This window comes from Leopardus geoffroyi, chromosome B4 (genome assembly GCF_018350155.1).
Source record: "Leopardus geoffroyi isolate Oge1 chromosome B4, O.geoffroyi_Oge1_pat1.0, whole genome shotgun sequence".
NCBI classification, from domain to species: domain Eukaryota; kingdom Metazoa; phylum Chordata; class Mammalia; order Carnivora; family Felidae; genus Leopardus; species Leopardus geoffroyi.
The window spans coordinates 19,485,618-19,557,706 of NC_059341.1; the positions used below are offsets into that span (position 1 = coordinate 19,485,618).

The window sequence follows — 72,089 nt, forward strand, 5'->3', positions numbered from 1 at the left end:
TATGTATATATATATATATATACACATATATATATGTGTGTGTATATATATATATATATATATATATATATATATATATATACCACATCTTCTTTATCCATTCATCCATCGATGGACATTTGGGTTCTTTCCATACTTTGGCTATTGTTGATAGTGCTGCTATAAACATGGGGGTGCATGCGTCCCTTTGAAACAGCACACCTGTATCCCGTGGATAAATGCCTAGTAGTGCAATTGCTGGGTCGTAAGGTAGTTCTATTTCTAGTTTTTTGAGGAACCACCATACTGTTTTCCAGAGCGGCTGCACCAGTTTGCATTCCCACCAGCAGGACAAAAGAGATCCTCTTTCTCCGCATCCTCACCAAATCTGTTGTTGCCTGAGTTGTTCATGTTAGCCATTCTGACAGGTGTCAGGTGGTATCTCATTGTGGTTTCGATTTGTATTTCCCTGATGATGAGTGATGTGGAGCATTTTTTCATGTGTCGGTTGGCCATCTGGATGTCTTCTTTGGAGAAGTGTCTATTCATGTCTTTTGCCCATTTCTTCACTGGGTTACTTGTTTTTGGGGTGTTGAGTTTGATAAGTTCTTTATATATTTTGGATACTAACCCTTTACCTGATATGTCGTTTGCAAATATCTTCTCCCATTCCGTTGGTTGCCTTTTAGTTTTGCTGATTGTTTCCTTTGCTGTGCAGAAGCTTTTTATTTTGATAGTTCATTTTGCTTTTGTTTCTCTTGCCTCTGGAGATGTGTTGAGTAAGAAGTTGCTGCGGCCAAGATCAAAGAGGTTTTTGCCTGCTTTCTCCTCGAGGATTTTGATGGCTTCCTGTCTTACATTGAGGTCTTTCATCCATTTTGAGTTTATTTTTGTGTATGGTGTAAGAAAGAGGTCCAGGTTCATTCTTCTGCATGTCGCTGTCTAGTTTTCTCAGCATCACTTGCTGAAGAGACCATTCTTATTCCATTGGATATTCTTTCTTGCTTTGTCAAAGATTAGTTGGCCATACAAGAAATAAAATATTTCTGACCAAAATTATTTCCTTACTAACCACACGTTCTTTGTGTTGGCAATGTGTTAGAATAAATGCTCTTTGTGACAACTGCCATATATTCTAAAATACTATTTTCTAAAAATTGCATTGCTGATTAAAGACACTTCAACAGTTGTCACTTACATCTATTAAATACACTTAAATAAAACAATTCTATTTGTCAATATTAGTGCCTGTGCTATTTCTCTGCATGCTTTTTCTAGTCAAAGAAATTCTGTCAAAAGGACAAAAGTTGAAAACTGTAACCTCAGCAATCACTAACTTTGGGGACTTATCCCCTGGTACAAATGTTCATGCATATGCATATTTTTATCACACACTCAGACAGATGCCCTTGCATTGATTTGAATACTTGCATAAATATTAATGTGTACAAATGCTTGCATGCAGAAAGCCCACTTATGAAATATCCAATTGCATAAATTAGGAACATTAGATACTAACTGCATTAACACTTCATAAAATACATGCACAAGTTTGCATGACAAAAAAAAAAAAAAAGGCACAATCCTTCGGAAGAGGCTAGATTCCCTCAGTTGTGTTTGCCATTCCATAGCCACAAACTGGGAATTTCCACAAACTATTTGAAGCCTTTAGATTATTCATAATTTTTATTTACATTTAGATGCATCTCTCCTGGGCCGAAATGAATGAAGTTCTCTTCTAGAGTAAATTTATGAATTGTTACATGTGACCCCAAAAGGAAATGTCAGTTTTTTTAAGTCACTCAATGGCCTCAGAAACTAGCTTGTTCACAAAGACTATGACTCAAAAACATTTTTCACAATATAACATCCTCTAAACTTAGCTGTATACCATTGTATTATGTCTGATTCTTTTGCAGTCACAGCAGATAAATGCAAACTCTTGGGGTTTTTTAAATTTTTTTAATGTTTATTTATTTTTTGAGAGAGAAATACAGAGTGTGAGTGGGGGACGGGCAGAGAGAAAGGGAGACACAGGATCTGAAGCAGGCTCCAGGCTCTGAGCTGTCAGCACAGAGCCCAATGGGCACTCAAACCCATGAACTGTGAGATCATGACCCAGCCAAAGTCAGATGTTTAACTGACTGAGCCACCCAGGTGCCCCACTTTTGGGTTTTTTTTTTTAAGTTTATTTATTTTGAGCGAAAGGGAGAGAGAGAGAGAGAGAGAGAGAGAGAGAGAATCCCAAGCAGGCTCTGTGCTATTAATGCAGAGCCCAACTCGGGGCTCAATCTCACAACTGTGAGATCATGTCCATGAGATCATGACCTGAGCCAAAACCAAGAGCTGAACACTTAACTGGCTGAGCCACCCAGGCACCCCAGCAAACTTTTCAAAAATTATAAATGAAAATACACAGAGGGCAGACTGATGGTTACTAGAGGCAGCCTAGAGGATAAGCAAAATGGGTGAAGGAGGCCAAAAGGTACAGACTTCCAGTCCTAAAATAAATAAGTCCCGGGTAGGTAATGTACGGCATAATATCTACAGTTAACAATACCAATCTGTATATTTCAAAGTTGCTAAGAGAGTGGATCTTAGGAGTTCTTATTACAAGAAAAAGAAATTGTAACTATGTGCAGTGATGGATGGTAAATAGATCTACTATGTCATAATGTACACAAATAGCAAATCATTATGCTGCACACCTAAAACTAGTATGTTATGTATCAGTTATATCTCCGTTAAAAAAAAAGGGGGGGGGGGGAAGAAAATACAATAAAGCTCCATGGTTTAGTAAAGTTGGACACAATACCATTGTCAGTTGGCAGGTGGCTCCTGTCCTCCACCCAGCTCCCACTTCCAAATGGGGACAGGCTAAGGTTCTTCTCCGGGGGAGACATGTATCAAGGAGATGATTTTCTTGTGACCATCTGCGTCTTCGCAGCTCAGTCTATGGCCAGCTGATGAGTTTCCATTTTTTTTTACTTTTGTACTTTCTGTGACAGTATAAATTCACTTAAAAAATATTTTTTCATTAACTTTGAAAACAAAAGAAATCAAGTCTGCATTTCACACTTGAACTTTTGCCACCCTTTCATCACATTATTACATGGTCTCACTGCCCACTTTATTGTTTTTATTTGACTAATGTTTACTTATTTTTGAGTCGGGGCGGGGGGGGGGGCGCAAAGAAAGAGGGAGACACAGAATCCGAAGCAGGCTCCAGGCTCTGAGCTGTCAGCACAGAGCCCGACGCGGGGCTCGAACCCACAAACCGCGAGATCATGACCTAGCTGAAGTTGGACGCCCAATTGACTGGGCCACCCAGGCGTCCCTCACCACTCATTTTCGATCGGACGTCAGTCTCCTCTCTAGCTAAGGCAGACTTGACAGGTCTACGGTCACGACAAAGAAGACAGAGAAAGGGTTTTCAGCCCAAAGTATCACTTCTACTACACAGAGGGCCTCCTTCTCCCCGAAACTCAAATTCTGCTCATCTGAGAACACACAAGCAATTTAAAGGCTGACCGGACACACAAAGCATGGCACTGCAGTAGCCTCCCCCACTTACCCACAGTTTTCCTTTCAGCAGTTCAGTTACTCGCGGTCACCGATGGTCTGGGAGCAGATGGTCCCTCCTCCTGACTTGTCATCAGAAGGTCAGTGGCTGCCTAACATTGTGTCGTGGTGTCTACATCATTCACCTCACTTTACCCTCTCGCACCGTCACTCTGTCATCTTCACGCCATCCCGGGAAGGCGGGGGAGTACAGTACAATAAGGGATTTTGAGAGAAGGAGAGGAAGACCACACTCCCATGACTTGTCTCGCCGTCCATTATTATCGCGGTTCTCTTTTGTTATTATTTGCTGTCGTCCACCTCTTACTGTGCCTAATTTATGCATTAAACTTTATCACGGGTGCATCTGCATGGGAGAAAACATAGTATGTGTAGGGTTCGGTGTTGTCTGGGGGTTCAGGCATCTACTGGGGGTCTTGAAATACATCCCCCACAGATAAGGAGGCACTACTGTATTTCTGCCTAGTCTAGGAGGACCGACTACTCATAAAATGTACACGACGGGGACTGACTGTGGCCACCAATACCCACTTTTTGTCTTCCTTCTTGGTCCCCTGAAGTCAGGCAAGCCGCAGGACTGAATTCCGGCCTGGGCAATACGGATGTTTGTGCTGTACACAATTTCCAGATGCAGCCCCTGTGATCTCCCAATTAATCTATTGCTGAAGTCAGACCACACAACCTACCGGATATTCTCTTAACAGACAGATCTTTGAGACATCGCAACGCATCTCTGCCAGGGGGCAAAGAGAGCTGAGAGGGTGGCAAAATAGGGCGGGGCCTCATGAAGAGTTTTGAGGGGAAGTGAACCTGGGAACAAACTTCCAGTCTGTGCAACGGTGAGGCAAAATGCCACACAATTCTATTTATTCACGAAAACGTTTATTGGATGCTAATACACGCCAGGCACTACGTCTGGTGCTGAGGTTAAAAATATTACTGGCCACATTCCCTGAGCTCAAGGAACCACAGTCTACCTGGCTGGGGAGAAAGGAAATTAAATCAGTCCTTTGGCACAGTGTGGTAAGTGCCATAAAAGTCGCCCTGAGGAAGCATCTATAATCCTCTCTCAGATGTGGATTATGTGTAACACACAAATTGGTTATCCGTAACAAAGGTTGCAAAATAAATTCACTTCTGGATGAAAAACAACAGAAATTCTGGATCTTCCAAGAGGGGGCGAAACATGACGGATGGCAACTGCGAGCGTACAAGTAATACTGATATTAACTAACGCTGTAGATGATTATCGGCTTCTCTTTTATCAAAGTCAGTAAGCCCTGCACGGAAGGACGCAGATAACAGAACTGGGGAACCCCCAGCGAGCAAACCCACCCCAGTGATGTGCCTTAAAATATCTATATCGCCTGGAAATTGCCACGGACACTGACAGATCTCCTCCCTCAGATCAAAAACTGAATCTGGAATCTGTGCCCTTTAATGAAGCAGCAACAGAATTTAAATGTTAGTTTCTACCCTTTTAAGTGAAAACACAGAATTCCAGCAGACATATAGGCTTCCCCCATCATCCATCCATCTCCCACATCCTATTTAAAAGCTGACATTTCAGTAACCTTGATGTCTATCATAATGTTTGTGAGGAAGCAAAACATCATTAAGGATGTGTCTGAAGATCACAGGGTCCCGCGCCTAAGTTGGGGAACAATTCATTTGCAAACTTATAATAATATGTGTTGTGCCAAGTTGCATTAACGAGAATTTTTTTTTCATCTTGAATACATGAGAATCACTAAGTGAGTATGCTTATTCTCATTAAAAGGATCAACTTCTGTGCTCATCAGTGAAAATTCTATAATGGACATCAGCTCCCAGGAAAACTTTGCAACCTCTTTAATGATGATTTTTTTTTTCATTTTTTTAAGTTTATTTATTTATTTCGAGAGAGAGAGAGGCAGAGAGAGCGGGAGAGACAGAATCCCAACCAGGCTCTGCTCTGTCAGCACAGAGCCCGACACAGGGCTGGAACTCACGAACCGTGAGATCACGACCTGAGCCGAAATCAAGAGTCGGACACTTAACCAATGGAGCCACCCAGGCACGCCCCAATGATGATGTTTTCTGCGAAACTGTGACTGATAGTGATCAAAATAATGTTACTATGGGAGAGTCTAAATAAAATAAAATAGATTGTTAGAAATGGCCGTCAGTTTGAAGACTGGAAATCCTCTTCCTATTTCTACAGACACTAAACCATGTGACTCTTCAAACATTTTCGCGCCACGACCTCATTTCCATTTCCAATCTATTTCACGACAATAACAAAACTATCACTTATTGAGCACTAAGTCAAGTGTTTGAACTACAAATAAAAGCTAATGTTCAATTCCTATAATAATCCTACGAGTTGTGGATTTTTTTTATTTCCATTTTACAGATGTGGAAATTTAGATGTAGGGAAATGGATGAGGCAGAAACCCCTTAGTATTCTGTTTCCTAGAGCAACAGTGGTAACAAAAGGAGGTGCTGTCCTTCGAACCCAGGCCTTGTCTGCCTCTAAAATCAGCATCTAGGACCCACAGGTCTGCTGAGGACAGAGCCTAGGAAATGGCAGGTAGTGATAATGAAACTGTGCAGAGTCCCAGCTCAGATCTACTTGTCACGATGGTTCACGTCTTTTCTGTCCTGAGTCACGGAGTTAACCGCGTCTCTTCCCTACTTCACTGTACAGTTAGATCTGGCCTAAGAGCAAGAATTAAGTGAGGGCTTAAATCTGATTGACAGCTTCTCCTCCAGTCTACAAACATTTCAAAGAGCAGAAAGCCAGCTGCCTCTCCCTTGGCAAGTTCCCACTGAATCCAAATAAATAATGCAGTGTTTTCTGTGTTTTAATTTTCTTCAGGATTACTGTTCATTGTGGTTTAATTTCTGCCTGTTCTAATTATTGCACATGCTGTCCTTCAAAATGACCTTGTAATCCTGTGTGTTCAGACTTCAACATTCTCCCACCTTATGAATGAGGTTAGTTTGACTCTTTTTCGGGGCCACAAATATCAGTTCATCTCAAATAATTCTTTTTAAAAGAACAACACCTTAAGGTAGAAGGAAACTGGACCTTCCATAAAACATGGCACTTTTTGCCTGGTATTAATCTCTATTTCAAAATACAACATTTTGGGAGCCTCACTTGGCTTTCGCTGTGTGGTCTGGAGGGATTGAAGAGGACCTGCCCAGTGCAGAGCAGCCCGTGATGGCTCCCGCTCTCCCCTCCCCTGCATCAGGGCACACACGATTCCCAGAGTCTACAAAGCGAGACGACACTGCTTTCCCCATGTGTCTCAATCACATTCTCCTAAAATTATAAGAGGCCAAAAAGGGACGCCAATCACCCCTCCGTGTACTTATATCCATAGACAGAGCTTGACTTCATATTTTTACTTAACGGTGGCTTTTTACTGCGTCACACAAAGGGCTTTTCCATCAGGCTGTCCTTGATCCTCTCAATTTAAAATAAGCATCAAATATTATCATTCCCATTGGAGACATAGGCGAAAAGGGGCATAACGATTGAGATATAATGCTCTGCTAAAATAGATCATTTTAGGGGCGCCTGGGTGGCTCAGGCAGTTGAGCGCTCGACTTCGGCTCATGTCACGATCTCACGGTTCATGGGTACGAGCCCCACATCAGTCTCTGTGCTGACAGCTCAGAGCCTGGAGCCTGTTTCGGATTCTGTATCTCTCTCTCTCTCTGCCCCTCCCCTGCTCCAACTCTGTCTCTCTCTGTCTCTCAAAAATGAATACACATTTAAAAAAATTTTAAGTAGGTCATTTTAAAAGTTGAAAGAGCCTTAAGGCTTTATCCTGTAATCCACATATCGTAGGAAGCTATTTCTTGTTTCTTACTCGTGTGTCTTGTTACAACCCAAAACTAATTTCCTTTGCTTGTAACTAGGATCCAGTCCTCAACTCCTTGTAAACAAAAAACTAAGTCATTTAAAACCATTCAACTACCAGGATTTTGTTCCTGTGCACCATGACTTTAGGACTCAAAGGTAGTCAAAGGTGAACGGTCTCAAACAGGCATCCTCATGGACTTCCGAAAATATTGCTTCCAGACAGCGTCCTGAGGATAAAACGGACTCTGGAGGTCACCTCCGCGACCCTCTGTGCCCTATATAATGACCTATGCGGATCAGGGTCTGTCATCTCTGGCCTGTTCAATGAGCAAGACTCAGTTCCATTAGCTACAGTCCGGTTTGTCATCTGACTTTTGGAGACACCATCATAAAGCAACAAAGGTTTAGGCTTAACCTTTATTGAAACACAATAAGAAGTTGACCAGAACACCCCCCACTGCCCCCGCTGCAGACAGTTCAGTTAACTGGGATATTTCTCTCCATATTTGTACGGAACTAATGTAGCATTTGCACGCGATGCTGAAGGCATACATATTTATACGGCTTTGCACTTTCAAACCTGCCAACCTGACATTGTGTCTGAGACTAGCCATCCCAGGCTTGTGTCACAGTTGGGGCGTGAACGCACAACTGCCCTATTTACATACCATACAGACACTTGTGCTCAGCATTCGTCATTCGGTTCTAAATCCACGTGGTAAAACTGCTTACATTCTTGTTTTTATTGGCATAGCTTAAAAATAGAGATACCGGAATGCATTATTTTCTTCTTCTTCTGTTCTCCAAGAGCCGACCCCTACAAGTACTGGTATCATAATCATCCCAAGGCCCAACAGCCAGACATAAGGGGCTCCAAGATCCCATGGAGACAATCACAATGAAATCCCACCCAGAGAAGGGCCAGGCTGACAACAAGCCTACGTCAGCCACTCCCAACATTCACACAGTGACCCAAAAATCCGGTGTCATTCCCTTACTTACAAAATCTTTTTGGGGTGCCTGGGTGGCTCAGTCAGTTGAACATCCAACTCAATTTTGGCTCAGGTCAGAATCCAATATTTCAATGGGAGGCTGTACTCATGGGTGATAAAGCTCTGTTCCCAGGGTTAAAAAATCTGAAACTTCTAAATTTGGTCCTAATAGCAGGATGCGATCTCCAAAGTGCCTTTTAAGGATAAATCAACTTCTGCATTAACAGTAACAAAGAAATTCCTATCTTGACATTTACTCTACAGCACAAGGGCTCCAGATATCGCATAGAAGGGATGATCCCAAAATTCTGATGTAAAGGGAGAATCCTGTATTTGAGAGTCAGAAAAAAATCTACACTCAAATCCTGGCTCTTTCTTTTATCTTTCTTTTAAATGTTTATTTTTGAGAGAGAGAGAGACAGAGCACGAGCACGGGAGGGGCAGAGAGAGAGGGAGACACAGAATCCAAAGCAGGCTCCGTGTCAGCCAGAACCCGACTCGGGACTCGAACCCACAAACCATGAGATCATGACCTGAGCTGAAGTCAGATGCTTAACCAGCTGAGCCACCCAGGCACCCCACTGACTGTGTGTGCTTTTAGTGGTACAAGAAGCCGATCAGATTTTCTTCAAAATCCGTACGTTGTTTCCATACATGGGAACTGGGTTTTCATATCATCTTTCCATCATTTCACAATGAAAATCTGTGTTTCAAAATGCTGTAGCCCTTTTGTTGGTAGCTACTCAGGGGGATGAGGTATAAACCCAAGGAAACACAGGGACCTTCAAAATTTTCTAAAGTTTTCTATTTCTTTTTTTTTTTTTAATGTTTTTATTTATTTTTGAGACAGAGAGAGACAGAGCATGAGCAGGGGAGGGGCCGAGAGAGGGGGAGACACAGAATGTGAAGCAGGCTCCAGGCTCCGAGCTGTCAGCACAGAGCCTGACGCAGGGCTCAAACTCATGGACCGCGAGATCATGACCTGAGCTGAAGTCGGATGCTTAACCGACTGAGCCACCCAGGCGCCCCGAAAGTTTTCTATTTCTTAAGCTGGGTGGTGGGTACACGGGTGCCTGCTTTATTACTATCCTTTACACTCTACGTAAGTTTCTGTGGACTGTTTTGTATGTGTGACACATTTCACAATTTAAAAGAGTCTTAATACTGAAAAATCCCAGGCATGGAAATCCCATTGGCATTTACTAAGGATAATACATCACTATTTTGTCCACTTGAACGGATGAATTTTTTTAAGCCACTGATAATATTTACAGTTTAATACCTAAAAGTTACTTTTTATTTTATTTTATTTTAATTTTTTTTTCAATGTTTATTTATTTTTGGGACAGAGAGACAGAGCATGAACGGGGGAGGGGCAGAGAGAGAGGGAGACACAGAATCAGAAACAGGCTCCAGGCTCTGAGCCATCAGGCCAGAGACTGACGCGGGGCTCAAACTCACGGACCGCGAGATCGTGACCTGGCTGAAGTCGGACGCTTAACCGACTGCGCCACCCAGGCGCCCCTAAAAGTTACTTTTTAAAATGTACCTTGAAAGTCTAATTCTGAAAGACTGCAAATTTCAATAACGCCACCAACGTGACTCAAAGAGTCAAGCGTCCAAAAAAGAAAGGCAAACCAGATTAACGGATGGAAGACCTCAGTTCTGGCTGACCCCAGTTTTTTACAAGCTAACTTCCAAAGTATTCAGAAATTAAGGTCAGGTAGTACTTAGCCTAACACCCTCATATGGGATAAGTACAAAACAGTGGCTGTTTTATGAAGGCACACTAAAAGCTGCCAACCGGACACAGCTCCCTTCTTGTCCTGTCCTCCCTCAGGACATTTTCTATGCCCAGCGTTTGGTGCATTTATGCCCACCAAAAAACAATTTAACTGGGGCGCCTGGGTGGCTCAGTCAGGTAAGCATCCGACTCTTGATTTCGTCTCAGGTCACGATCTCAGGGTTCGCAAGTTCAAGCCCCGCATCGGGGTCCGTGCTGACAGCGTGGAGCCTTCTTGGGGTTCTCTGTCTCCCTCTCTCTCCGCCCCTCCCCCACCCATGCGTGGGCGTGCGCTCGCGCGCGCACGCTCTCTCTCTCTCTCTCAAAAGTAAATAAACATTTTAAAAAATCATGATTTAACTAATCATTTCACATTTAGAATACTGATAGTGATAATCACAGTAATAACCTACGGAGCGATCTGCAAAGGTCAGTACAGTGCCGATAAGGTGAACAATATTACAACTGTGTCATGCTCTGCCCTCAACAAATCAGTCACAGGCGTCGGTACTGGGAAATCACACGCGCGTGCACACGAGGTGCCAGGAGACAAATGGGCGATACTGGAGGCAGCAGATGGTGTACTGAGTACTTGAGTACTGAACTGCCTCATAGGCAGTTGAGCACAGGCTTCGTACACAAGCGAGGGAAGGGCCCCCTCAAAATGGAAGAGAGTTCCACCGACTTATCCAGAAGCCTGCAATCGGAAAGTCGAACAGCTATTCATTTTCAGCCTACCCGTGTGTACTGTGTCCTAGATCTTAGCAGTATTGGTGTTGATTTTTTTATTATTATTATTTGTTTCATTTGAGGGGGAACCCCACAATCTCTGTGGAATTCAGAACCTTCAAAGGTTATACTCTAACCCTAGAAGCAGAAATAGCAATAGAATGGAGTTTGGAGGTGATGGAAATAAATTTGGCCCTTACGCCTACCTCTTAAATATTTCCCCATTTTTCAACTGATAATGTAAACCCCGTGATCAAAATGCAAAATGCCAATCAGCTGACTCCAAATAACTCAGTGGTGTGGCTCGCTTCGTTATAGAAATAATGTGAAATTCACTGCACAATTCCCGAGAAAATGGCTTTCCTCCTTCAGTAAATAATGACTTACCCTTCACAGTACTTAATCATTTTAACATGCCAAATGTCTTATCTGGCAAAACAGAAACGTGCAATAAAGTTATGAAAACGTTTACAGTTGATGCCCAGGTGTGGGCAGGAGGAAGTTTTGGGGAAAATGAGGGAAATAAGTGGTTAACTGCCAGCACACACACACTCATGCTAGAGGATACAAAGAGGTTCCCAGCAGTTGATAAATTCATTTAGGGAAACTCACTTTATTTTTCCAACAGAGCTCTCACCAGCTAATCTGTATTACAACCTGCGGGAGTCTTAATATTCTCAGCAGGATCAAGATTCAGGCCACACTGATTCAGCTATTTAATCTTGCAAGAGAACAATATTTGGCAGGAAAAGACCCCACAGCACTGAGGGGACGTCCCAGAGGTTCGTCGTCGGCACAGATTGGGCCAGCAACACCGAAGGTGGAAACCAAACAGCGCTAACCAATGTTTATCATCAGCTTTGCGGAGCTCCCTCCTCAGACACGCCAGTACACGCGACCTATGTATGCAAAACATACGCATCACGTGTGTGTAGGGCTCTTTTTGGGTACGTGTACATTTTTAAGATGCAATATGTTCTGTCAATATTTTGGACCGAGTCCTGAGAAGTTTTTGATTCGAAACTATCCCTACAGAGGGTGACGGTACAAAAGAGATGAAGAAAAATGGTCATCGCTTTACTTTCAAAACTTTTCAGCCTCTTGAGTACTGAAAACCAAGATGGAGAGAACATGCGTCTGAGTTTTTAAGTGTATGCAAATATTTACATACTAATCTTCTTAGCCACTGTGACATTAATAAGCTGATAGAGGGGTACCTGGGTGGCTCAGTCGGTTGAGCGTCCGACTTCGGCTCAGGTCATGATCTCGCGGTCTGTGGGTTTGAGCCGCGTGTCGGGCTCTGTGCTGACAGCTCAGAGCCTGGAGCCTGTTTCAGATTCTGTGTCTCCCTCTCTCTCTGCCCCTCCCCTGCTCGCATTCTGTCTCTCTCTCTCTCTCTCTCTCTCTCTCTCTTTCTCTCTCTCAAAAATAAACATTAAAAAAATTTTTTTAAATAAGCTAATCGATACTCTGCTATAAATGCTCATTCTTTTTTTACATTTTGTGTGTAATCTATGGCTTGATTAATTTTGCGTGATATTTTCTGGACACCCCCACTGACAGGCAAACAGGGAATACAGAAAACAGATGGAAGGAGAGGGGCAAACTTTAACGCAAAGTTGATGGTATCTACTGTACAAACAAACAATACCAATCGCAATTCAAAAAAATGATTTAGTAAAATTCTTCAAAGGCTATTTTCAAGTAACGTTGGCAAGCTTTCAATTCCTTTACCTCCCAAACCTGGCTGGCCACCCCTCTGATAACAGCACAGGGTTTCCCTCTATCGAGCATTTATCATCCTGGGCAGCCATGGTCTGCTTGCCCGTTAGAGGGTGAACACCCAGCTCCATGAGGTCAGGGGTCAAATTTATTTCGTTTCTCATTATATCCCCCGCCTCCTGGCAAAGTGCCTGGCGTATGGTAAACACTCAACAATGTCTGTTGAGTCAGTTAACGTGTTCAAAGTGATTTCTCTTGGAGATTTTTTTTTGGCCTTGGAGATACCAAAAATATGCATATTTGAAAATACGATACCAATCTTTCACCAATCTTGCCTCAGTCTGCATTTCAGTAATGGCGTCTCTGTCTCTCTCCACACTCTGACAAGTAGGCTCGAGGTGCTCCCAACCTTATCGTATTCCTTCCTTCCTTCCTTCCTCGCCTTACAGCTTTTAAGACTGCCCTGCGGCGGTGAAAACCTTGGCCAGCCACTGAAGGCACCCTCACAAGAGTATAAACGCATACACAGAGTGGTTTCTCACTTTCTCCGCCATCTATGGGGCCCGGTGAACGTGAGGTCCACAGCAAATGTTTAAAGAACAAACACATATGCAGCGTAACCGTGAAAGCAACTTCCCCCTTGTCTTATTCATCACAGTTGAAGCACCGTGTTCTAGAAGATTCCAGCATGAGCAAGAAATGCTGCTTGCCCTCAACGGGTTCATCACAATTACACAACAAAAGCGAACATTGAAATCACTCTGTTTGGGAAAATTCAATTCTCGCTCTCGACAATGACAAGTGTTAAGGCCAGAATGATTTCTTTAAAGGTTTTTCTCCTTTCATTCTTTTTTCTGCATCTATACTCTATTTCATACTTTCCGAAACAGACAAACTCTGCCATTTTCATCATCGTTCGCAGAAGGCCATGACACGAAAGCTTAATTCAAACGAATTCAAAGTCGACTTGGTTATAGTTAATATAGCCACAAGAGGAAAAATCCATCGCAAATATAAGCAAACAAAAAAATAAGTGATCATCGCTTCTTGCTTCTTGTCCTTGGAACCAAGCCTAAGGGTACTGCACAAAAGCAACCGGCCCTTCGAAGACAAATGTAGACATATCCTTTTACAAACAGCATTGCATGCGATTCTGTACCCAAGACAGAAAGGCTACAGAGCAGGCCTGACGACCGTGAAAGAAAAGGAACCTACGGTAGAAAGTATGAGCAAAAAATAAAGAAAAGCAATTTCCATGACATAATTCTTCTAGGAAAATGAAATGCAAATTAGAGAACATATCTATCTGCATCTGCTTACAAAAAGGAAGACATTCTTGCCTCTAACTTCCAGTGGTGCAATTTCCCTTAATTGTATAAACTTGGCTTGGGTTACCAATGGCTTCTAATTAAATCTCTTTCTAATGTCTCCTTTGATTCATGACCTCTTAGTAAGTTGCGACTATTACACTTATTAGCTGGAAGAATAACCGGTTTCAAACCTACCTGCAAAAATCCACCAAAGTTATAATGATGTGGCATAATTATTAATGACGGTCGCATCTGGCAACTCCACAAATATGTAGGCAAGACTACCAGATCTTCTTTAACGTTCACAGTATGTGCTCGCAGTAGGTATGTCCCAAAGGGTATAATAAAATCTGGAAGAAAATTCAGATACTTTGTAAGTTTTTAATCTGTATCGTGCGCTGGAAATTGCAACATTTTTTAAAAAGCTCATCTTTATTCGGCTTTCCCCGTGGCACAGAAATATTTCTTTTCTATTGTCACACCTCTGCCCTCCTTTCCCTCACGTCTGTCCAGGCCAGACTGCCAGCACAGGACATGTGAGATCTACATTCTGAGCTCCATCATTCCACTGAGACCTGGAAAACGTAATTACTACTATATGCTATCTTTGTTTCTATAAATGACTGTGGCTCAAAACCACAAATAAAGAGGCTTGCAAGGGCCAATTAAGGATCGGAAATAGGACCCAGAAGGAAATTCTTTTTTGTTGTTGTCAAAATTGTTCAGTTTGAAAACAGAAAAAAAAAATTTAAAAACCGGATGTAGAAGTTTTCCCGAGATGACACAAGGTATTGTAATCCACCTCTGCTAAAGAAGCTGACTTATGATAGGAGCTTATGATTACAAAATGTATATTACTTAGTTATCTCAAAAGTCCCTATGATGTATGCAGATCACTTCTCATTTGTCCCCATTATGGACTGAATTGTGTCCCCTCCCCCGAAACTCGTATCTTGAAACCCTTAGCCCCAGTGTGACTGTCTTTGGAGATGGAAATTTTAAGAAGGTAATTCAGGTTAAATGAGGTCAAAGGCTGGGGCCCTGATCCAATTCAACTGGTGTCCTTCCAAGAAGAGGAAGAGACACCAGAGACCTCTTTCTCTTATACACATACATGTAGGAAAAGGCCATATGAGGACACAGTAAGAAAGTGTGCTCTCCCAGCCGAGACAAGAGCTGTCACCAGAAGTCAATCCTGCTGGCCCTTGATCCTGGACTTCCTGCCTCTGGAACTGTGAGAAAATAAATTTCTGTGATTTAAGCCACGCAGCCTGTGATATTTTGTTATGGCAGCCTGGACAGTCTAATGCAAGTCCCATTTATCAGATATTTAGACACGATAAGATAAGATGAGATAAGATAACATAAGATAAGATAAGATAGGATAAGATAAAAGTAAATTGCCTGACATTTTAAAACAGGGGTGGTCATTGGATTTCTAATACACTGATATTCTGAATTCTTTTTTTTTTCAATGTTTATTTTTTTTTAATTTTTTTTTTTTTAACGTTTATTTATTTTTGAGACAGAGAGAGACAGAGCATGAACGGGGGAGGGGCAGAGAGAGAGGGAGACACAGAATCGGAAGCAGACTCCAGGCTCTGAGCCATCAGCCCAGAGCCCGACGTGGGGCTCGAACTCACGGACAGTGAGATCGTGACCTGAGCTGAAGTCGGACGCTTAACCGACTGAGCCACCCAGGCGCCCCTTCAATGTTTATTTTTAAGACAGAGAGAGAGAGAGAGAGAGAGAGAATGAGTGGGGGAGGTATAGACAGAGAGGGAGACATAGAACCCAAAGCAGCTCCAGGCTCTGAGCTGTCAGCACAGAGCCCAATGCGGGGCTCGAACTCATCAACCGCTAGATCATGACCGGAGCCGAAGTCAGACGTTTAACCGACTGAGCCACCCAGGCGCCCCTAATACAGTGAAATTCTTAAATGCCACATTAGAAAGCAAATGTTCCTGCTTTACTGAGAAAATACTGCCATCAACTTTTGATGAAAACTATAGAAATCACTGAGTGTTTAAGTAAAAAGAGGAGACAGTGAAAAAAATGGGTGTTCTGAAGCAACACAAAACAAACAACAAATTTGAAGCAACTTTCAAAGCTAAGAACTCTCTGGGGGGCACCTGGATGGCGCAGTCGGTCAGGCATCCGACTCTTGATTTCGGCCCAGGTCATCATCTCACAGTTTGTGACTTCCAGCCCCTTGTCAGGCTCTGTGCTGACACTGTGGAGCCCACTTGGGATTCTCTCTCTCCCTCTCTCTCTCTCTCTACTCCTCCCCTGCTCGCGCACACTCTCAAGATACATAAATAAACTCTGAAGAAAAAAAAAGCTACGAACTCCCTTGCAAAGAGAGGTTTCAAGAGAAAGAATGTGCAAATTTGTCAATATTTTAAATATTATCACTTCATTCATGTACACAACATACATTTCCTGAGCACCTGCTACGTTGTCAAGCACTATTCCAGGCATTAGCAATTTTGTGTTGAAAGGACGTGCTGGTTCCCTACCCTACTGTGGTGCATATCCTAGGAAAGATTTGATTTGCTTAGACTGAGAAGTGGATGGTAAGGCAGACTCTTCTGAAAAAGAAAAAAAAAAAAAAAAAAAAAAAAACTTGAGGAAATAATACCCTCAAAAGAATTCAGTCATGGGCCACCCGGGTGGCTCAGTTAGTTAAATGTCTAACTTTGGCTCAGGTAATGATCTCACAGCTCCCCCCATCAGGCTCTGAGCTGACAGCATGGAACCTGCTTCAGACTCTCTGTCTCCCTCTCTCTCTCTGCCCCTCCCTCTCTCAAAAATAAATAAACATTAAAAAAAAAAAAAATCGGTCATTTCCTGAGTATTTATTAGGCAACTTCAACGTGCTACAGAATGACGGAATGAAGGAAAGATCTGGGAGTTTTAAGGAAGGAAATTGATGTGTATCTGCACAGACCTTAAAAGAGATGCTGTGATTAAGACAGATCTAGAGCTATCAGAACGGCTTGTAATAATCTCCGCTGTACAATGAAATTCACACAAGACTGGAGGGGATTCGCTGGTCAAAGTATCAAAATGGGTGTGTTTACAGAAGCAGTCCTGGTGAAGCCATAGGGGAGCTGACAGCCTCGGGCACAGTGAGAAGCCTTGAGAAGAAGGTATGTTGGGCCAAGAAGTTAATGCATCCACTTATCAAACGTGGCTCTGTGTTCAGCCCTGGGGTGACAGAGAAAAAGCCTGAACCTTCATAGAGTTCAGTTCAGGAGGAAGCTAACTCAGCATGCAGTTCCAGAACGAGACTGCCAGGATGCCAAGAGAAAGAGGAAGGCCAGGGAAGAAGAGGTAGGCTCTGGGCGTAGAAGGGATATGGAAAGGGTACAAAGAACCTTCCAGATGGAAGTGGGAAGTGCATAAGGCTGAGGGTTCAAGAGGGACCCCCAGGCTGGAGATCTCATCTGGCAATAAACCAGAGACAGTCTCATATTCCCTGCTACAGTATTTGCATTTCACCCCAAAGGCAATAGGGAGCAAGAGATACATTTTAAGGTAGAAAGTGACGTGATCAGATGTGCATTTTAGGAACTTGCAAGAAACCACAAAGAGAGCAGCTCGGGAGGGAGAAGAGGCAGTCCTGTGGCAGGCAGGAGCAGTTTAGAGACTTCTTCCCACAACCAAGCGAGGGCAGGGAGGGCCAAGGATGTGACCAGAAAGGTGAAGTACAAAGCACCATGATATGCATTCTTAGAGAGGCAAAAAATAAATTGAAGAAGACGTGGATGGTCTTCATGTTCCTGAAGCTAGAGAAGTAAAACACATAACCAGTGAAAATGCTCCTTCAGACCAAACTGTGGAACGTGATGTGTGAAATGAGCGGTGCGGCTAATGGTGCCATCGAGCAAAGCACTGTCGTGATTGGGAGAGGAGAAAGATCGCGGTAGCTGGGGTCTGAGTGTGGGTCCAGGATCATTTACAGACACTGTGAAATTGTGCCAAACGAGAGGAGTGACTCATGCAAAAGCCCAGGACAGACTAACTTAGTCAGGCCTAAAAGAAACGGAAGAACCGTGTTGACAGGCAGTGAAAGATACGGGGAAAAGTAATTTAGGAGCCGATCGTGGAGGGCCCTGAGAGTCAGAATGAAAGAGCTTCGGAGATTAGACTTTGTCCTACGCAGAGTGGAGCTCCCAGGGAAGTTCTTAGTGAATCATAATTAGGGTCTTGATGAAAGAGATATTTTAGAAAGACTCATCTGGTGCCAGTGTTCAAGATACAATGGAAAAGCTCCAGAAGGAGCCTGGAAGGAGAGAAGGCCAATTAGGAGGTCCCGCAATAACTCAGGCAGGCTAAGGGGCCTGAACACAGGGGAAGAGAAAAGAAAAGAATGAGGGAAAGGAATTTCACTAAAGAAGGATCTTCAGAAATTGTTTGCGGGAGGGATCGTTAATCTCTGTTTCCAAAAAAAAAAAAAAAAAAAAAAAGTCATATGTGTTAATTCTTTTACTCTGGGGGCCCTCCCCCACCTCCCGTTTAGACAATGCCATTTTACAGCCACAACCCTTGTACTTGCCATGCACAAGTAATTACTGGTCTGGGATGTATTTGTTTCTTTAAGTGGCTGTGGCTAAAAACCGGAGGATAAAAAGAAGAGATCAACCTTTGAAGTTCTGCCCTAGGTGGAAAAATAAAGCAAAACCAGGTGTGAGGGAAACCACGGATTTGGACACGAGAAAGCACCGAGAGGTGATTTTCCGTACATTTTTCTCATGAAAGTCTAAGTGTTCCTTATAGAAATACTTTCCCTGAGGAGAGGTTGTTCAGAGAATCTAATTAGACTGGGTATGTCAAAGTGTTTCGAAACAAATAAAGCATTCATACATGTGTTCGGTATTATAAGGAAAATACATGTTAATGCCCTATCACCTTCTCTGACATATTGGATCTTTGCTTTAAAGATAAGGCTACTTACCCCCTATTACTCAGGAATACATGGGAGTTACCAGTTGAGACAAGTTGGAGGTAAGGTACAGCCCATTACAGTGACATATAAATTCACTCTGTGAAAATACTAGCCTCCAAGGGCTTAAATCTAAGCTACTGACCTAATAACGATCTCTGTTATTTCATCTACGCTAATCAACCTGGTTATGAGTTGTATCAAAAAAACCGTACGATTCTCCTCTCCAACTACTTAATGTATTAGACTTTACCACTCAAAATCAGAAGCTTTCAGATAAATGTTCCATGGCATATAAAACAGTTATGCTTCTTGTGTAAGGAACAAAATTAACAAATACTCTCTGTCAACACTGAATGTCTTTCTGATTTTTACCTTCCTCGCCTTTAAAAAAAAGAAACTTTTTTATGTTTGCTGAATGTAAAAAGAAAGAGAAATCCTTCTGTATCAGTTGTTCGGGTTCATAGAAGACCTAATTGCCTCTTACACTGTAATTTCGCCACCAGTTTACAATTAGCATGCATTTCTCATGCATGAGTTGACCCAATTACATAACAAATTTTGCCTTTGGGGATTTCTCTTGACTGCTTGTCTTCTGTCCACCATACAACTCAATTTCACACCGTCAGCAGCCTGAACATGGCCACAGTCAGTCTCCGTCAAAATGATTTATTTAAATTACAAACAGAGACCAGATCCCTAGATAATCATCCCTACCCTCCTGCTCACCCTTACACTCAACCTAACTTTGAATCAAATATTTTAATAGCCCATAGACACTGCTATTCAATTATTAGGCCATGTTTGCCTCCAATAATCTAATATTTTTGAAGCTAACTCACAAAATCTCAGGGAACTAAATCATCAGCATCCATGTGAGCTTATTAATGGACACATAATTTATTTTGCATTCTAAGAAGTCAATGAAAAATTATGTAGCTGTATCAAAAAAGCTAAAAATAATTACATTTCAATATCAAATTAGAGAAGAGACTCTTTGCTCTGTAACATTTTTTAAAAAAAAAAAGCTTCAATCTTAGCTTTTCTTGTGAAGCAAGTGAACATTTTATGAATGGCTACGCTACGTCAAAAATGGTAGTAAGAAGGGGTATTTGGGAAACAGGAAAGATAACCAAACCGATAGATTCTGACGGGGGAAGGGAAGGAATATAGAGCGGGTGAAAATATTATTGCCTGTGTTGTCTATGGGCCCGTGTGTTTTAAAGATGCCCACTGAAGCCAACACAGGCAGGCACACTGCATGCATACACACACACACACACACACACACACACACACACACACACATTATTTCCTCTGTGAGTCAAGGACAGACACAAATCTTAACAAATCACCTAATGGCAGACTTACCAGTCAGTCCACAAAATACAGGATCCTGTCATCTGGTTTTGGCGGGGGGGTGGGGGGTTCCCCTTCCCCCCCATATATTTCTCCATTACCTAAAGTAAATTAGAAAATAAACATCTAGATTTTATCCATAGCACAAAGATTTTAAAAGTCTCTTGGGGTTGGACTTTACCCTTTCATTTCACAATTTATCTATAGACTGTCTCAGCTAATTAAAAGCACAGCTTAAATGAGTGCGTAAGCAGGCAGAATGAAACACATCAATAATCTTCTCAAGGCCCGACCTAGTCCCTTAGATGTTGGCAGTGGTTCTCTGCCCAACTGCAGGTATCCTGAATGCACTGCTTATAAACCTGAAGGTGGTAACCACCAGCGTCAGAAACCACCTTTCCAATTACCCACACGAGCTAGAGGTCTGAGGACAACAGGAAAACGGTTTTTGAAAATGTCCAAAGGCACAGTATTCTTTGATACAAGACTGTACGTTGTCTTTTAAGAACATTTCCCTAAAATATCAAGAAGTAAAGAAAATGTGGAGCTCTACCAGGTCACGTCTGCCCTTTCTGAATTTCTACCCTGGACTTTGGTGGGTCGTGGGAGGACACAATTAGGCATTCTCTGGAATTTTCTGGAATGTTGTTGTTGTTGTTGTTTCAGAAACCATTCTGTTTCTTTCCAACCATTCAGTAAATTCTGAAACCTGGCCTCTTTTCTTATTCTTTCTGCAGCTATACTAAGTCGGTAATATAAGAGAGGAATTTTAAATTGCAGCATTTCATAAATCTCCCAGATTCAATATGCTGTCATTACAGACCCCCCCCCCCAAAAAAAGAAGTCAAGGCTAAACCCACGTTCACCCCTTTCATTACACACAATTTCAAATTTATGGGTTGTGTTCTATCCCACATCTCAGTAACAGATGCAGACTGAGTGGGTATTTCCAAATGATTTCAAATCCTGCACAAATGAATCAGAGTGGCTGAGAAAATTTCATAACACCAATACAGACACAAGCAATCAAAAATGCCCATTCATCCACAGCACATTGCCCAAAACACCTAAGAGGTGTCATTAAATTCAGTTTTATGTCTTTCTACTTTCTTTAGTCTGAAAGGGATTAAAGGCAGCTTAGAAAGATCCATACAATATTCAAAGATAAAAATAAGGAAAACAAGTAAGTAAAAGTAAACACAAACAAGAAAATGAAGCAAACGGAAAAATAAAGATTACAAAGACCTCGACTTAATAACCCACCTACATCAGCCTGTATTAAACTTTTAGCTTGAATGTCATATGGCTTATAATTTCAGAATGAGTCTGCTCGTCCGAGTACCCCGAGCAGGCAAATTCTGGTGGAGACCAGTCTGGACATTTTCTCACCCCCTTCCCTCTCCAAACAGACACAGTCCAGGCCACTGTCAAAAATATCTGTCTGGATTTGGCGCACATGTTTCGGTATTTGGGTTTATCTGAAAGTAATGTGGAAAATTGGGCTAACCAAAGTGCCACCTTCCATATTAGCCCAAGTTTCTTAGAGAAAAAAAAAAGAAAAAGAAAAAAAAGATCTTTGAGTAATGTGGAAAACCCTGTGAGGTCACGGAAAAAGTTCATAAAGTTGCAGCCTTGTTAATGAATAAAAAATTCACGAGACCTCAGTATATTTAACAGTTTCCTTTCTTCAGGAATAAATCCCTAATGGTAATATTATGATATCTATATTCTTTACTGCTATTCAAACATGACTACGCCTCACCATGGCTTAGGAACCAGAACTCCTTGGAACACTGGTAAGGGGCTAACATAAGACAATCGCAAATAAAATAAAATAAAATAAAATAAAATAAAATAAAATAAAATAAATTTAGCTGTCGTCTCAATTACATGCTTTTAAAAATCAGTGTTGTCTATATCACAGGCTTAATCCAAATGGTATTTGTATATACTGCCATGTATATGATACATACAGATTCATACGTCCCTATACGTACCTGTGTTATAAGGGGTTTTTGCGTAATTAAGAATGGATCTGCAAACAGCTTCACGTGTTGAATAAAATGTATATTCCTGCTAATGATAAAGGTTGGTGAAATGATCAGTTCTTTTCTTATTAAATATGAATATTGACTTAATTTGAATATAAATTAAAGGGCTTACCTTTCGATTGACTGCAATCCTTATGGTAGCTGTCCCATGGATGTCTTAGAGTAGAAATGTTTAGCTCTTTTTGAAATATATTTCTGTGACAGTTTGTGACTTACGATATAACTTTGTTTTGTGTGGCATTATTTTGGGTTTTGTTTTGTGTTTTTTTCTCAAGTTCCCCAAAAATACTCCAAAGAAAGAAACGTTATTCTGTGTAACTGCCAGTGCCGTATCCCTAACTCACGTTTTGAAAAACAAAAATCACTTTTTAATTTAAAGAAAGAATGAAGAGGAAGAAAGATGAGGGCGGTAACACATGACTGGTGGGTTGTCGGGACGGGGGAGAAAAACGAGGGGACAAAAGACGTGAATCTTTAAAATGCATCCCTTTTACCTTCAAAGGAAAAAAAAAAGTTCTTACAAACCTAAAATGTCCATTTAAAGAGCAAATAATGAATAAACCTTAGGGAATATGGCAAAACAAAGTGTTCCCTCCACCTCCTGTTATTCCCTAAAGAAGTTTTTTCAAAACATCACATCGTTGTGGGTTTTTTTTCACAAATAAAATTCTTTCTCAAATTGTATACTACAATTTTATCTCCAAATTGTTATATATGATGATGACGGCCAAACATCAGCGAGTTTAAACCATCTGCTAAGTAAACACTTCCTGGAGATTAAGGCTCCATTGTTTATAACATCTATAAACATCGTTTATAACACACAAAGTTCGGTGGAAGTAATACACAAGATACACTTCTCATGAAACACAGCATGAATCTTGCAGATTTGTGCATACTTCTGTATCATGTACATAGTTGTCAATTTTCATACGTATGTCCTCTTGGATACCTAACACTGAACTGATTTTTTTTTTCTGAAAAAAAAAATACATTTCGACAAACTTCAAAGAAACTTTGGAAGAAACATAATCACAGGCATGAATTATGAAAATGAAGATAAGCTATTTATCCGCCTTCACGTAGTATGGAATTAACACTTTTGGTCCCTAATGTGCTGGGAACTGATGCTCTCCTCAATTTTCTTTGTCAAGAAAAATATATTACTTAACGAGATACAGCTTTCAAATCCACAGCAACGTCATACGTAAATGTTTGTTTCAGAAATTCGATGGAATACATCATTTCAACAAATTTCTAGTTTGAAGTGTGAAAGCTTACATACACACAATTAGCAAAATAAGATTATTCAAGATACTTAGCCTTATGTGTATATATTTTTTGTCTGATTAGCCACAGCCAAAACCAAAACTGTCAGGCGTATAATTTTACCTATAAAAGTCCTGTTTTGGAAAAACGCAAAAGCGGAGAACCATTAAAAATGGCATAAGATGCTAAATTATAACAACTCTTTTAATAGCGATGACTATATTTCTAAATACACAATTCTCGTCATCAAGTTGATCTCTCTAGTGAACGCATTTCGCAAGTCGCTTTAATGAAATAAGTTAAATATCTATTCAGAAATATAGTCGTTGCTATTAAAGTGTGAGGCTCTAGGTAACCGTGATGAAATCAAACGGAAGGAGTCCCCAGTTGAGCCTGGCATATCTTATGAGCACCTTGAGAACCGCCTGCCCACGGTAGCGACAAGGACACCTCCAAGTCCCAACCTCATTCTCTCATCCAGACACGCGAGTTAGGGCGATCGAGGCACCGAACAGTCACCTACGTTACTGATTTGCTCCTGAGTCCTCTTCAGCCTCTGGAGTTCAGGAGTGTCCGTGACGATGCTGAACCCCCTCCCTTTGCTTTCTTCAAAATCTCTTTTGTACTTGACCTAACAGAAGGGAGGGGAGTGAAAGAAAGGAAACGAAAGGTCAACAGAGGAACCACAGATCCCACTCAGGGAAGGCCAGGGCCCGAGAAGCTGCTAAAATCGGAAGCAGTGCCTCCGGTCGGCAGGTGGCAGAGGGAGAGGGCCGCAAAGCGTGGCCCAGCTGCCTGGTCTGTATCCTATCAATTGCGCCGACTGCGTGACCCTAGGCAAGTCACTAAACCACTCTGAGCTCCGGTGGTCTCATTCTATTTTGTAAGGCAAAGCATATGGATACGATTATACAATGCGATATTACCAAATGTCAAGTATATAAATGCTATGGAAATATTTATAAAACAGGCCACACCTAGAGATTAAAAGGCTCCAAGCACATGCCCCCGGCATACTTTGCTGAGGTACCTACGATTTTTTTTTTCGGTATTTAAATACACTTCTTTTCTAATTACAACGCAGCGAAGCTGAATTTTACAGTTTCCTCGAGGGACCGGAATAGCTAATGCTTAATCTTACTAGAGCCCCATCTCCTATTATTAGCATAATGACGACAACTGTCACACCCGTTAAATATTCATTCTGCTTGTTAGTGACCAAAATGGTTCTATCACTTTATTCTTATTTCTCTAAAATCTAAACATCAAGTAACATGGAAACGCATTTTTGATGTCCCACACAATCCCCGTTTTATATTCATCATCACTGGGCTTAAATCAACACTTCAATTAATAGCTAACATTGAGGGTGCTAATAAAAACATGATTCTGTAAGGGCAACTTTCTGTAGAAATTTGAAAAGTTCTCTTAGTTGAGTATAGAATGACTGTTTTTGTTGAGTCATGTCTGCGTTTAAATATTCAGTTCTCTCAGGCATTACTGTCCTTGAGGCTACCGAAAAATTTCCTTTTCCCAGAAAAGCTTGAAAAAAAAAAAACTTCCCAAATGTCAACAAATAGAAAGATTTAGACCCTCCCATCACCCGTAGCTTAAGAATATCTAATTTTCTCTCCGTATTTTCATCTAAATTTGTGAAAGTACTACAACCCTTACTCTTACTATTTCCATAAATAAAAGGTCAAATACACCACGTGCTTTTTCTCTCATGGAAAATGCTGAATGGGATTAGCCTTCTCACCCTCAAACCCCCAGCACGTGAGAAGATACACAGTCCCGTACGTTCTCGTGGTTGTACGTCTACGCAGGGAAGCCATTCAGCTTTGCTCGAAGGAAGCACAGCGCACAGAGTCATAAAATAATAAAAGTAGGAAAGATGACAAGGCTGTAACAGTGACAGCCACGAAGAAGTGAGAAGAAAAATCCGTAAGCCAGATTCGGACACCCCTAACACCAGTTTCAGGGAAGGCACATATTCTTTTCGGGATTAGTTTAAGGGTTTTTGTTTTGTTGTTTTTTTTTTTAATGGTGATTTCCAAAGAAAGAACTGAAAAGACAACTCATTAAATTCCAGATTCATAGAGTTGATCACAATTGAACAGTCCTTCCCACATCCACAAGACACACAAGAATCACCTGACTCGGGCTTGTCTCATTAAGGGACTAGCTTTGAGAAGCACACGATCACCTCCGTAACTGGTCTGCAGGGTTTTAGAAGACGTTCAATCCTTCTTGGCGGTATGATCCACAACCAGGCCTCATATACTGTCAGTCCCAACACACATGCCACCCACCCAGGACACCTTTACCGCATACAGGGACCCCGGCAGCCACAGTCACCTCTTCTCTTGTCTCCCATTCACTTACGTCCTCTCTGTCCCCTTAGGTCTAATTTTCAATGTTCTAACTCATGATCTGCCAGCCACGCATAGTCTGATTCGGAGAGACAAGTGGATATAAAAAGAGATCAGAGGACAGAGGGAGGAGGATTCTTTGCTTCTATCTCACGTGTCCCCTTTGCCCTCACAACATGACCCCATCCTGCCAACGAGAATGCTGCACCCTTGAGCCCAGAGCTTGACCCGTACTGGACCCATAATCCAGCACAGGCCCGTGAGTCCCAGATCTGGGACCCTGGGAGGAACCCTTGAGGAAGGGGTGCTGTTTCTCCACGGTCTAGTTCAGTAGGCTGTAAAAACCGAAGCTGCCCATCATGACCCGGCCATCCCCCGGTAGTGACGAAGCCAATACAGAGGCAAGCAGAGCCAGAGACCTAGAGGAAGTCTTGGTCAGCCACCAGGTTTACCCGTTAAGTGAGCTGATCTGTCTCTCCTTTTACAATCCAAAGACTTCTGATTGACACAACCTACTCTCACCCTGCCTAAAACGGATATGCACGTGCAACAAGGTTCCCAGTAAATATGAACATGTGAGTTTCTCCTCTGTGACCTCTATGCTCTGGTCCTTCCTGTTTGCGATGCCAGGTTTCATCATGTACAAAAACAATGGGTTCGATCTTAGAAAACCGTTGCTTTAGCGGCCAAGAGCCTGGAACGCTCATCCATCCCTGCACTTCTCAACCACCTCGCACGTCTTCTAGCTTCTCGGAGTCAGTCTCCTCATCTCTGATTAGAGATTCTAGCAATTTCTTAACTAACAGATCTGTAGAGACAGAGATAGAACACAGGAAAGAACTTTAAGAAGAATAAGGTCCTGTGCAAATTCTCAGCATGGCCATCATTATATTGGTTTTGCTTGATGTGAAAGGATGATACGGTATGTGTCATGAAACATTAAAAAGAACAGGGGCGCCTGGGTGGCTCAGTCAGTTAAGCGGCCGACTTCGGCTCAGGTCATGATCTCACGGTCAGTGGGTTCGAGCCCCATGTCGGGCTCTGTGCTGACAGCTCAGAGCCTGGAGCCTGTTTCAGATTCTGTGTCTCCCTCTCTCTGACCCTCCCCCGTTCATGCTCTGTCTCTCTCTGTCTCAAAAATAAATAAATGTTAAAAAATAAAAAAATAAAATAAAATAAAATAAAAAGAACAGCTGTACAGGAATAAGCTAACGAACAAAATATATTAAGAATTAGCCATTAGTCTACATTTACAAATGTTACTCAAGTCATTCTAGAACAGAAACTGATTTTTTTGTGTGTGTGGGATCTGAGCCAATGATCAGACCCCTACGTAGCACCTTAGCTATGTCACTCGGTGATCACACAGGTGGAAATGAGTTCTGAACCCATCTGTGCAGGTGCTGGGAGACAATCTGTCTTTGCCAACAGTCAACACCACACGCTGTGCAAATCTTGTAAGAACTGTATGAAGAGTATTCTTGTAAGACTACCGGGGGTTCTCTGTCACTGACAGAATGTTCCCTCTTCCTCCCTACCCTGAGCCCATGGGAAGCATAATCCATTTATTCATCAAAGCTCAGTGCCAGTGACGCTCCTCTGTGAGCAGGACGGGCCTCCCCCCAGTCTGGGGCCCCACAGCTCTACACCTGCCTATTAGAGTAGTTCCCACCCTGAACTACACTTAAGGTGGGGTCATAGTGCCCCACTCTAGAGCACAGGAACACAGTGACAAGGGCAAAGTCTTACAGATCTTCCTAATCCCAGAAACTAGCAGAGCACCTGGCCCATTAAGATTAAGAAAAAGAAGGAAGAGAGAAGAGAAGGAGAAAGAAGAAGGATGAAGACAGAGGGGCCCAGCACAGGCCCATGAGTCCCGGATCCGGGACCCTGGGAGGAACCCTTGGGAAAGGGTGCTCTTTCTCCACGGTCTCCATCAGTAGGCTGTAAAAACTGAAGCTGCCCATCATGACCCGGCCACCCCCCAGTAGTGACAAAGCCTCTCTACCTGCCCCTGAAGAGGCATTCTCAAAGTCAAAGGTAAGAAATATACACAACAGGCAACTTGATTTGACATATTTTTCTTCAGAAGAAACTTAAAATTGTATTTCAAGGGGTGCCTGGGCAGCTCAGCTTGTTAAGCATCTGGCTCAAGATCTCAAGGTTCGGGGGCGCCTGGGTGGCTCAATCGGTTGAGCATCCGACTTCGGCTCAGGTCATGATCTCGCGGTTCGTGAGTTCGAGCCCCGCGTCGGGCTCTGTGCCGACAGCTCGGAGCCTGGAGCCTGCTTCCGATTCTGTGTCTCCTCTCTCTGCCGCTCCCCCACTCACACTCTGTCTCTCTCTCAAAAATAAATAAACATTTAAAAAAAATTTTTTTTTTTAAAGATCTCAAGGTTCGTGGGATCAAGTCCTCCATCAGGCTCTGTGCCGACAGTGGGGATCCTGCTTAGGATTCTCTCTCTCTCTCTCTCTCTCTCTCTCTCTCTGCCCCTCCCCCTCTCAAAAAAATAAACTTAAAAAATGCATTTCAAACAATGAAGGCAACATAATATTGCCATGCTATGTTTACATGTATGTGCACATATATACATAAGCACACACGTTGATAATCTTCCTGTACTACAGATTAGAACCCTAAATTAAGACTCAAAAGACCTGAATTTAAACCTTAATTCTGTCCTGTGATCTTAGTTTGTTCAATTTTTCTAACACTCCTGATCTTCAGCTGTAAAACGGAAAAGAAAAGAAAAAAAAAAGCAATATGCTACACAATGTCTGGAGGGTTAAAGTTAACATACGAAAGCATCAAGCAAGGACAGGCCATCAGTAGGTCGCCAGGAAACACTACTTTTGTCCTTGCCACTAAATTTCAAAAATGACCTTTGTGGCTTACGTATGATTATTTCTGCCAGCGTGTACATGCTCAGCGACATTCTGTTTGGAGACACCAGCAAGTACCCCTCCCAAGTTCACACAGAGGAAGAGCCTGGAAACCAGGGTGGTTCTGGCCCAGCTTAAGAAGAAGGCTCAGAATGACTGAAAAGGAAGACTTATTAAAAGCAAAATGGTGGGGCGCCTGGGTGGCACAGGGGGTTAAGTGTCCGACTTTGGCTCACGTCATGATCTCACGGCTCGTGAGTTCGAGCCCCGCATCGGGCTCTGTGCTGACAGCTCGGAGCCTGGAGCCTGCTTCGGATTCTGTGTCTCCCTCTCTCTCTCTGTCCCTCCCCTGCTCATAGTCTATCTCTCTCTCTTTCTCTCAAAAATAAATAAAACATTTAAAAAAAAAAAAAAGCAAAATGGTGAACGGAGATGTAAGTTGAATTATTTGCTAATTCTGAGATACAAATTCTCTCCCCCGAATGCTGCAAGGGCCATAATTATTAATATTATAACCGTACAAGTAACTGTATAAGTAACCACACAACCGAAAAGCCAGAGACTCATTTCCGATAAAAGAAGCCAAGTGCAGCCACGGTCTGGTAAATTGTCAGACAACGAACTAAAGGGAGAGTACGTCAGAGGCGGCAGTGAAGTCAAGGATGAGCACATCCCACATCCCAGCGGCCCCACCCCCAGCTGTTCTCATCTCCATAGAAACCCTTGCCCGGAGCACTTAGGGACAGAGACCAGCATGTTCATAATAACTGTATTATCAAAAAAAATTGGAAACAGGGGCGCCTGGGTGGCGCAGTCAGTTAAGCGTCCGACTTCAGCCAGGTCACGATCTCGCGGTCCATGAGTTGGAGCCCCGCGTCGGGCTCTGGGCTGATGGCTCAGAGCCTGGAGCCTGTTTCCCATTCTGTGTCCCCTCTCTCTCTGCCCCTCCCCCGTTCATGCTGTGTCTCTCTCTGTCTCAAAAATAAATAAACGTTGAAAAAAAAAAATTAAAAAAAAAAATTGGAAACAACCTAAATATCTATGCACAAGCGAGTGAATAAATTATATTCATATAATATAATTAAAATTATAATTTATATAATCTAGGTGTTATTCATATAATGCAGTATTATCCAGGAGTGAAAATAAATGAACTACAGCTACACGGAACCACACACACGAACCTCAGAAACGTTTTGTTGAAGGGAAAAGAGGCAAAGAACACGTACATATGTGCTAAATAAAGGGAGGAAAGGGGACTTGCTAAGGGCACCATCCAGAGTTGTTGTGAGATCTGCTCATGGAAGGATGTCCGGAGAGCGTCTCTGGTCCTGACGTTCACGTGCTCAAGCTGGAAGGCAGGTCTACACGCGATCCTTTGTTATCATGCCTTGAAACTTACCTGGATACTCCGTACATTCTTTTGTATTGGTCAAATCTTTTACTATAAAACATTTTCTTTTTTTTAAGAGGTTTTTTTTTAATATTTATTTATGTCTGAGAGACAGAGCGCGAGCCAGGGAGGGGCAGAGAGAGAGGGAAACACAGAATCCGAAGCGGGCCCCAGGTTCTGAGCTGTCAGCATTGAGTCCTATGTGGGGCTCGAACCCACGAACCACGAGATCATGACCTGAACCAAAGGCGATGCCTGACCGACTGAGCCACCCAGGAACCCCTAAAACATTCTCAAAGAAAGCAGGGACAGAGTTTTAAAACCCCTGACGGGGAAGCTGAGGTGCCCAAACTTGGGCTTTCCATAAATGGCGAGTGACCTGGCCAGTGGGCATCCATACGCAGAAAGTGAAGTTTGTCGCTCATTTCTTCACCTTAATGAAGCTGCTTCACTGTATTGGCAAAGAGAGAACAGAAGCAAAAAGGCAGGAAAAATAGAAATCGAGAGAGGGAGAAAGGATGTTGCAAAAGGGATTGCAAACATGGATTAATGAGGAATCCTAGCAGGATAAGGGAATACCGGGCCTATCACAATAGACCAGATGGCTAAGAAGAATCCAGGGGTGAAGGGTAAGCAAAAAGAGAACATTATTCAGCCTTAAAGCAGCTTACCTTGTCAGAATATGTTTAACAGAAACCTAAAATCTAAAGGCATATTTATTACTGTTTCATGTTATCCTGCCCTTTATTTCACACATTTAAAAGTGTCCAGGGGGCGCCTGGGTGGCTCAGTCGGTTAAGCGTCCGACTTCGGCTCAGGTCATGATCTCGCGGTCCGTGAGTTCGAGCCCCGCGTCGGGCTCTGTGCTGACGGCTCAGAGCCTGGAGCCTGCTTCAGATTCTGTGTCTCCCTCTCTCTCTGACCCTCCCCCATTCATGCTCTGTCTCTCTCTGTCTCAAAAATAAATAAACGTTAAAAAAAAAAAATTTAAAAGTGTCCATCTGATACAGTGAAACCAGTGACCAATTTGACTGCCTTTTATGACAGGATGGATCCTTTTCATTTCTTCAAGGTTGGGGAGGGGGGAGATTGTGAGAGTAGCAAGATTTTTCATTACATGTAAAATTCCTAGTTCGATCTGAAAAATTTAGCACTCAATTTACGTACCATCGTGTATAGCTCCATAGATTGTAAAGTACTAGAGAACACGGGCCATATGCCACTTTCTCGCGCAACGCATTTTGCTTGGCGCTAAGTATATATTCAAAGCTCGATAACTATTTTGTGATTGATTGCCATCTAGTTTTGTATTTTTTACATCTAAAATCCAGAAAATTGGCTAATGTCACAATGCTAGACGGGAATCGACCACAAAGGAAAATCTGATTAAGGGCTTTTTTTATGACAGAGTTAATTTTAACAAATGTGAAGTCAAATGAGCTCAAAAGAGAATTTTTTTAATAAATTAATCTCATAATTTGTACATTTATGGTTAATTAAATAAAATTAAATTTTTAATTACCTTTTCAAACATGATTAAAAAGCATTAAAATAATTTTTGTAGGTTTCTAAGCCTCAAATTAGCCTTCTACTGTATTCACAGAGGTACTTCCTGGTATTTACAGATCTGTCAGTATTTTATGTGTATTCACAGTCCAGCTTCATCAGAGTTGGAGTTCCTTCACTTAAGACACATTGAAATCTAAATTTTATTCTAAGCAAATATTCAGAATACATAAAGCACATCTTAATTAATTCCTCAATAAGCTAAGATAGTTAAAAATGTGGGGCGCCTGGGTGGCTCGGTCGATTAAGCATCCGACTTCGGCTCAGGTCATGATCTTGCGGTTCATGAGTTCGAGCCCTGCGTCGGGCTCTGTGCTGATAGCTTGGAGCCTGCTTTGGATTCTGTCTCACTCCCCCTCTGCCCCTCTCCATCTCGTACTCTCTCCCTGTCTCTCTCAAAAACAAAAACAAAAACAAAAACATAAAAAACATAACCCCTACAACCCTAAAGGGTAGCTTATGGATTAACAGCTCAGGCTCAGGATTTTGACAAACTCCTCTTAAAGCCTGGTTCTGCCTCTTAATAGCTGTGTGACCTTAAGCTAGTTACTTAATCTCTCTGAGCCTCAGTTTCCTCATGTACAAAATAAGTATAACAGTAATACGGCATCAATAGCACCTTTGTGAGAATTAATGAGATGATGATAATAGAAGCTGACATCTATGAGCTCTCAGGGTCCCAGGCATTGTACTGAGCGCTTTCTGGATCAAGTGAGCAGAGTCAGGCTGGGAAGGCCAAGCCACGATGTGTAAGGAGTGCTCAGCACTCGATTTCCACAGGCATGTGCTGATGTACTAAAAGTAGCCAAATGGCTAGGAACACATCTCAGCACGGGGGCCAGGCTCCATGCCCCCAGCATTAGGGAGCCCCTTCAGTCTTTTGGGGATCAAAATAGAATATAAATAAGCAAACAATTAAAATGTGCTTTGGGGCGCCTGGGTGGCTCAGTCGGTTGGGCGGCCGACTTCGACTTGGGTCATGATCTTGCGGTCCATGAGTTCAAGCCCCGCATCGGGCTCTGTGCTGACAGCTTGGAGCCTGGAGCCTGCTTCAGATTCTGTGTCTCCCTCTCTCTCTGCCCCTCCCCCATTCACGCTCTGTCTCTCTCTGTCTTTCAAAAATGAATAAATGTTTAAAAAAAATTTTTTTTAAATAAAAAAATAAAATGTGCTTTGCCTATATCATCGTCAGATAAATGCTAGCAAGTACACATTTTCATGCCCATTTTCATCGATGAAGAAAGGAAATGTGAGATGACAGAGACAATAGGAGACCCAAGTCTCTCTCCAGCACCTCCCCAGACATTATCCTTCGATTCAGCTGACAGTGAGAAAACGCAAAGTGACAAACATCAAACTGAGCACACATAAGATATAAAAATGTCCTGTAAATAAGGACACAGAGGAGTGTGGAACCAACCAAATATTTCTTAGCAGAGGATGCCGGAAGATTTGTACAAAAGAATTTTAGAGAATTCTTTATCTGCAATGGAACTTACAGTGCCATGAAAGGGACAAAAATTATCATACTTTTCATTCAAAATGTGTCTTGGGATATCTCTTTTGAAAGAGACAACTGTGTAAATTTCCTATGGGTGAGGGTCAGGCCGGGGGTGGGGGAGGAACGCTGTCACCCAAACTGTAGTATTGGTGGAAATATTGATTCAAACCAGAAAATCATATCCACGTTAATGAAGAAAATTAGAGCCTAAAATATATACACATAATGCATATTTTCACCAGGAATTTTACAGGAGGAAAATGTAACTAATCTACCAAGTTCTGCCTATGAGTTATACGTTACTCTGGGGAATAAATTAAGTATGTGGTGATGATTAACTTTTTCAGGAAACTAAAGTATCATCCAATTAACTATTCGGGTACTAAAGGAGCAAAAAACAATTAATATTCTAATACCTGATGCACTACTGAAGAATGATTGGCTCACAGAGCCTGACTACTGCTGATTTACGTTGCCATGTTACTTTTTAAATAACATTTAATAATTCAGACAATTGATGGATTTTGATTTCTGGACACGTGTTCTCTTAACTCTTAATCCTTTAGAGACAGCCAGCCTCATCCCATTCCATGATTATGATTTTTACATATAAACAGCCTAATTCACACACAGATTAGAATATTATTGAAATTATTTTGAACCAGAAGATATCACGCAAGGTTAAATTAAGGAAAGAAAGGACAGTAAGCTACGAGAAGGAACAGTCCCTGCGTGCACACTTTGAATTACAGAGTATTGGGAAATGGGTAATTCCCAGTTAGGAAGAAAACCCGATTAGGAAATTAGTAATTCAGAAAAGAAAGCTACATCTAAACTACAGTGAAGAAAAGAAATAAGGATAAAGTCAAGAATCAAGCAAATGTAAACAGCTGAACAAACAGAGAACAGTCGTGAAAGTGAAAATAACCTGTCCTTAATCTCAAAGAGTCACAGCTGATGGAAGTGACAGATGATTCCTCCCTTTTCTGACATATGCCTGCTCCCTAACAGATTGATAATGTCATTAAAATGGGTCCTAACGACCCTCCTACACCTGCAATGGCATTATCCTTCGGGCAACAGCGACTGCTTTCCTGGAAGAAAACATGCTTCCTTCACTTCTACAACTGAAAGAAAGGAAAATAAAAACTGCAACACGGCAAATACAAACAAACAAAAAGAATGCAGAGGAAGAATAAATCTAAATGCATTATACTTAATGTGCGCACAAATGACATTGAGAATAGCTTCCATGACAGATACCTTTCGCCAGCCAGAAAAACCCATGGATCTTGGCAAGATATTTTAATGAAAAAAAAAAAAAATTACAAGATGAAATTCTTAGCACAGAATTTTCTTTAAAACATAAATTGCTTAGGGGCGCCTGGGCGGCGCAGTCGGTTGAGCGTCCGACTTCAGCCAGGTCACGATCTCGCGGTCCGTGAATTCGAGCCCCGCGTCGGGCTCTGGGCTGATGGCTCGGAGCCTGGAGCCTGTTTCCGATTCTGTGTCTCCCTCTCTCTCTGCCCCTCCCCCGTTCGTGCTCTGTCTCTCTCTGTCCCAAAAATAAATAAACGTTGGAAAAAAAAATCAATATTTAAAACATAAATTGCCTAGAAATTTTGACAAGTTATTAACCTATCTATGCTACGACCAGAAACTTAGTAGTAATTCAGGTCTTCCATAGGGAAGAAATGATTAGAAATAAACACAGGCGCAGTGTTGAAGAACGAAGTAAAGAATTATGGTTTCTTAGGCATCTTAGGAGTGAGAGTTTCACATGGATTACAGGCGTCAGTTTTGAGAAACGCGGTTTGCTTGCCTCTCTGTAATACCAGCTACGACTTATCAAAGAGCTACAATCGGGGTGCCCGGGTGGCTCAGTCGGTTGAGCGTCCCGCTTCGGCTCAGGTCACGGTCTTTCGGTTCGTGGGTTTGAGCCCCACATTGGGCTGACAGCTCAGAGCCTGGAACCTGCTTCGGATTCTGTGTCTCCCTCGCTCTTTTCCCCTCCCCCCCCCCAGAAATAAACATTAAAAAAATAATAAATAAAAAGCTACGAGGTATGAGACGTTGTATCATCCATTTGACAGACTCTCTCGCTGAATCTTCAAAATCACTCTGCAAAAGCGATATCTATTTTCCCATTCTTTACACATAGGAAATATAGTAGAAACCCATTGTGTGTCCACCTCGGACCTCCTTCCTTCTTAGTAAGGGTCTCATGCCTCAATCCATCCATTTGTGTCTTCTCAAGAGGCACTTCCATAACCACTGTGGACCGGCCCAAAGGTAGTCAATTGTCTGGCCTAAACTCGTCCAAGTCAGGATGTTTGGGGGATTCGGGAACCGGAACCCACAGCACACAGTGAGTTTCAGCCTCTAGCAACTACAACTCTAAGATACTTAAAACTTCGGAACCATCTACAGCCACGTCTGCCACCACCAGAATCCACAGGAACAGGTGAAGCTTAACCTGCCACAAAGAGAGTCTCGACCTGGTGGCATCTGATTTCTGATTCCTACCATTCCTGAAGCCCATACAGGCACGTTCCTGCCCTTGAACTTTTGTAGCCTAATATCCCCAAAAGAAACGATCACCTTGTTCAAAGGTTAGGTTTTCTGTCCCTTGCAGCCAAGAATCCTAACTAATGTAGGAAACTGTGACGTAGTGATTAAGGCACAAGTCTAGCACGAGCATCTGGTGAGTGGTAGAATCTGGATTCACACCCGGATCTGCTTCCGGAAAGCCCTTGCTCCTTCTACCACATCATGTTACAAGATGGCAATTCAAACATTTTGTAAACTTCAATCTTTCACTAAGATCGAAATGCACATTTGATGAAAATACACCATTATTTCTTTCGAAAGACTAGATTTTAAACAACAGTGTAAACCAGATCTTAAATACTTTTTTAAAGTTCATTTATTTATTTTGAGGCCAGGGAGGGGCAGAGGGAGGGAGAGAGAGAATCCCAAGCAGGCTCCACACTGTCAGCGGGGAGCCCAACGCGGGACTTGATCCAAAGAACCGTGAGATCACACCCTGAGCCGAAACCAAGAGTTGGACGATTAACTGACTGAGCCACCCAGGTGCCCCAAATAATTTTTAAATTGTCTTACATGTTGCATGTATTAGCCAGTATTGTATCTTTAATGGTTGTACACACTACCAATTAGACACTTAGTAGGTAAGTGGGTAAATAACTAAGATAACTGTGATGCTTCAAAATGAAACTTTAAAATGACCACTGTCTTAGGGAACCTGGGTGGCTCAGTCAGTTAAGCATACGACTTCCACTCAGATCATGATTTTGTAGGTTCGTGAGTTCGAGCCCTGCATCAGGCTCTGAGCTGACAGCTCGGAGCTTGGAGCCTGCTTCGAATTCTGTGTCTCCCTCTGTCTCTGCTCCTCCCCCTCCCGCACTCTGTCTCTCCCAAAAATAAACATCAAAAAAAATTTTTTTTAATGATCACTGTCTTACAGTCCTAACTTAGAAAATTTTGTAGATTATTCAATATGTTTACTTTTAAATTAACTCTTATTTAACATGAAAAATCAGACACTAAAGTCACTCAAGAAAATCCAGAGTTTAACATTATAATTAGAAAAACTACTGCATAAGTCTGCACATCGATTATTATCTTGGCTGTATTTTTATGAAGTTCCAAGTTTCACGTTGCAGCGTCATTTCATGGTGCTACGGATGCAATTACGTTGCTCCCTTGCTGACCTGAGAGACTCCCCTTGGGTCGGAAGCACTAACAGGGTCCCAGTGAGTCCGTTCCCCAAAAGAACAAAAGGTTTTTCTTCTCCCTCCGGAATAAGCACCTCAAGAAGCAATATCCTTTTTTTCTTTTCAATGCGGAAACAGAAATACCTGGCTTTTATAGTTACAAAGAGTAAAAAGAAGAAGAAAAAAAAACGGGACTCTAAAAGTAATAGAAGTGGGAGAGGGGACCCAGGGTGAAGCGACATGGACAAGTGTCTCTTAATAATTCCGATTCTGGAATGCCATTCTGCCTGAGCCTACGAACGTCTCACTTAAACATTTCACCGTGTGTGAGAGTACAGCTATTTGAGAAACGGAGATAGGCTGCCATTGCCAAAGAGCCAGGTGGTTCCACTGTTTGGAAACCATCTGGTCTGAGTTTTCTCTTTGTCAGCACCATTAATACTCCAGGAGCAGGAGCTATTATAGTGATTGTGTGTGGCTCATTTCTTTAAATAAACTCAAACACAACTACCCTGCATATAAATTCATTATTTCTTTGAATTGTGCTTGCAGAGTATAATGAAACCCCTGTCAAGATGAGTTACACTGAATACCCACATTGATTCCATACATTTCACAAAACCAAGCGGCAAAATACTAGAAGCCTGCCCACAACTTCAGCAGGGACTCTTGGTCATGTTAACCTTTACTGAGGTATCTACTGGCCAGCTTCCCAAGAGCAAAATGGGAAATGTTCTGCTGAGGTAGATGCCACAGCAGAGCCCTCTCTCGATGTATGGAGAGAGAGAGAGAGAGAGAGAGAGAGATATCTACAGATATCTATATCTGCGTCTATATCTACCTATATATATCTGACTGTAAAGAGATTTAGATATTGGGAAAGCTCAAAGGTACATATTATTTAATCAATCAAGAAAAAAACTGAAAGGGTCTAAGAAATTTAAATCTATAAATCATGGTTCCAACTGCTCATCCAACAGACAACATGGCAAGCCAATGAGCAATACTCACGGCCTCACTGCCTGGACTGCAGAACACAGGACAATAACATGGCTGCAAAGCACTGGGCCTTTACCTCCACTTAGGAGAAAGATGCTTGAGGCTTACTAAAAACTCTAGGCTCTCTCAAAATTAAACTATTGGGTCTGTGTCAAAATAAAAAGCTGTTGCGCAACCTAGGAAACCATCAACAAAACAAAAAGACAACCCACCAAATGGGAGAAGATATCTGCAAATGACCTGAGAAGGGGCTAATATCCAAAATATATACAGAACTTAGAATACTCAGCACCAAAAAAAAAAAAAAAAAAAAAAAAAAAAAAATCTGATTACAATATGGGCAGAGGACCTGAATAGATGTTTTTCTAAAGAAGACATCCAGATGGCCAACAGACCCATGGAAAGATACTCAACATCACTCAGCATCAGGGAAATGCAAATCAAAACCACAATGAGATGGCACCTCATACCTGTCAGAATGGCCAAAATCAAAAACACAAGAAATAACAAGTTCTTGGCAAGGATGTAGAGTAAAAAGAACGCTTGTGTGCTGTTGGTAGGGATGTAAACTGGTACAACCACGGTGGAAACCAGTATGGATGTTCCTCGAAAATTTTAAAATAGAAATACCATATGATCTAGGACTTCCACTACTGAGTATTTACCCAAAGGAAACGAAAACACTAATTCCAAAGGATGTATGCAGCAGAATTGGCAGTAAGCAAAATACGGAAGCAACCTGAGTGTCCGTCAACACATGAATGGATCAAGAAGACGTGGTGTATATTATACGATGGAATGGACGAGAGCTTGCCATTTGCGACAACGTAGGCAGACCCAGAGGGTATGATGCTGAGTGAAATGAGCCAGGCGGGGGGAAAACAGACACCAGGAGTTCACTCATATGTGACATCTAAAAGACAAAACAAATGAACAAACAAACAAAAGGCGGAATCAGGCCTGTAAATCTAGAGAACACACTAGTGGTCGCCAGAGGGAAGGGGACGGGGTGGGAGCAAGGTGGATGAAGGGTCACGGGTCTGAAAGACACAGCACAGGGACTGCATCGATGATATTGTAGTAGCATTCTATGGCGACAGACAGCAGCTACACTTACGGTCAGCATAACGTAACGTGTAGAGAAGCTGAATCACTATGTTATACACCTGAAACTAACGTAACGTTGAGTGTCAACTATTCTCACATGAACACATTTTTTTTAAATACGAGGCTGTCTGTGATACACATATGTGACAGACACTGGCATTAATAAACCTTGTCTTCTAAGACCTTAATCTCAGCTTCAGTCAAAGATAAAGTTTCCAGACCCAGATGTTTTTATCAGAACATCCAGAGTCAAAGCTCCCTAAATGCCAGCATCTACCCTCCAAAGGCAGACCTCCATTTCCCTGCCCTTTCGAGAGAAGCCGGAAGTCACCCTGTCACATTCACTTAAGAAGGGACAAATTAAAGAGGTTCAAGTACTGACCTAAAGTTAAAAGAGAAAGAAAAGTGAGGCTGCAAGAGATTTTACTTTCTTCTGTCGTGGGTCATCCTTGTCCCCCCCCCACTCTTTGCACCAATGTTTGCCTTGTCAAAATTGCTTCCCTGCATCTACACCTGACATCTAAATCACCTGACAGGCACATAACCTTATCAAATTTCTAGTTATAGTACAAATAGAAGTAACAAACCATGGCAACTGAAATTGATAACGGCTCACACAACGAGCCAGCAGGCTGATTGCAGGAGGGGACAGAGACACTGCAGGCGCCCTCCCCGCTCCCACACCCCTGCCCCCGCTCCACGAAGAGAAGGAGGAGGAGCCTAAGCCAGATAAAGGCTAATTCCACCAAACCCAATGGCTGTGCAATTCCTCTGCCTGAAATTCAAGCAGCCCAAATTGTGACACCAGCGATGTCTGCTCCAACTAGTGTGCAAACTTAAAAGGCAAATGGAACAAAAGCATTAGAATGCTACCTTTCAAAGTTTCCTGCCAACTACCATTTGCCGTTTTACATCAAGTGTGTGAAGTACCAGGTTATGAAGTACAGTTTTTTTTTCAAAAATTTTTTAATCTATTTATTTTTGACGGAGAGACAGAGTGTGAGCAGAGGAGGGGCAGAGAGAGAGGGAGACACAGAATCCAAAGCAGGCTGCGGGCTCAGAGCTGTCGGCGCAGAGCCCGATGCGGGGCTCGAACTCACGTTTCATGAGTTCAAGACCTGAGCCGAAGTCGGACCCTTAACCGACTGAGCCACCCAGGTGCCCCTGAAGTACAATTTTTTAATTCAGCAATGCAATGCAAGGAATCATCATTACATCTCTAATTTTCTCTGGAACTCAAGCCAAATCTCCCTGCTTATCCCTAGTATTTGTTCAAAAACAACAGGAAAAATAGTATTTGCCCCAAAAGAATAAAATAATACATCACATTTAAAAATTAATCCTAGATCATTGGGCAAAACATAAAACCCTTTAAAAATACATTTCCTGGGGCGCCTGGGTGGCTCAGTCGGTTAAGCGGCCGACTTCGGCTCAGGTCATGATCTCGCGGTCCGTGAGTTCGAGCCCCGTGTCAGGCTCTGGGCTGACAGCTCAGAGCCTGGAGCCTGTTTCAGATTCTGTGTCTCCCTCTCTCTCTGACCCTCCCCCGTTCATGCTCTGTCTCTCTCTGTCTCAAAAATAAATAAACGTTAAAAAAAAAAATTTTTTTTTTAAAAATACATTTCCTAAGCAGTTGGCAACAGTAAGTGCTCAACAAATAATTCCTATAGCACTACGATTAAACATAGCCTTTTAAATTTTTTCCTAAGTATTTAATCCTTTGTTGTTGTTGTTTTTATGAAAGGAACCTTTCTTCCTTTTTATCTTCTAGAGGGTTGTTACTTATATTAAGAAAATTGTTATTTCAGTACATCAGTTTACAAACTTCCATCTTATTTAATTCTCTTTTCTATAGTTTTTCAGTTGGCTCTCTTCAAATACCCAGGTATATAATTTTATCATCTGAAAACAATTATAAATGGCCCTTCTCCTATGCAGTTTTACTCACTCGTTTCTTCCCATTGTTTAATTGTCTTGGCTAAGACTTCTAGAACCACAATAAATAATAATAGAAATAATAAATTAATTCATTAAAATTTAAAAAAAATAAAAATGCATCTCCTAAATTTAAATAATCCAGGCTCCCAACACTTCGGGAAACACTGCAAAAGAAATTAAGGAACTAAATATGATAAATGTATGCAGTCAGCTAGGCAGTCCCCCAGTTAAAGGACAGACCCCAAATTAGATTTCAGTTGGCCCAACCATGAATGTCCCAGATTCCTAAACACTCTCCTGGTTTGAGACCTTTTAATCCCAGGCCCAGGAAAGGCTCATCTCTGATTAAATACTCTAATCAGAACCGCAACCCCTTTTACCTTTCTAAGTGAAAAATGCACAATTAGTACACGATTCCTTCTCTGTAAGTCTACCCTGCTCCTGACATGGTTAGGCGAAATTAACAAGCTCGTTCTAGGCTTCCAGTTTCCTCACCCTCCTCTTCCGCCAGCTCGTTCCACTCAACTCCCAGCCAGAGAGGCCAATGGGTTTCTTTCCTCCATACCTCAAATCCATCCCACTCCTTCCCAGCCCCACTGCGGCTGCTATGCTCCAGCCACACTCTGACAGCTGCAGAACCTTCCGACCAATGCCTCTGTCTTGCCTCTGCCATACGCATCCTAAGGGAGCTCCCAAAACTCCAAACCTGGGGTCTTTGTTCCTTAGTCGAAAACTCACCGATGTGTCTACACTCCCTTGGGTAAAATCCGGACACCGCAGCTTTGGTGAGGGGGCCCCTGCATTCTCTGGTCACATCCCTCCTGGGTCTCCACCCTGTCCTCATGCTCCCCAGCGCCTCGCCTTCGCTCAACCCAAGGACGGTCGGTGGAGTAGAGACGACCATCGTGAAGCAGGGTCCTTACTGGTAAGTGGGCGAAGTGTCATCAGGGGTCACTGAAGCAGAGAGAGCCTCTCATACCTCGAGGCCAGCGCGTGATGGCACTACCACCACCCTGAGCTCCAGAAAAGGCGCCGGTTAGAAGCTTAGCGGGGTGATCACCGGCCCAGCACCTGCATCTTCTGGCCGCTCTGGTTAGCTAATCATTCGAGTTATTTTCTACAAAAGTACCAATATTCTTTCAAGTCATCTTATAGACCGAGCACGTTTTCAATGTATTATTCCTCCCTTCTAAGCAGACAAAATGCCACGCTTTCCAGGGTCTGACCAGAACTGTGCTCAACAAATCCCACAGAAGCCTCAGAAGCCTCCTGTACTTCTGTGTTCACACCTCCCTCACTAAAAAAAAAAAAAAAAAAAAAAAACCCTGAGGATCCCCCCCCTTGAGCACACAGGTGATTTCATTCCCCCTCTACCACGTGGGTACAAGGTCAGACCTCATGGGTCAGAGGAGCATAGGCTCCATAGAGACCTGAGAAAGTTGTGAAACAGGCAAATGGCTCACTACTGCTGGAGGGACGGTCTGCCCACAGCGCCTCAGATACTGACACGGGCCCAAAAAAAGGTTAACGTGAGTCTCGCTCCTTCCCGTTATTACAAGACAAAGGATTCTCCTGCATTTCACAATAAATGTGCAGAATTACAAAATGGTTATTTTATAGACGGAAAACACAAAATGTGATCCGTATCATGGTCAGTACCTGCTACTCTTTGACCGCCTCTTATCGATCACTCCTTTTGGTACGACACCCTTACTTTCTTTTGAAAACTCAGCTCTTTCCAAAGGTGGCCAATGTAACATGGAATTGGCAGGGATGCTACATTCCCGTATCTCAGTGATTCGTTCAGCCACGGACACATATCCAATCGTGGCCGGATAGAAATGGTGACCTCGTTGGTGGGGGCCTCTCTTCCCTAAATTCCTACAAGGATATAGGTTGAAGGTGTGGCAGCCATCTTGCAACCACGTGAGGTAAGCCAACCTGAAAATGGAGTTGTCGCAGAAGACACAGACTTGAGAGACGGAGTGAAACTGGGCCCCGAATGACATCCTCTGAGCACCCGCAGGCGGCCCTGCCCTAAAAAGCCACTTTCACCCCTGACCCCCCTGGGACCTGAGCCAACAATCCTAATGCCAGATAGTGTTGAGTTTTCTGGCACTTGCAACAAAAAGGTCCTGACTGAAACGCTCACATACATTTTGTTAGCATATAAAATATCTAAATGGGTTTTAGAGCCTTCCAGATTACTTTCCTCTCAGTATCATACCTTTCATCTGTCCGGCTAAGACTTAACACAGCTGTTTGTGATCAAAGCTCAATTACACACACTAACAGAGAAGGGGTTCAGAATATTCTAAACAGTGGATACTTGAAAATCATTTGCATATGGTTTGGGAATCTGTCATGAAGTTAAGGAAACAAAAAAAAAGTCACAAAACATTGTGTAAGTATTTTTTAACAACTGCTCAGATGGGAATCTCCTTCCCTAAATGACTGTGGATTAAGCGTAGAGCAGCTAAACTTGAGCAAGAAGTCTGGTTTCCAGAATTTTCTGGGATGTCACTATTTGAGCTGCTGGTGACAGCCACACTTAAGTGAGCAAAGTAGATAATAACTGAACTAAAATGTTATTTAAAACAATTCTCAGAAAAGGGGATGATTCCACAAGTGATGGAAAATAAGATAACTGTGACTTAGCTTTACATGCCCACTCTTTCTGTCAAAAGGTGTTTTCTGCATTATGCAAAATTCCCAAACACTTAAGAATAGGAATCAGCAACCATCCCACTTATATCCTTTTGAATACTTTTTAATCACTTAGCACATAAGCACATGCTCAAAAGTTCTTACTGTCCCCTCCCCCGCAAAAATCTTTCCTCACTATCTTTTGGGGTTTTTTAGTCATTTTGATATTTTATTTTTCAATCCCAGTTTTGTTTAGAAATGCCTGAATAAAGAAATAACGGGTAAATTCTCATATCCAGAAAGTCATGTCTTCAGTAAGAATGTCAAGTTTTACATGGATTTGGGCATGTACACTCTAAATTTAAAACGGATCACAGTAATATCTCAGAAGATTTCACTAGAATGCTTTACCTGTAAGCTAATTCCAATAAAGAAGAAATCAAATGCTAAGGCTGGAAGCTGATATCCTGGGTGGGTAAAGGCCCCACTCCCTGGGAACACGGCAGGGGGAGCGGGTCAAACTGGTAAAGGAACCTAACCTGGATTCTAACCTTGGAGCTGAATCTAACATGCTGTGTGACCTTCCCAGATTCCCTGAGAATCACATTTCTTCATGTGTAAGGTGAGAAAATTAAACTAGATGATCTTTACAGGTCTCCCAGAATGCTAAACATTTTTGATTCAGTCTGCGAAATCATCTAGAGAATTAACCATGAAAGATGGTAAGAACGATGCTCTTAAAACAGCTTATAATAAGCCCCAAATGAAAACACAATGAGGATGCTTCTATTCTAATGCAAAAGTGTGCACTAAGCTTCAACCATGGCTTAGTTCCCGTGTATTTTGGAATTATTTTCAAAAATCATGAGGGAAGTAAAAGCAGCCTTCTGGTTAACCTTTGGCTAACCGTAACACTGAACTTGGGGGAAACCTCTCCATAATCATTCCCATTCTCTATGGCAATAAACATACCAGTCGTTCTCAAATTGCTCAAATTGCAAAGTGTTGTACCCAAAATATCTGCTCCTACATGTTCACAGGCATTCAGTGAAAACTAGTCCAACCTAACACATAGAACGCAGAGAGAAATTACAGTAATTGGCTTGTCCGGGGACCGAACCTGAATCTTGGCGTCATTAATAAATTGTTCGTGCCAACTGGGAAGCTCAGCCACGAATGCATGAGACGTATGCGCTTACCTCTGCTGTGAAAGGTTCCAGAAAAACGCCATAAATGATACACACAGCAAGGAAAATGCCTCAATGTATCAGATGCTAAAAAATATTGGTAAGTTACACTTTAGCTAATCAAGTCTTATTTTAAACACCTCAGGAAGCTGGTCTTAAAATCCTTTTACAGTAATTACTTTCTAAAAGAGAAAGTAATTTACCTTAATTTATCTGTTCTGTAAATCCATATCATTTATCAAAAGGTAAAAATATTAAACAGCTCACTCAATAATTAATCTTTAATTAAAATCTATAAAGAGGGGGAAAATACTTTCTAATATTGAAGCATTCCAGGCAAACATTCCAAAATCCACCAAAAAGTTAACTTTATAAAAAAAAAGTGAAGATTATATTAAAAGCAGGCACGCAAAGAACACATAGTAAAAATCTAATATCACACTTGTATAAGCTACCCTGATTTCCACCATCATTTTAAATCAAACCATCATGATGCCATTTCAACTTAATAACAAAATTATTTGTTTCCAAGCGATCCGAACAAGGTAGTTGTCAGTTTATTTGACAAGGTCCAAGGGACAAAACTAAACAATCTAGTGGAATAGAAAGTTACTTATGTTTTTCATATAAAACCAAAATAAAATATTAAACGAAAACTATTACTTCTAGAGAGAAAGCAAAGAGCTAAACCATTTTCAACCTCACACAATAACATCTTGGTTTCATCAGGTTCTAACAATAAGCAGTTTTTACCCTGCAAAACTTCAAATTCAACTTTTTTTAACCTAGAAAAAAGAATTAGGGGCACTGTGTAAATCAGGTCACTCCTTTCATTCAAGGTTTTACAAGGAGCCCTGGAAAATCTCCTCCCGTGCATTCCTGAGTGTTTGTCCTGTGCAGACCTCCCTTACCCACACACAGTCCTGGTTTTACACTCTAATGAAAATGTCCCACATTTCTACAGCGCCCGAAACTGCATCTTCATGGGCAAAGTAGTCCAGGAAAGAAGATGCCTTCACCCACAGAAAACTGTGTTCAATAACTGTTTTTTTTTTTTTTAAATCAAGCTCTGTGACATTCTAATAAGATTATCCTCACCTAAATACCAGAACAGGGATCAACTTTATGACCATGAAATCTCAATCTAAACTGCTAATTAAGTATTAGGCTAACTTCAGTGAAGTTTCTCCTTGAATCCTGCTACTCCCGTTAGTCAGAAATGTTCACGGGGGCGCTTGGGTGGCTCAGTCGGTTCAGCGTCAGACTGCGGCTCAGGTCATGATCGCACAGTTCATGAGTTTGAGCCCCGCATCAGGCTCTGTGCTGGCAGCTCAGAGCCTGGAGCCTGCTTCGGATCCTGTGTCTCCCTCTCCCTCTACCCCTCCCCGACTCATGCTCTGTCTCTGTCTCTCAAAATAAACATAAAGAAAGAAAGAAAGAAAGAAAGAAAGAAAGAAAAAGAAAGAAAGAAAGAAATGTTCATGGCAGTAAACAAAGCTCTTCTATTTTACCATAAATAAATAAATAAATAAATAAATAAATAAATAAATAAACAAATCTCCCAAATACATTCTACAATTACAAACATTCATCTATGCTGAACGTGTGATATTAATGATGGGAAACAGCGCTGAATTAAAAGATACATGCTAGCTATGACTAAAATTATGGTTTAAAATAAAAAGCATGCATTTGGGTGCCTGGATGGCTCATTTAAGCATCCAACTCTTGATTTCGGCTCAGGTCATGATCTCGTGGTTGTTGAAATTGAGCCCTACATCAGGCTTTGTGCTGCATGTGGAGCCTGCTTGGGATTCTCTCTCTCCCTCTCTCTCTTTCTCTCTGCCCTTGCCTACTCTCTCTCTGTCTCTCTCAAAATAAATAAACATTTTTTTTCGTTTTTAAAAAAAACTTTAAGTGCATTTATATATCAAAGGACTGAAAATAAATAAATAAAATGTTGATCTATTAGATTCTTAGAAAATGGGCCTCTGGGTGATCTTAGATTTTTATTTCCATTATTGCTGTTACAAAATTATTTGTGCAATAAATTAATTCGGGGCCACCTGGGTGGCTCAGTCGGTTAAGTATACAACTTTGGCTCAGGTCATGATCTCATGGTTTGTGGGTTTGAGTCCTGCATTGGGCTCTACGCGGACAGCACAGAGCCTGGAGCCTGTTTCGGATTCTGTGTCTCCTTCTCTCTCTCTGCCCCTCCCCTGCTCTCTCTCTCTCTCTCTCTCTCTTTCTGTCAAAAATAAATAAACATTTAAAAAAAATGTTTAAGTATAAATTCCTTCAGATAAGGTTATTGGCATATTTTGACCCAGTGGCATTACAAGCATGGAGAATGGACCCTTCTCTACAAGGGGAAATAGACTCCATTAAAGAAAGCAAAGTGCTAGATTGAGGATACCCATCAGAGGCAATCATACATAATTCACTGCCCTCCTGCAAAGCTCTAATATATATGTAGCTGTGAATATGTGCTTTTTCCAAATAAATAAAATATAACCACACAATATTTACCATATATATAACTCATGCAAAACAATCGATATATATGAGTCATATATAATCCATATAATAATATATGTATAACATACATTCCATATATCATACATATAATTAATGCAAAGCAATCCAACCATTCAAAAGTTCGGTTCGACTGGGGGCGCCTGGGTGGCGCAGTCGGTTAACCGTCCGACTTCAGCCAGGTCACGATCTCGCGGTCCGGGAGTTCGAGCCCCGCGTCGGGCTCTGGGCTGATGGCTCGGAGCCTGGAGCCTGTTTCCGATTCTGTGTCTCCCTCTCTCTCTGCCCCTCCCCCGTTCATGCTCTGTCTCTCTCTGTCCCAAAAATAAATAAACGTTGAAAAAAAAAATTAAAAAAAAAAAAAAAAAAGTTCGGTTCGACTGTTGTAATAACCAGATTAGGCTACACAAAAACAAATACAAATGGTTAAATAGGGCTAACAGTTCTGGGACACCTGGATGGCTTAGTTGGTTAAGCGTCTGACTTTGGCTCAGGTCATGATCTCACAGTTTGTGAGTCCGAGCCCTGCAACGGGCTCTGTGCTGACAGCTCTCAGAGCAGAGAATCCTGCTCACATTCTCTCTCTCTCTAAAAAATAAATAAAGATTAAAAAAAAATTTTTGTGTTAAATAGGCCTAACAGTTAATGGAAATGTCACATATATCATTGACCTAAGCAAAATACTTAGCTGAAAGAAATTCACTAATTATTTTCTTCCTGTCAAAATTTCCAAAGTACATTTGAGTTAGAGCCTAACAGGCAATTCAATATTAGTATTATAATCAGCCCAGTCAGTCATCATTCAAAAAGGGTGCTGGACTGCAATGATTTTAATTAGTCTAAATGACAGTTTAAGGCAGATTAAACTAAATCTTATCTAAAATCTCCTTCAAAAATAAATTCTGCGATTCTCTAATTATCTTAATATATCAACACACAGAACAGGTGTACAGGATTGACAAGTAGCATCAAATCATAATGAACAAGTCAGTTTCACAATTTCAGTTCCTAAGTTTACAATAAATGACCTAGAACCTTTTTTTTTAATCATAAGTATTACTTTTCGGGGTGCCTGAGGGGCTCAGTTGGTTAAACATCTGACTCTTGATTTCGGGTCAGGTCATGATCTCACGGTTCATGGGTTCGGGCCCCACATCAAGCTCCATGCTGACAGTGTAGGGCCTGCTTGGGATTCCCTCTCTCTCTACCACTCCCCCACTAGTGCACTCTGACACACACACTCTCTCTCTCTCAAAAAAAAAAAAAAAAAAACAACTTAAAAATGTTTTAAATAAGTATTACTTTTCTGTGATATATCTTAGCCAACACTTACTTACAAATTTTAAAGTAATCAAATGAAAATGGAGAACAAATATATTCTTCTAATCCATAAGCATGGAAAGTCTTTCCATTTGTATCGTTGTCAATTTCTTTCATCAATGTTTTATAGTTTTTAGGATACAGGTCTTTCACCTCCTTGGATAAGTTTATTCCTAGGTATTTTATTATTTTTGGAGCAATTTTCAATGGAATTGTTTTCTTAATTTCTCTGTCTGCTGCTTCATTATTAGTATATTGAAATGCAACATATTTCTGTATATTGGTTTTGTATCCTGCAACCTCACTGAATTCTTTTATCAGTTCTAGTAGTTTCATGGTGGAGTCTTGAGAGTTTGCATAGTATCTATCATGTCATCTGCAGATAGTGAAAGTTTAACTTTTTCATTACCAATCTGGATGCCTTTTATTTCTTTTTTTTGTCTGATTGCTACGGCTAGGACTTCCAGTATTATGCTGAACAAAAGTGGTGAGAGTGGTCTTGTCTTTCCTTAGGGGAAAAGCATTCAGTTTTTCACCATTGAGTGTGACATTAGCTGTGGGTATTTACTATATGTCCTATATTATGTTGAGGTATCTTCCTTCTAAACCTACTTTGTTGGTTTTTTTTTTTTTTTTTTTTTTTTTATCATGAGTGGCTGTTGTACTTTGTCAAGTACTTTTTTAATGTATTGCTGGATTCAGTTTGGTAATATTTTGTTGAGGATTTTTTCACCTATGTTCATCAGAGATATTAGCATGTAGTTCTGGGTGTTTTTTTTTGGGGGGGGGGTCTTTATCTGGCTTTGGTATCAGGGTAATGCTGGCCTCACAGAATGAACCTGAAAGCCTTCCTTCCTCTTCTATATATTGGAATAGTTTGAAAAAACTAGGTATTAAGTCTTCTTTAAATGTTTGGTTGAATTCACCTATGAAGCCATCTGGTCCTGGACATTTGTTTGTCGGGAGTTTTTTGATTACTGATTCAATTTAATTGCTAATAACTAGTCTGTTCAAATTTTCTGTTTCTTCCTGGTTCAGTTTTGGGAGGTTATGTATTTCTATAAATGTATCCATTTCTTCTAGGTTGTACAACTTGTTAACATATAATTTTTCATAATATTCTCTTATAATCCTTTGTATTTACATGGTGCTGGTTGTTATTTCCCCTCTTTCATGTCTGACTTTATTTGAATCCTCTTCCTTTTCTTCTTTCTTTTTTTTCTTTCTTTATTTCTGGCTAAAGATTTATTGATTGTTGGTCTTTTTGAAGAACCAGCTTTTGGTTTCATTGATCTGCTCTATTATTCTTTTAGTTTCTATTTACTTTTGCTCAAATATTTATTATTTCCTTCTTTCTATCAGTTTGAGGATTTTGGTTGTTCTTTTTCTAGCTCCTTTACATGTAAAGTTAGGTTGCTTATTAGAGATCTTTCTTGCTTCATGAGGTAGGCCTGTATTGCTATAAATTTAGCTCTTAGAACAGCTTTTGCTACATCCCAAGGATTTTGGACCATTGTGTTTTCATTTTCATTTTTCTCCATGTATTTTTTGATCATCTTTTTGATTTCTTGGCTGACCCATTCATTATTAGTAACATGTTATTTAACCTCCATGTATTTGTGTTCTTTCCAGATTTTTTCTTATGGTTGTTTTCTAGTTTCATAGTGCTGTGATTATAAAGGATGCATGGTATGACTTCAATCTTTTTGAATTTGTTGAGATTTGTCTTGGGGCCTTGTATGTGATCTATTCTGGAGAATGTTCCATGTGCACTTGAAAAGAATGTGTATTCTACTATTCTAAGATGGAATGTTCTAGGCGCATATGGGTGGTTCAGTTGGTTAAGTGATCAACTCTTGATTTCGGCTCAGGTCATGATCTCATGGTCGTGAGATTGGGCCCACACTGGCTGTAGAACCTGCTTAAGATTCTCTCTCTCACTCTCCCTCTGCCCCTCCCCTCCTATTACTCACTTGCTCTCTCTCTCGCTCTCTCTCTTTCTCTCAAAAAAAAAAAAGAGATGGAATGTTCTGAATATATCTGTTAGATCCATCTGGCCCAATGTGTCATTCAAAGCCACTGTTTCCTTAAAGATTTTCTGTGTGGACGATCTATTATTGATGTGATTGGGGTGTTTAAGTCCCCTACTATTATTGTATTACTATCAATTATCTTTTATATATTTGTTATTAGCTGTTTTATGTATTTGGGTGCTCTCATGTTGGGTGTATAAATATTTATAATTGTTGTATCATCTTGTTGGATTGTTCCCTTTATGATCATATAGTGCCCTTCTTTGTCTCCTGTTACAGTCTTTGTTTTAAAATCTATTTTGTCAGATATAAGCATTGCTACCCTGGCTTTCTTGCCACTCTCATTTGCATGATAAATGCTTTTCATCCCTTCACTTTCAATCTGCATGTATCTTTAGGTCTGAAATGTGTCTTTTGTAGGCAGCATCTAGATGGGTCTTGCTTTTTTATCCATTCTATCACCTTATGGCTTTTGATTGAAGCATTTAGCCTATTTACATTCAAAGTAATTATTGATGGGTATGTATTTATTGCTATTTTGTTACTTGTTTTATGGTTGTTTTTATAGTTCTCTGTTCCTTTCTTCTCTTGCTCTCTTCTCTCACAGTTTGTTCGATTTCTTTAGTGATCTCCTTGGATTCCTTTCTCTTTATTTTTGTGCAGGTTTATTACTGTCTTTTGATGTGTGGTTACAATTAGGTTTGTACAAAACATCTTCTGCATGCAGCAGTCTATATTAAGTTGATGGTTGCTTAAGTTTGAGCCCGTTCTTTACTCCTCTCCCTGCCCCCCACATTTTAGGTTTACTGTATCATACTTTATGTCCTTTTATCTTGTGAATACCTTGACTGATTTGTATAGAGATACTTATTTTTGATGTGGCCTCTTCTCTACATTCAGCTGTGGAGAATTTCTTCTGCCAGTCCTTGGATCATTCTCTGAGTTATTTACACGGATGTGGGTGTTCTCTAATTGTATCCATGAGACGAGGTGAGCTTAGGGTCCTCCCACTCTGCCATCTTCCCCAGAAGTCCCCAAGGAGTGACTTTATATTCACTAGACCCTCTTTCTATCTGATCCTACTATGGGGAATTATTAGTGCCTCTCACCCACCAAAAAAAGATTTTGTTGACTCCAAAGAGTCCTGTTTCAGCAAGCCCAAAGCATCATTGCTTAATTTGAATTTTAAAAGCCATTCCTGATACTACATTTTTAAGGTATTGGGTTAGACTAAAATGCTGATCATGGGGGCGCCCGGGCAGCTCAGTTGGTTAAGTGCCCAACTCTTGACTCCGGTTCGGGTCACGATCTCACGGTTCATGAGTTCAAGCCCCATGTGGGGCTCTTTGCTGACAGGGCAGAGTCTGCTTGGGATTCTGTCTCCCTCTTTCTCTGACCCTCCCTCTGCTTGCTCTCTCTCTCTTTCTCTCTCTCTCTCTCTCTCTCTCAAAATAAATAAAAATAAACTTAAAAAAAATAAAATAAAATAAAATGCTGATCATGGATACAAATCAGTCTACTTTTTCTGGGGTATTATACCATGTTTCTGTGATTGTATAGATGGATACTATATACAGATTCGTTATTGGTGCAGCTGTACTTCCACAGGTCAGCCTCCAACTTTTTTATAGAAACATTCATACACGGGATTCATTGTACTCAAACCATGATTATTTCTAAGGACAGCTTCCTATGAAGCCCTTCAAATGATGAGGGTATTTTCTCCCGGGTCCCAGGAAGCTGGGGGTGAGGGTCCCCATTCCTGCCCACTGCTATTTCCAGGCTTTTATTCTTCTTCCATCCCAGCTCTTTCAGGGGGTACGTGCCGCTGGACAACGCACCCACTGCACCCTGCCTGCAACTATCACACCAGTCACATCACCTCATTTACCCACTGGCTCCACTACTTCTCCCTCTACTTCTACTCTGTCAACGTCCTCAGTGACCGTAACATCACTCATGCAATGCATTGAATACCCTGGGTCCTCAGTCCATGACCAGCTCTCCTCTCCCCTCCAGCCATCTCAGCCTCCCACCACCAGAGCCAGAGCCTGGAGCCTGGAGCCTGTCACCAATAGCTGTGCTACCTCCAAGGTCGGGTCAAGCCTCCCAATCAATGACCAGCCCCATTTTTTTTTTCAACTCATTCCTCTCAATGCTTTAACTTCAAGGACTCTCTGACCTCGCCAAGGCTCCCAATCCCCCGATCCCACCTACTGCTTGCTTCTTGTGTATCACTCTCTTTGCTCCCTCCACATGTAACTTAGACTCTACATCCATCATTATTTTCATTCCCCAGCAATTACCCTCAAGTACCGTTCCCCCCTTCCCGCTATTGGAACCTCCTAGCAAAATCGATCCCGGATAAAAATCCAACTCTTTGCCCACTGTGCACTGCATCCAAAAAGCCCAATCTGGCAGAGGAAAACGCACAGGTGTGCTCTCTGATCTCGCTTAAATCTACGATCATTGCAACGCAGCCCTCAGCTCTGTCTAGCAACCTCACGATGTGTCCTAAACCCACTACTTTCTCAGCAGTCAGGAAAACAATTTCCACGCTCTTCTGTCTCCCCAACATTTTACACCCACTCCCCAACTGGGAGCCTTCAGCTCTGTCCCATTGATCAGTTTCTCTGTCTCTGTGCCAGTTATCTTCAGTTGATGACTTTACTTTTGATTTCCCTGTGGAACCAGTACTCCTCAGAAGAAAGCTTCACTATTTATCCACCAAAAAACTTACCAACCTTTCTGGATCTGTGCCTGTGGGACGCTGCCTTCTCTCTGATTCAGCAGGACTAAGTGTGCTGGCTCCTAGATAAGGCCAACCCCTCCACTTGCACACTAGGTCCTATCCCCTTTTGCCCAGTCAAGGACTTGGCTCCAAAAACCCAACCCCTCTCCTTTCAATCATTGAATTTCTGCTCTCTAGTGGACCTCTGCCATTAGCATACAAACATACTATATCACCTAGAACTCTATTTTTCTGCTCCTTTTTATAGCGGCAACTCCTCAAATAGTTGTATAAACTCACAGCTCCTGTTTGTCTCCTTTTACTCAGTCTTCTGTCCCACGACACCACAGAAACAACTCTTGGCAAAGCCACCTGTAAATTCCACGCTTCTAAATCTAATGAACAAATTTGTCACCAACGTCCCGGACACATTGTGACCACCTTCAAGCATCTCCTTCACTTGGCTATATCCCCAGCACCTGGAGAAGTGTCTAGCACACATTAGGTGCTCAATATGTGCTGTATGAATGAATGTATTCATCCACTTAAATGGACCAACTTCTCAGCTGTTCCAAGCTAAAAATTCTCAGTGTGATCAAGGACAGAACGACTTTAAGAATTTCAGCTGCCAGGGCCGCCTGGGTAGTTCAGTCTATTGGGCGTCTGACTCTTGGTTTCAGCTCGGGTCACGATCTTGCAGTTTGTGAGTTCAAGCCCCGTGTCGGGCTCTGTGCTGATAGCGCGGGGCCTGCCTAGGATTCTCGTTCTCTGCCCCCCTCTGGTTCTCTCTCTCTCTCTCAAAATAAATAAATAAAACTTAAAAAAAAAAAAAAAAAGAATTTCAGCTGCCAGAATTATTTTATCACGTGTTTAAATATATGGTCAATTTTCTAAAGTAGCATCTTGAATACAAATAAACAGAGGTTTTATGAGAGGTATGCACCTAGTAAGTACAGTACCTGTGTCGTGAGACAATCAAAATCTTCCCAAACAACTATTTTCCCCAATTTACCTAGTTTAAAAACATATTGAATCACCTTTACCTCCTCTTCTTTGCAGGAAATAATTTCCAAAGATGATTATTCAACACCTATCTTAGTGTTAATTAACCATATGTGAAAACCCAAGTAAATGACATGATGTACCCCCTTCATGGCCTGAGAAACTCAAGAACTATGTCACGTCTTCTTCGAATTGATATATGGATTCAGTGCAATTCCAACCCAAATCCCAACAAATTATTTTTTAGACTTTGACCATTTAAGTGGAAGAACAAAGAACCAAAAGAAGCCAAACACTTCTGAAGTATGAGAAGACGGGAAGGAAGGGACCATCTGCCCTCCTAGATAGCAGGAGTAACATAAAGCCACAGTGCAATACTATCACCGGGACAGATACATTGATCAATAGAACAAACCAGAAGGCCCAGTGATAGAACCACGCTTATAATACAGACACTTGATTTATGACCATTATATGTCAGGGATTCCCCTTCTATGAAGGGACACCGGCTCAATGAACATTCAATCAATCCTGTGGAGCAGGGGGTCCTTACCCTGAGGTCTACAAGGGGTGGGTGATGGGCTGGTGACAGAATTCGGGGAGTCAGGAAACTCAGATGTGGGAGAAAGGTAGATTTATTTTCAGTCACTTCTAACTGAAATTTAACATTCACACTAAAGATCAATGAAGTATTAACAAAACCTGTGTCTTTAACATTGCTAAAAATCAGAGATATTTTCATAAAAACATTAGAATTGCTACAGATATCCAGAAGTATTATTTATACTCATTATTACTTCGAAAGTATGCTTAGTACCCTTAACAAAAGAAGACTCATTATTCTATTATAGATTCACTTTTCTATATTTCAATAGCTATTTCAACATAATTTATTTCTTTGTCCTTCTTTGTATTTTATGCAATGAAAAACATTTTTTTTCTAAAAAGGAATCAATAAAATAAATAAAATAAAATAAAATAAAATAAAATAAAATGGAACCAATAAGCTTCACCAAACCGCCAAAGGGTTCATGGCACACAAAAAATTAAAAACCTTCGTTTTGGGAGAACCCTCTTGCACTGTTGGTGGGAATGCAAATTGGTGCAGCCACTCTGGAAAACAGTGCGGAGGTTCCTCAAAAAATTAAAAATAGACCTACCCTATGACCCAGCAATAGCACTGCTAGGAATTTACCCAAGGGATACAGGAGTACTGATGCATAGGGGCACTTGTAGCCCAATGTTTATAGCAGCATTCTCAACAATAGCCAAATTATGGAAAGAGCCTAAATGTCCATCAACTGATGAATGGATAAAGAAATTGTGGTTTATAAACACAATGGAGTACTACGTGGCAATGAGAAAGAATGAAATATGGCCCTTTGTAGCAACGTGGATGGAACTGGAGAGTGTGATGCTAAGTGAAATAAGCCATACAGAGAAAGTCAGACACCATATGTGTTCACTCTTATGTGGATCCTGAGAAACTTAACAGAAACCCATGGGGGCGGGGAAGGAAAAAAAGAAAAAGAGGTTAGAGTGGGAGAGAGCCAAAGCATAAGAGACTCTTAAAAACTGAGAACAAACTGAGGGTTGACGGGGGGTGGGAGGGAGGGGAGGGTGGGTGATGGGCATTGAGGAGGGCACCTGTTGGGATGAGCACTGGGTGTTGTATGGAAACCAATGTGACAATAAATTTCATATATTGAAAAAAAAAAACAATGTAAAAATAAAAATTAAAAAATAATAAAATAAGATAAAATTAAATTAAATTAAATTAAATTAAAAAACCCTCGTTTTGGAATGCAAGAATACTTACTGCTATGGACTGAATGGTTGTGTCTCAACCTCACCAAAATTCATGTGTTGAATGATGGTTCGTTCATATGACGGTATTCAGAGGCGGGGCCTTTTTGGAGCTCATGAGGGTAGAACCCTCACGAACGGGATCAGTGTTCTTTGAGAAGAGCCTAGAGTGTTAGTTGTCTCTCCATGTGAGGACTCATCCAGAAACAGCCCTCTTTAAACCAGGAAGCAGGCGCCCACCAGACACCAGATCTGCCAGCACCTTGATCTTGGACTTCCCAGCCCCCAGAATTATAACAAATAATTTTGTTGTCTAAACCCCGCCCCCCCCGCCCCCCCCCCCCCCGGCCCCGGCGATGGTATCATTATAGCAGCCCAAACTAAGATACTGATCCTTAGGCCAAATACATCTTACAGTACTGACGCTATACAGAGGTTGAATTTATGCAAGTCAAAATTACTCACCAAGTCGAGCTTAGCCAGCCTCACCAAAAAAATAGTTTTCTCTCTGTCTCACCCCTAGTGTGACCTGCTTACTGATCTCTGGCCAGAGACACTACCTGCCACTTTTTACTGCACCGGTCCATAATCTTTTTGCTCCAGACTACTCGGCTCCTCTCTGGTTGTCTGATTACCAACCCGACTGCCCCATCGTCTCCAGATTCTGCCGGACCGAGCAGCTGTCTCTTCTCCTTCCCCTGCCTGCTCCCTGCCACACATCTGGGCATCCCAGAAGGTACACCCCACCCATGCTTTCCACCAGCTATGCCCTGCGCCATGCGACAAATCAGCATCTCCAACACAGACTCTCACATCTGATGGCTTTTCTCTACAGGGACACAGGGGCTATAATTTAACATCTAAGACACATAGAGGGGTGTCGGATATTTCCTCACAAGCCCATTTAACAATTTTCTCTGCAGCAAATGAAATGTTCTAGATGCCATTTCTTTCACTAAATAGAGAATTGGCTCTCTGACTTAATAAAGAGTTTATGCAGGGGATTTTTAAAGGTGGATTTATGACTGTCAAGCCCTAAAGGAAATTGAACAATGCTACCAGCTTGATGAAAAAGACAAATGTTGAATTAAGTAGAATGGTCTATAAATAGATGGGGAGGTTTTTTTCCTTAATGTTATAAACACTACCTTGCTGTGAAACTAACAAACCAATTTAGTCAAATTTATCATCATAAATTTGGAGAAAATGAAATCTAAATCAATGAGATCTTGATGTAAAAGAAAAATTTTAGTTGATATTTGCCTTTCGGGGATATTGCAAGGAAAAGTACACATTTGAAAAGTATTAGTCCATAAGGTCACAGGTTCTGCTGGGTTTTTTATTTGTTTTATACTAATGTCCATTTTTCTAAAAAAAAATAATTGGATAAATTACCTTCATTTTCACTTTTTAAAAATTACTATACTAACTAATATGAATTAAAAGTTGGTCTTAAAATAGATAGTATGTGGGGCACCCGAGTGGCTCAGTTGGTTAAGCGTCCGACTCTTGATTTCAGTTCAGGTCATGATCTCACAGTCATGAGATCGAGGCCCATGGTGGGATCTGTGCCTGCTTGGGATTCTCTGTCTCTCCCTCTCTCTCTCTCTCTCTCTCTCTCTCTCTGCTTCTGTCCAACCCACCACTTGCTCGCATGCTCTGTCTCTAAAAAACTTTTAAAAAATAAAATAAAATAGTATGGAATTTACGGGGACACTTTTCACGCTTTATGACTATTGAGAATCTTTTAAACAACCCTAAGTTTGGGCGATCTTTTGCGTTTTAAGTCTTGCTTCCCCAAGGTAGGAACTGTAAAGTCACTTTCTCAGCCTCGCCCATGCCTATGATACAGGCAATGTAACCTCAGAACAACCAACTAGATGGACCCTTAAGAGCCTTTAATTCAGAAAAGAACATGGGGGAGCAGAATCTTCTTTCTGCTAAGAGTGATGACAAAGGTTCCTGGGCTTGGGGCAGCCAGGACATTAGTGACAGAGTGCCAGGGTCCACTAGCCCGCTGGGGGCGGGGGAGGCATGAACTCCCACCAGCAGGTTTAAGAGGGTCCTCGTTTCTTCGTTTGTTTGTTTTAATTTTTTTTTTTAATTTCATTTTTGAGAGAGAGAGAGACAGAGTGTGAGCAGGGGACGGGCAGAGAGCGAGGGAGACAGAATCTGAAGCAGGCTCCAGGCCCTGAGCTGCCACTGCAGAGCCCGATGCAGGGCCTGAACCCATGGAGTGGGATCGTGACCTGAGCTGAAGTCAGATGCCCGACGGACTGAGCCACCCAGGCATCCCTAAGAGGGTCCTTGTTGACACGACCACGGTGCAGTCTCAGAGCACTGGTCCGGGAAGCACGGCTCCAGACCTGTCTCTCCTGCCCTCACTCTGAACTTTTTCCCCTGAACTACCTAATACCCTACACTACACTTATTTCCTCCCTAAACTACAATAAAGTTAACTATTAACTCTTTTACATGGTTTGTCAAAGTTATTTAAAAGTCACTTCAATTTTCTTTATGAAACGATCAAAAAAGCCTAAAGTTTTAAACTATGTAAAATCCCCCCAAATACAGGATTAAGTAGGTGTGTCCAATTATATTAATATTTCAGAGGATATATTCATGCAAACTCTGGTCATGACATCTTGCCAGCAAAGGACATCACCGCATCACGGCCAAGGAATACCACTAACTTATGAGCAACATCAATCCTGACTTCTTGATAGGGTAAAAAGGATCTGAACGTAAATGGAGCCTATTAACCGAAATGAAATTCTTACAAAAGCAGGGATTTTTTTTTTTTTTTTTTTTTTAGTAGCCGCACCTATTAGCTATTTCCACCGTTATGCTGCATAATCACCAGCATTTCTTTTTCTTGCTCACAGATCTGCAAGCCAGTTGGCACAGTCTGCTTGGTTCCAGAAGGTCCCATCTCCCTGTGTCTCATTCTCCTTAGACCACTAGCTACCCAGAACACGTCCCACAGAGAGCACCAGAGGCCAAGCCAAAGCCCAGGGCACACTGAAGAGCTCTGTGGACATCACGTTTGCTAAAAGTCCACTGACAGGCATGAATCACATGGCCACACCCAACATCAAAGGGGCAATAGTACTTCCTCCAGTGGAAGGTCCTACGAAGTCACAAGGCAACGGTGTGAGCATACAATTCTAAAAGGGGGAGGGGAGGAATGGGGGAAGCACTGCAATTCACCACAGAAGGGGCCCACTCCCTTTTCTAGGGCACTGCCACCCTAATTAACTCTCTAAAGAGCAAAATACATTGGCTTATCATGGTTTAACAGGGTTCACCCACATATCAACCTCCCTCACCGTAGCCAATGCCACCATATATTATGCATTAAGATTGGACCCGCACCCTGTCATATTAAACAATACCCGCATAAACAACAGCAACCATCTCACAACACAATCATCGCGCAGCAAACACAATACGTGTTACATATCTCCAATTGCCAAACCCCGAAGGCAGAGTGATTCTTTCCATCCAGGAATTTAAACTCTCTTTCGGTCCAGCCAGCTAAATCATTTTTTCTCACGTTCTGAATTGCACTGATCTAAATAGAATATACCTTGCCACTGAGTCATTTATTTGATGTCACACATAATTGCTCTCTTTAGTTCCTCCATGTGTAGTCAATTTATCAGCCAGAATGTATTTGAACTTGAAACTGACTCTCTACAAGAGAAGCTAGAGACAAAGTACAGCTAATGTATCTCTAGAGGGATCTTTCCGTGGATTTAATCTAGGGGATCCAAAAAGAGTAACTGTATCTACAATATACATTATTGCAAGCCCCTAAGATCGCCGCAGTAACCGACAGATACAAAGATGATTCCAATGTCATTAATTCCATGTCTTGTTGCCTTCAAGATTCAGCTTGAAAGAGAAGACTGAATCTATTGGCCGGAATCGAAGAAGCCTACAGCCATACTGTTACCCCAAGTTACCTCATAAGGGTAATTAGGAAGTGGTAATGCATTTACAGACACCTCTCCTGGCAACCAACCACAAATGCCCATCTTGGACTGGAGAAAACATTAAGGGGCCTGGGGACCCCTCGCCTTTGCAGCAAAGGGAAATGCAAAAGGAAAGTGTTCTTGAAAGCAAATGGTTTTCCCCGCCCCACCCCCACCCCAGCCCCAAAAACATGCACAGCACCTCTAGTAACTCAGAAGAGGAGCGCAGGTCTGATAGGGCCCGCAGCTCAGACACAGGGTGGGGAATGATGTTTACAGCCCCCAGGGGTGGAGAAGAAGGCAGGCACTGCCTTCTTGGGAGGGAAACATCCTCGTAATGGCATCAGATGCGAGGGTAGCGGCTGGACCATCGCGCCAGCGAGACAAAAAGAACAGGACAGTAGCTGTCGTTTTCGTGCAAAATGAAAGCTGCCACACAAAAGAAAAAGGGGGCCCTGTGCTTGAGCGAGGCCTAAAAAGTAAAAATGCTCCGGTTCGGTGCAATTATGAAGGGCTTCGCATGGGCACTGCTCGCTGAGGAATACCAATGAGCCGCGCTATGGTAACGGAGGAGACAAATATATCAGGAAGATGAATAGGAAGATGCCGCAGGAACGAAATGAACTCCCAACTCGACGGTGCTGTCTTTTCGTCAACTGTTGCTAATAACCCCCACGCATCACAATATCCTGGGATTTTTTTTTTTTTTTTTTTTTTTTTAATTTCCAAACCCTACTTTACGGGTTATTCTGGAGCCGTTTCCATGCGTCCTGAAGCTGACACAGCTGTTTGGGAGCTATCTCTGCAAATGCTGCTCGGTTTGAAAATAATTACTTGCGAGCGGAGAAGGCTGGCTACGAGCTGGATGCTGCGAGCAGCAGTTCTTCACCGCTGTCTCCACCCACTCACTCCTCGTGGTACTAATGCTTTTTCCTTTACGGTCTATCAAAAAAAAAAAAGAAAAGAAAAAAGAAAAGAAAATCTGCACCTCCATTTTTAAACAGGGAGCACTCCCCGTTCCGGGGCCAGCTTCCTTTACGCAACTCATCTCTGCCAGCAGGTCTGGAGAACAGCTCAGCTCGCTCCAGTTCACGGGCCTTGGCCACTCACGCGCATCATGAGCCTTGACCGGCCTGACACTTGCGGAGGCCTCGCACAGAATCAGTCGAGGGACCGGGGCCACGTGGTGCATCGTCGTGGCCCAGGGTTTAGGATTATCAGGAAATGCCCAAGCTATCTGATGTATTTCCTTCCTTCCCGATGTCGTCTACTTGACCTGAAATATACCCAACCTGCTAGGTCATCTCACAAGACTGAGTTTTGCCATCCAGGGTGCCTCTTAGCGTGAATATGTATTTTTTTTTTTTTTTTGCTTGATTTGTTTATCAAAACAGTATGATTTTAAACTTTGTCCTTGGCTTAAGCCATTGAATACACAGGAGAAGCTCATGTGTCTTAACTGTATTCATAATGCCTTATGAGTTGTCAGAGGTTTCTACAGATTTCAAAAATACCTTTACTTGTTTTTATTTTATTTCTCTTACTACCGCCTTAAAATTCCATTAATTCTGCAACTCACCAAAAAAGTAGGCAGACAGCCATTCACTGAAAGAAACCATGCAGGTCATGAGAAGCAACTGACTGGTTTGCCTTTATTCTATTAGATGTCTCCTGAGACGCCATTCTGATTCTCTACACTCTCAAATTATCACCGTGCCTTGGGTATTTCCCCTAACAAGTTCATAGATTATTTAAGCAAGCATGATAAGTTATTTAATAAGTAATTTCACTGTTTTTATAAATCAGAATTTCACTAAGCTATAAAAAGATCAACGAGTAATATCTTTTTTCGCCTCATTTTCTCTTTTAGTTTTGGAAGTAACAGGCCCGGGAACACCTGAATATGCCCTCTAATGTCCCCAGAATCTAGCCTTGGCCTCCCACTTTCCCCTCAATCTAGCCTCCTGTTCCTGGGCCCCTTTGCATGTCTTTAGACACACATCATCCCGTGTGATCCTCACAAAGTCAATGCGTGCTGGCATCATAATCACATTTTTGCAGAAATGGACTCCCAGGTTAAGTTACTTCCCAAAGCCACATAACCAGTCAGGGACCATGGGTGTTTCCACCCAGCTCTGAATCCATAGTCTTTGGCTTAATTTCACATGTTCCCCCTACCAAGTTCCAGCGCCGTGCTTTTCTCTAGAAGCTGAGACCAGCTAACAAAGATCAAGGATGTGATTCCCACAATGCCTTCTGGGTCACGATCCCCAAACCACTTCCAAAAATAAGAACAACAGCCACCACTTATAAAACTCATCAGTATCACTTTGAGGACAGTGAAGAGAAAGCATATAGGACCCTGGAAAAAAGCGAGGGAACTAACATTTGCCGGGTGCTGCTGTGTGGCTGGGCCTGTGTGTTGGCCTGCTGGCTCCATATATTATCGCCGACCTCGCAGCAACCGTGGACGAGGGAGAGAAAAATCACCAGCTTACAATGAAGGGTATGAGACTTCAAGAAACTTGTCCAAGGGGTGCCTGGGTGGCTCAGTCGGTTAAGCGTCCAACTTCGGCTCAGGTCATGATCTCGTGGTTCGTGAGTTCGAGCCCACATCGGGCTCTGTGCTGACCGCTCAGAGCCTGGAGCCTGCTCTGGATTCTGTATCTCCCTCTCTCTCTGCCCCTCCCCCACTCTCTGTCTCTCAAAAATGAATAAACATTAAAAAAAAAAAAAAAGGAATTTGTCCAAGAACACATAGCATTAAGTGATAGAGACAGATTGAAACCCACATTTACCCTCACTCTCTTCCACATTCCACGGGCTCTCAGGGGGTTGGATTACACGAAGGCCAGCTTTACCAGCTAAGCCATTAAAACGCATAAGGTACCTTCTTAAAGTGTCATACCGATAGCCTAAAAACAGCCAGTTTTGCAGGGGTATTTCTGACATCCCCCAACAGGAAGATGAATGGCAAAGCTAAACAAATCTAAAGAGCAGACCAACCCCCCGTTCTAACTATTTTTGTGCTGAGACTTTCCTCTGCTCTCTTTCTTTCTCTGTAAACCCCAGAACGAATTTTGAAATGTGCATGCAATCCATCATTGCCTTGGCCATTTTGAAAAACAAACGCTCAAACAGGAGAGCCATTCCGCATGCGTAATCTCTAACATTTGTGTAAGTCAACCACACATTGTAAATGGTTTATTTTCCAAACTCACGCTTTCCAGCTTGCAACGGAATATGGCTTTAGAAAGCTTTAGTTGCTAATAACTGGATTTCTCCTGACTGTCACGGTTTGTCCACCTGTAGGGAAGTCACCTCCCCTTACATGATTGCCAAACTCCTCAAATCAATGCTAATCCTGAACTCACCCCTCACTCTCAGTCCTTCATTCGCTCACACGTTGGACTTGTAGGGTGACGAGAGATCATGGGCCCCTGACCAATCTCTCTCTGACCAGAGGAATGACAGCAGCACCAGCTTCTCAGACCTATAGCCTCAAAGGCCTCAGCCATCTTGGCCTCCATATCTCCCAGTGGCACTGCTAAGGGGGTCTGGGGTGTGGAGAGAAGCGACCACAGTCCTCATTAGGCAAACCCCCACCACCAAAAACCTCACCAAATCACAACACAATCTCGGTAAAAACAGTCAGCTGGTTACACCGGGCCCAAAGACCTCTTCTCTTCCAGTGGGTCTGCCCACTGGACGCTCCTTCGACAGAAATTCTAGAGCACCCATCAGCTTTTCCCCTCACATACACTCATGCTTCATAATGTGCCTCCTTCATAGTGTCTCTCTTCCTTTCCATCCCTTTGATTATCTGCCTGATGATCGTGCACTTCCATTACAGCGAACATTTCCTAACTTGACTCCCTACTTCACATGTCTCCCCACCCAATCCATCTTGCTGCCTGAGTAATCTTGCCGAAACGTCATTTTCAGCAGCTCGCCCCCCTGCCCAAGTGCATGTAGATAGATCCCCGTGCCTAGGGATAAAGCCCATATGCCATTCCGGTCTTCTACAACCAGCCCTACCACTTCTGGATTTTCTGTGGGGTCACTGGTCCACTGAGGGTCAATCAACACATCTACCTCTTTTCCAGCACTACCTGCAAGATCCTGGGCCCCACCATCTCTCCTCCCACTTGTCAAAGCCTCTGCTCTTCCATTAAAGCGTGTCCTCTTTCTCATTACACTCGTAAATATCCTCTGTTTCCCATGGAGAGTGTTCTTAAATGCTCGTTGGCACGAGCCCAGGAGAAAGATCACATAGGCACCGGGTCTTGTACACAAGCGGAAACCCCCGGTGAACCCTGCCCAACCGGGGCAGTGAGCTCACCTTTCTTGGGGCACGGCCACTGCCCCCTTCAGGGGCCGGCTGTGTTCTCATCTCTCCTACAAAGCTCTGTGCTGAGCGAAGTCTAGAAACCACAGCTGGTGCTGCTCTGACATTTCGGAGCCCCCAGAAGGAGCCCTGTAACGGTCACAGAGTAAACCGGGGTTCTAGGTCACTGAGTTGTCTCAGAAGAGAAAGACGAAATATGTGATGAGGTGGAAAACATCTCGGGCAATAAAAGTTAGCTCCCAAAGAATTTATGATGGGCAACCGATTCTCCAACATGCTACGTATTAAAGTGTTTAACCAGTTTCTCAACAAATAAAGCATCGCTCCACTGAATATCAAATTTCTTTAAAAAAATATTTTTTTTAATGTTTATTTATTTTTGAGACAGAGAGAGACAGAGCATGAACGGGGGAGGGTCAGAGAGAGAGAGACACAGAATCTGAAACAGGCTCCAGGCTCTCAGCTGTCAGCACAGAGCCCGACGCGGGGCTTGAACTCACGAACCGCGAGATCATGACCTGAGCCAAAGTCGGACGCTTAACCGACTGGGCCACCCAGGCGCCCCTAAATATCAAATTTCTAATATAACAGTATTTTCTATGATCAGACCAACTTTAAAAATATTTTTAAAATAGTAATAATTTATCCGTCTTTCAGTGGATTTATAATAAGTTAAATGGCAATACTCTGATCGGTAGTAGAAATAAAAAGTTCAAAAATTAGATGCATGAGGGGCGCCTGGCTGGCTCAGTCGGTTAAGCGTCCCACTTTGGCTCAGGTCATGATCTCGCTCATGAGTTCGGGCGCCGCGTCGGGCTCTGTGCTGACAGCTAGGAGCCTGGGGCCTGCTTCGGATTCTGTGTCTCCCTCTCTCTCTGCCTCTCCCCCACTCACACTCTGTCTCTGTCTCTCTCTCTCAAAAATTAAACATTAAAAAAAATTGAAAATACCTTTTATTTTTTTTTATTTTTTTTTAACGTTTTATTTATTATTTTTGAGACAGGGAGAGACAGAGCATGAACAGGGGAGGGTCAGAGAGAGGGAGACACAGAATCTGAAACAGGCTCCAGGCTCTGAGCTGTCAGCACAGAGCCCGACGCAGGGCTCAAACTCACGGACCGCGAGATCGTGACCTGAGCTGAAGTCGGACGCTTAACCGACTGAGCCACCCAGGCGCCCCGAAAATATCTTTTAAAAAAAATAGATGCATGAGACATACGCCTACACAGAATTAGAAGTAAAAAATCAGTCAGCTCAGAAAGCATTTATTCAACACAAATTTAAATAGAGAAAACAAAATAGCAGAACTGGTAAAATAATAACTGAACGAAAATAAGTGACGGGCAAACAAGAAGTTATTGTGGAAACAATTAAAAGTATTAAAAACCTCCAGGGACAATAAAAATCACTCTGAGGGCCAAACTAACACCACCAATAAATAAAATAAAATAAGAAGACATTGACCAGACATTACAATTTTTAAAAATGCAGATATAAACATTTCACCTCCTGAAGAGAACTTGGACAATTTTAAACATGAAATGTCGTAGCTATGACATGCTATTGAGATCGCAAAAAGGTACACACATATATCTGTAGTAATGGTCAGGCCTGCTGAGGAACACCTCAGGGTCTGGACGCGGAAAGATGTGAGGTGAGGCCAAATACTAGGAAGGGCCTTGACTGGCTGTGTGACCCCAGGTAGTTTACATGACCTCTCTGAACCACAGCTTCTTCACCTACAAAACGAGAACAATCACGCTTACCTAAGAAAGCTATCGTGAGGACTTGAAGAGATACTATACCAAACGCCCTCAGCACCGTGGCTGGCTCACGGTAACCTCGCTTTACTGAATGATGTCCGTTATTGTTCACAATCATTCACTCATCTATTCCTCTAGAATCTGTGGGGATAACAAATCCATGGGGAAAGGCCTCCATCCTTGCTGGAGCTCTCACAACACAGGCATTTGGAAACCATGGGCCCGGACTGGGACAAGAACTTGCAGGAAGAAAGAGGGTAACAGAAATGATAGAACAGGGGCACCTGGGTGGCTCAGTCAGCTGAGCGTCCGATTTTGGCTCAGATCATGATCTCATGGCTTGTGAGTTCAAGCCCCGTGTCGGGCTCTGTGCTGACAGTTCGGAGCCTGGAGTCTGTGTCTCCTTCTCTCTCTGCTCCTCCCCTGCTTGTGCTCTCTCCCTCTCAAAAATAAACAAACGTTAAAAAAAAATTAAAAAAAGAATCAACAAAGATAACCCAGCAGATGGCTGTGAGGGACAAGAGAAAGTGTAATAAAGCACACAGCAATCATACTATCCTCTCTGCATATTCAAGTGCTTTGAGCACACTGAGATGTGGCTCAGATACCCATAAAAGCCACAATCCGGGGCACCTGGGTGGCTCAGTTGGCTAAGCAGCCGACTTTGGCTCAGGTCATGATCTCACGGTTTGTGGGTTCGAGCCCCGCATCAGGCTCTGTGCTGACAGCTCAGAGCCTGGAGCCTGCTTCCGACTCTGTGTCTCCCTCTCTCTGCCCCTCCCCTGCTTGTGCTTTGTCTGTCTCGGTCTTTCAGAAATAAATAAAACGTTAAAAAAAAAAAGATTTTTTTTTTTAAAAAGGCACGATCTGAGTTCAGAGCCAGTCCCAGTTAAGTCACTTAATTCCATCACTTCACTTTCCACTGAGTGACCCGTATCTGTCCAGTTTACAGGTCAGAAGGACAGTGGCCAGGGTGAGATTTCAGGATGGCCAGGACAGGCCCAGAAGCAGGTCCCACTCACAGAAGGGTTTGGAACCAGCCAATCCGCTGCATGTTTCAGCCGGGTGACAGCCAAGGTCAGAGCCAAGTCAACAAGCCCAAGCTTGCAATACTTCTCCCAGGTTTACGTTCCCATCGCTCATCCCCAACAGCAGCGCCCAAACGTCCCCAGCCCTACGACCGGCTCATACCATATGACAATACAGGGAAGCCCAAGTGTACGGGCAAGAAAAAAGGAGGGTGGGGGCTCCCCTGAGTAAAGACTTTTCTGGCTTATGGCAACAATCGTTCACGGATTGCCTAATGTGTGTGAGAGCCTTGAGACACCAATCGGAACTCTCGGTAAAGCCAGATTTCCAAGAAGTCCCCGCCAAACTGTACGTCAGGATTCGAAAAAGTCCGTGGTTTACCTCCACTCCTCCAGAGACACGGCTCAGGCAGCGAGGGACGACGGTTCCTTGTTCCCTCACCAGCTCTCTTTTAACTGCCTCTGAGGCCGTTAAGCTTTTCACATCTATTCGAACATAAACATGAACGTTTCCCCTTTAATGTCTTTTTTCTCCCATAATAATCTGCGCTCTAATTCAAAGAAATGCAATTTCATCGTTGGTTCACCAGGCTGATGTTTGAGAAAAGACCATGTGATGCGAACCATAATGACTAAGAAATCTAATGGAGACTACACAGCAGATGATTCCAAGCAATGCAGTCATTTACTATAAAGCGCTTCCCTCCCTGATGAAAGGTTTGGAAAAATTAAGCTCCAACTGCAGCCATGAATTGTTACATGCCGGCTGCCCGCCTGGGACGGTGTCACCACCTTCATCGTCGCTGAAGCTCTGACTCAGAGAGGACTCTGGCCACCAGGCAGAGGGGAAGGGAAAGGTCAGGCAGATGGGGACAATGGGGGCCGTGGTCCCCACAACGGATCAATTCTCTTCTGCCATGAAGTATTAGCTTAGCCATAGCACGGCCCCTGTAAACGGCCATGCAGGGGGGCCCTGGGCTACAGCTGGAGCACCGGAACAGGTGGGTTAGCTTAGGACCCAATGCCGCATGACGGGAGGGTTCTGGTTTTACTTACATTCTCAGTCAGGAATGACTTCTCCTGGCCTAAAGAAAGCCTATCACCTCCCCTGTCTACACAGGGCCGCAGGATCCTGGACTTCCACAAACAGAAGTCTCTGCAGAAAGAGAAGCCATTCCCACGTAAAGGAGTAAACAGAAACCAGCATGTGCAAAGGAGGGAGTGAGATATCTGCATAAGAGATCAAGTGGGCTTAGAATCTGTTTAAATCTAAACTCTGAACACATTTGGACATGGAAGGGTTAAATACTTGCTGCAAACAGAAAGGAAGCCTCTGAAACAAGAAAGTCACATCCCGATACGGATGTAAGTCAGCAAAAGCTTTGCACGGAGCAGAGGACACCAAATCAAACATCTCTAGCCTTGGGGTGCCTGGGTGGCTCAGTCGGTTAAGCATCCAACTTTGGCTCAGGTCATGATCTCGTGGTTCGTGAGTTCAAGCCCCATGTCGGTCTCTCTGCTGTCAGCGGGAGCCTGCTTTGCATCCTCTGTCTCCCTCTCTCTCTCTCTGCGCCTCCCCTGCTCTCTTACTCTCTCTCAAAAATACACCCATTTAAATAAACATTTAAAAAGAAGTCTCTGGTCTTTCTGGGTGCTCTGCCATTTGAGGGCCTCACAAAGATCTGGAATAAATTTGACGTGCTGAACAGAAATCATGTATAATGAAGGTAGAGAAGGAAGGCAGTGTTCAGATGGCCGTGAATGTCTACACTGAGAGCCAAGGGCAGAGGACGAGGAAGGGAAGCACAGGTGCACGGCCAATAAAGCAATCCTCTTATTAACTCCTACAGAGCCCATTTCTCTCCAGAAAGTAGCAGGCAAGATGTCAGAGAGACAGAAGGTTGCCAGGAAAGAGCCCGTCTATCTACCATCACACCTGGATAGAGGGTCCCACCCCACCCAAGCCAGCCAGCGGGCACTCCCACATTCCACAGGGAGAATGGGGACTTGTCACAAGAGGAAGACGGGCACGTGTGAAGTGGAGTGGGTGCCTGTGTCACACAAACACGGAACTCGCCGGGCTCTTCCAAGTTATCAGGTGGACTTAACTACAGGGTCTACCAAAGCAAGCAATTTACGCGATGATACACAACATTATCACAGATCCACCGGGGAAACAGAAACCCAGAAAAACAAGGGGACTATTGGCGAAGCCCAGGGGTCAGGATTCAGGAGATGCCTGACTTTTTGCTCTCCTCACGTGAGCAGATAACTTCCTCGGCAAGCCATTGGTAAGTCAACACTCTCGTTCAAAACTAAGTCTTTCTGTTTCTTTTTCATAGTCATATGTTTTGTTTCCCGACAGAAAAGACAAACTGGCTCCCTCGCTCGGTTAGACAGCAATGTAATATACCCATTGTCTGAACCCACTCACCAAATATCCAAACGGTCTCTCGATTTTTCCTAACATAACCATTTCTCATAGAGGAATTGATCTAAAAAAACAAAAACAAAAAAAAAAAACAAAAAACAAAAAAAAACAGGCACAAGAGAAAAAGAAAGCCGACTCTTTTCTCAGTAGGTAGTAATCAAGGTGATTTGTTTGCCTAGGGGGTTTTTCAAACTGTGTACTAGCTCAGGATAAATGCCAACCTCTAAAGAGAGGTAAGTACTTTTTAGATGAGAGGGAAATATCTTTAATGTGGGAAAGAGGGGGGTTTTTATGTTGATGAAACACTGTTCTTCCAAATGTTACTTTACAGGGGCCCCCCCGGCTGGCTCAGCGGGTTAAGCGTCCAACTTCAGCTCAGGTCATGATCTCACGGTTCTTGAGTCCAAGCCCCGAGTCTGGTTCTGTGCTGACAGCTCAGTGCCTGGAGCCTGGTTCAGATTCTGTGTCCCCCTCTCTCTGCCCCTCCCCTGCTCATGACCTCTCTCTCTCTCTCAAACATAAACATTAAAAAATTTTTAAACAAAATTAGATAAATGTTACTTTACAATAGTCTTACTAATATGAGTCATAGAAAATTATTCATGAATAATTGTAGCAGAGTTTTGTGTTCCATGCAGGAAAAAAAAAAAAAAAAAAAAAAAGTCCTGGAACTGCAGATAAACACCAGAATTTAGTCACCTAGCACTTATTTGCCACCTACTGCGTGAAAGCCTACCACGTTATCCTAAACCGTAGAACATTTTTACCTTGTCAAAGATCTATTCAATGATATTTGAACGTTATGATACAAATGAATTTCTAAAATCATAAAGGCACAGAAAATTAAATCTTTCAAAGTCAGTTCATCGGATTTGTTTCCCACCTGACTCTGCTGACACAGTCCTGCTGACACCTTCCGGATGGAACTAGCTGGAAGGATAATGCTCGGGCCTGCCTCCTGTGTTGCTCCTGTCCAGTTGCCTCTCTGCCCACTCATGTCTCTGCCCAGCACCTCCCCTGCCGCACGATCATTCCTTTCATGTTGGTTTCCCCGGTATTTGTTGCAAAGGGCTCTTGTTACCGTACCGTGCAGGTCATAACATGCACATTTGAACTACTTTCTGCACTAGATTGTTCTCCCAAGACAGAAACTATGACTCTTCCTTCTGTGTTCCTCGTGGAATCTAATACATAGCTCTGAAACCAACTCTACTCGATCGATGATTATTGACTGAGGGATGATGTCATGGGTTTCCTGCATCGACGTGGGGTGTATATATCCTGCTGTGGAGATAAAAGGTTCTCAGGGCCTTTCTAATCTGAATAGCACGAAGGTTGTTGCCTATACAGGTATAATCACATGAGCGATGTAGAAAAATGGTCACATAGCTCTTATCACATGAACTAACCTTTGCTTCAATTACTCTGACATTTCAGATAAAAGGGCTGGGGAAGAAACATGGGAGAGGGAATAAATCTTAGATATCTTAAAAAACATTTTCAGCTTTTGTCTCTACTAGGAATGTTTATAAATAAACCAAAAATAGTCCAAAGAATCAACACTTCCCAAAAATGTATGCATTCTGATTTTACTCCTGTAGTTACAAAAAACAAAATACACTATAACCTGTAATTTTCTCTTATTCATATGTATATACTTACTCTGTTGCATTAAAGACATTTGAATTTGACCATCAGATTGTTGATTCTTCAAAACATTCTAAGCCCCTTTCTAAGGTACACTGATCGATTCACATTCCAAATGGAATTGTATATGTTTGATAGTGATGATGCTGTCTGAAAAAGTTTTCTCTTGATAAAATCTCTCTAGCAATCCTAAAATTCATATGGAACCACAAAAGGCCCCGAATAGCCAAAGGAATTTTGAAGAAGAAGACCAAAGCAGGAGGCATCACAATCCCAGACTTTAGCCTCTACTACAAAGCTGTCATCATCAAGACAGCATGGTATTGGCACAAAAACAGACACATAGACCAATTGAATAGAATAGAAACCCCAGAACTGGGCCCACAAACGTATGGCCAACTAATCTTTGCCAAAGCAGGAAAGAACATCCAATGGAAAAAAGACAGTCTCTTTAACAAATGGTGCTGGGAGAACTGGACAGCAACATGCAGAAGGTTGAAACTAGACCATTTTCTCACACCATTCACAAAAATAAACTCAAAATGGATAAAGGACCTGA

General features: G+C 42.3%; 1 long non-coding RNA gene across 1 annotated transcript; it reads right to left on the minus strand.

Moving 5' to 3' along the window:
- Positions 1–3,249: 3,249 nt before the first annotated feature.
- LOC123590819 lies at positions 3,250–24,097 on the minus strand. Its single transcript, XR_006708989.1, has 4 exons — positions 22,258–24,097; positions 20,273–20,361; positions 14,149–14,303; positions 3,250–3,907 (listed from the first exon to the last, which is right to left on the minus strand). It is a non-coding gene; the product is annotated as an uncharacterized LOC123590819 (long non-coding RNA).
- Positions 24,098–72,089: the final 47,992 nt, after the last annotated feature.